Source organism: Aegilops tauschii, chromosome 1, assembly GCF_002575655.3.
Source record: "Aegilops tauschii subsp. strangulata cultivar AL8/78 chromosome 1, Aet v6.0, whole genome shotgun sequence".
Taxonomy (NCBI): Eukaryota; Viridiplantae; Streptophyta; class Magnoliopsida; order Poales; family Poaceae; genus Aegilops; species Aegilops tauschii.
Genome location: NC_053035.3, coordinates 338555881 through 338627969, shown reverse-complemented (window position 1 = coordinate 338627969; position 72089 = coordinate 338555881). Strand labels below are relative to the sequence as shown.

Here is a 72089-nt window from a genome sequence, read left to right as displayed (position 1 = left end):
GAAATCAATCTTACAATAATAATAGGAACACCTCTGATCTTGAGAATAATATTAAAGAATTTATCAAAACACAAAAAGTTTTCAACACTTCCATAGAAGAAAAGTTGAATAAGATTGATGATTTGTCTAGAAGGGTTGATAGAATTGCTCATGATGTGGAAAATCTAAAGATGAAAATTTTTGTGCCTAAAGTAGATGAATCAATTAAAGCTCTTTATGTTTCTGTGGATGAACGTAAGAAAAGAACTGCTATGCTTAGAGCTAAAAGAGAATTTTTAGAGAAAGCTTTTTCTAGTGATTATTCTTGCAAAGATGATGAAGATCTTAAAATGATTGGTGTTTCTTCTATTGATTCCTTGTTTAGTAAAGTTAAGAATGATGAAAAAGGGACTGGAGAAGAGTCAACTTTAGGTAGAAGGCGTCCCAATATTTCGGAGGGTGAAAATCTTGTTGAGAAATTTGATAAAAGTGGGTTTGGAGAGGTCAAAACTTTAGCTAGTGATGTGCCCACTCTTTTGGATTACAAAGACTTTAATTATGATAGTTGCTCCTTGATTGATTGTATTTATTGGAGATCCATGTGATGTAACTCATTTGCGGTGTGTTTGTTGGGATCTGATGAACTTTGAGTTTATGATCAGTCATATCTTTTTATATCCATGAAAGTTATTTGAGTTTCTTTGATCTCTTATATGCATGATCTCTTATAGCCTCGTATTTCTTCTCCGATATTTGGTTTTTTTGGCCAACTTGATCTATTTATCTTGCAATGGGAAGAGGTGCCCGGTAGTGGGTTCGATCTTACGATGCTTGATCCTAGTGATAGAAAGGGAACCGACACGTATGTATCGTTGCTACTGTCGGTGTCAAAACCGGCGGATCTCGGGTAGGGGGTCCCGAACTGTGCGTCTGAGGATCAAAGGTAACAGGAGACAGGGACACGATGTTTACCCAGGTTCAGGCCCTCTTGATGGAGGTAATACCCTACTTCCTACTTGATTATCTTGGATGAATATAGGGTTACAAGAGTTGATCTACCTCGAGATCGTAATGGCTAAACCCTAGATGTCTAGCATGTATGATTATGATTCCTCTCTACGGACTAAACCCTCCGGTTTATATAGACACCGGAGGGACCTAGGGTTATACAGAGTCGGTTTGCAGAGAAAGGAATCTTCATATCTGAACGCCAAGCTTGCCATCCACGCAAAGGAGAGTCCCATCCGGACACGGGAAGAAGTCTTCTGTCTTGTATCTTCATAGGCCATTAGTTCGGCCCACGTCACACAGCTCGGACGCCTGAGGACCCCTTAATCCAGGACTCCCTCAGTAGCCCCTGAACCAGGCTTCAATGACGATGTGTCCGGCGCGCAGATTGTCTTCGGCATTGCAAGGCGGGTTCCTCCTCCGAACACTTCAAAGTAGTCCTCGAACACAGAAAACGTGTCCGGCTCTGCAAAACAGGCACCACACACAGCCGCAAAGAGTATAATATTTCACAAGTCCCATCTACTGACAACTTTTGTAGCGAGACGTTACGTCCCTGCCCGGTCATTATTTCGAACCATTTTTTAGCCTCCCGCTCCACGTCTCAAGATGCGGTTTTCATTGGCATGTCTTGTCGAAGCAGAGATCGTGTCCCCTTATCGCGGGATCCTCATTAATACGGGTATGGGTAATCCAACCGCGCCATCCGCACGAGCCTTGGGGAATAGGCGAGTTTTAAGGCGAGTGGGGAGGCGCTTGATATTCGCTGCCTTTATAAGAGGATAAGGATTCACTCTTTCGCCCATGCCTTCTTCCTTTCTGCTCATCCGTTCTTGAGCTCCAGCGCCCAGGCTTCCATCCTTTCCGCCCCAAAAAGCACTCCGACCATGTCCGGATCTGGAGCGCAGGGTGGATGGCCTCCTCCGTCACGGAGGAGAACATCACGGAGCTCCGGGAAGCAGGGTACTTGGCCTAGGAGATCGCCCACCGGCTTCCGGCCAAGGGGCAAATCGTCCCCACCCCGGAGCCCAACGAGAGGGTGGTATTCATCCCCCACTTCATCCGCGGGTTAGGATTTCCCTTCCACCCCTTCGTCCGCGGACTCATGTTCTACTACGGGCTAGATTTCTATGATCTAGCCCCAAATTCTTTCCTCAACATCTCGGCATTCATTGTCATGTGCGAGGCCTTCCTCCGCATCCGACCCCACTTCGGATTATGGCTAAAGATCTTCAATGTGAAACCAAAAGTGGTGGGTGGTCAACATGCAGAGTGCAGAGGCGCCATGGTGAGCAAACTATCCAACGTCACATGGCCCACTGGCACCTTTGTGGAGACCGTCAAAGGGTGGCAACAGCAGTGGTTCTATGTCACGGAGCCCCGCGACACCACCTGGGCCGCGGCTCCCGAATTCAAGTTCGGGCCCCCAATGCGGCTTACCTCCTGGCTAAAAAAGGGCCTGGACTGGGCGGCGTCGGACGAAATGTCAGCACTGCAAGTGCGCATCAAGAGCATGGTGGACAAGAACATCAAGCTTGTCAATGTGATCCAGGTGATGCTTTTTCGCCGGATCCTTCCTTGCCAAAGCCGTACTTGCCATTTGTGGGAGTTCGATCCAGCCAAGCACCAGACCTTGCGACAATTCTTCGGCTCCACGCATGAAGGTATCTGGAAGGTGCTTTTCAAGGCCAATCAGTCGTGGCCGAAGACGACCGAGGACCGCGGATATAACATGACTCAACCAGCCAGTTCGGTAAGTTTTTCATACTTCAAGGTGTATCTCTACCCGTGCATTCAAGGAAGATGTCTAAGCTTCTCCATTTGTCCTTTCAGGGCTAGATAAAGAAGGCGCAGCGGATTCAGTGTCCGGCTCCGCTGCCCGAAAACCCCGCGATCCCACTTCTGACGAAGATGTTGGTTCCGGCGCCATACCAGGCGCCGGAAAAGAAGGCCAAGAAGAAGGGCCAGGAGGCAAGAAGGGGCCTCCGCCGTAAAGGCACTTCGGACGCAACATCCGAAGACGCCGAAACCCACTCCTCTCCCGCCGAGAACAACGAGGAGGAGGAGGAGGAGGAGGAAAGCAATTCTCCTCCCGAGGGGGGAAGGAAGAAAAGGGCGGCCTCCACGGATCTGGAGGCAGAGGCGGAGGCATCCAAGAAAGGGAGGGTCTCCCTTGCGGGCAATCCCGAATCGGACACCGATAGCAGCTCCGAGTGGCGCCCCAGGGAGAAGCCCCTGGCCGAATCGTAAGTACTCAAAGGCACTTATGCACACATATATGCAGCTCCTTTACTTCGTGGTTTAATAATGTTGAATCACGCGCTGCAGTCCGGCTCACACCCACCTCCAGCGATCCTCATCTTCGGGGAATTCGCTGGATCCAAATGTGATGGACAGCTAGTTGCCTCCTCCGGCCTCCTCCCCCAAGGCTACGGACGACGCCGAGGTGTTGTCCTGAAGGACCCTCCCAAGCCAGGGAGAGGTACATGAGGCCATTGAGGCGGTGCCAGAGGGCGATGCCTCGGCCGCCGGACACATGCGGGAGCAGACCCCCTGGAAACTGGCGATGGGGGCCATACCCAATTCGCCCCCCAGCCGAATATTATTCCGGAGGCCCATATGGCTCCGGAATCAGGTAAGCAGCCTCCTTCAAAAGAAGGAGGTGCACCCATTCCGCCGGTGACCTCTGTCCATCCAGAGGCACCGGATACTCTACTGGAAGCGCTTCAAGGTGCTTCCATTGTAGAAGAACACCGTATCCTTATGGGTACGGTGGTTGAGAGGGTTCAGTCTGCTAAAAGCGGACTGAACGAAGCCTGCACCAGCCTTCTAACAGGCTTTGAGGTATGTGACGTAATTAGGTAAAAATAATGTCTTAGTACAGACAGTAGCCCGTGAGACTCTGTCGAGTTTTCGAAAAGAAAGGCCGGAAAGAGGATGAAATAAATTTCGTAGGAGACTAATCATGTATGTCTATCTTAATAAGCAGGCGTCGATGCTGGCAGCGACCTCCCATTCTGCCGAAGTCTCCAAACTGAAGTAGAGTCTGAAGCAGGCCAATGAGGAGCTCGGCCATGTCAGAAAACAACTAGAGGACAAGCAAGGTATGCGATGGCCTGTTCAGATCTAAAATGATATGAATTGTTTGTGTTGATCATGTTATTATGGTGTTTCATAGGAGCTGCAGCCGAGGTGGAGTCCCTCAAGGACGCGCTGGCCGAGGCCCGGAGAAAGCAGAGAAGGAACAAGCCGCCCGCAAAAAACACGAGTCAAGGGTCAGGGAGGTTCAGCAGGAGCTCAAGGACGCCATAAAGAAGTGCGAGTCCTTGGAGCGCAAGATTGTGGACCAAGAGTCCGAACTTGCTAAGGCCCGCCAAAGCACACAAGAGGCCCGGGTTGAAGCCCAGGGCACCCTCAATCCAGGAGGCCAAGCAGATTGCGGCGGGTAAGGCCTTTATTATGCAGAGCAAATTTGTGAAGGAAAGGTACCTCTTACTGACCCGGATTTGGAGTTCTCCAGGAGCGTTTGCGGATCTGCCTCGCAGTGTTGCTGATGCTACGGAGTTCTTCCGAGGGGAGCTCAACGGAGAAGCTATTCTGGTCACAATACCTTGCACCAGAGCATCCGGTGCCCCTTAGCGATCAGCTGAAACAGCTGACCAAACTGCATAGGGTGGCTGGATTGGCCATGAAGGATTTGATAATCCGTCTATGGCCTGCCGAAGCCGTACCCAGCAGCCACTTCGGGCTCGTGAAGCAGCTGGTCAATGCCTGCCCTCGGCTTGATGCCATAAAGTGGTCGGTCTGCATTGAAGGTGCGCGGATGGCCTTCGCCTGCGTCAAGGTATGATAACCCACAAGTATAGGGGATCGCAACAGTTTTCGAGGGTAGAGTATTCAACCCAAATTTATTGATTTGACACAAGGGGAGCCAAAGAATATTCTCAAGTATTAGCAGTTGAGTTGTCAATTCAACCACACCTGGATAACTTAATATCTGCAGCAAAGTATTTAGTAGCCAAGTAGTATGGAAGTAACGGTAACGGTAGCAAAAGTAATATTTTTGGTGTTTTGTAGTGATTGTAACAGTAGCAACGGGAAAGTAAATAAGCGAAGAACAATATATGAAAAGCTCGTAGGCATTGGATCGGTGATGGAAAATTATGCCGGATGCGGTTCATCATGTAACAATCATAACATAGGGTGACACAGAACTAGCTCCAATTCATCAATGTAATGTAGGCATGTATTCCGGATATAGTCATACGTGCTTATGGAAAAGAACTTGCATGACATCTTTTGTCCTACCCTCCCGTGGCAGCGGGGCCCTAATGGAAACTAAGGGATATTAAGGCCTCCTTTTAATAGAGTACCGGACCAAAGCATTAACACATAGTGAATACATGAACTCCTCAAACTATGGTCATCACCGGGAGTGGTCCCGATTATTGTCACTTAGGGGTTGCCGGATCATAACACATAGTAGGTGACTATAGACTTGCAAGATAGGATCAAGAACTCACATATATTCATGAAAACATAATAGGTTCAGATCTGAAATCATGGCACTCGGGCCCTAGTGACAAGCGTTAAGCATAGCAAACTCATAGCAACATCAATCTCTGAACATAGTGGATACTAGGGATCAAACCCTAACAAAACTAACTCGATTACATGATAGATCTCATCCAACCCATCACCGTCCAGCAAGCCTACGATGGAATTACTCACGCACGGCGGTGAGCATCATGAAATTGGTGATGGAGGATGGTTGATGATGACGACGGCGATGAATCCCCCTCTCCGGAGCCCCGAACGGACTCCAGATCAGCCCTCCCAAGAGGTTTTAGGGCTTGGCGGAGGCTCCGTATCGTAAAACGTGATGAATCCTTCTCCTTGATTTTTTTCTCCCCGAAAGTGAATATATGGAGTTGGAGTTGAGGTCGGTGGAGTGTCAGGGGGCCCACGAGGTAGGGGGCGCGCCCTAGGGGGGCAGGCGCGTCCTCCACCCTCGTGGACAGGGTGTGGGCCCCCTGATGTGGATTTTTCTTCTGGTATTTTTCTTATTTTCCAAATAGATGTTCCGTGGCATTTCAGGTCATTCCGAGAAATTTTGTTTCTGCACATAAATAACACCATGGAAAGTCTGCTGAAAACAGCTTCAGTCCGGGTTAGTTCCATTCAAATCATGCAAGTTAGAGTCCAAAACAAGGGCAAAAGTGTTTGGAAAAGTAGATACGACGGAGACGTATCAACTCCCCCAAGCTTAAACCTTTGCTTGTCCTCAAGCAATTCAGTAGATAAACTGAAAGTGATAAAGAAATTTTTTTACAAACTCTGTTTGCTCTTGTTGTTGTAAATATATAAAGCCAGCATTCAAGTTTTCAGCAAAGATTATGACTAACCATATTTGCAATAACTCTTAGGTCTCATGTTTACTCATATCAATGGCATAATCAACTAGCGAGCAATAATAATAAATCTCGGATGACAACACTTTCTCAAAACAATCATAATATGATATAACTGGATGGTATCTCGCTAGCCCTTTCTGAGACCGCAAAACATAAATCCAGAGCACCTTTAAAGATCAAGGACCGACTAGACATTGTAATTCATGGTAAAAGAGATCCAGTTATACCCAATATAAATTAATAATAATAGATGCAAATGACAGCTGCGCTCTCCAGCTAGTGCTTTTTAATAAGAGGGTGATGACTCAACATAAAAGTAAATAGATAGGCCCTTCGCAGAGGGAAGCAGGGATTTGTAGAGGTGCCAGAGCTCGATTTTGAAATAGAGATAAATAATATTTTGAGCGGCATACTTTCATTGTCAACATAACAACCAAGAGATGGCGATATCTTCCATGCTACACACATTATAGGCGGTTCCCAAACAGAATGGTAAAGTTTATACTCCCCCTCCACCAACAAGCATCAATCCATGGCTTGCTCGAAACAACAAGTGCCTCCAACAAGCAACAGTCCCAGGGGAGTTTTGTTTGCAATTATTTTTATTTAGTTTGCATAAAGCATGGGACTGGGCATCCCGGTGACCAGCCATTTTCTCGTGAGTGAGGAGCGGAGTCCACTCCTCTTGAGAATAACCCGCCTAGCATGGAAGATAAGGGCAGCCCTGGTTGATACGTGAGCTATTCGAGCATACAAAACAGAATGTTTATTTGAAGGTTTAGAGTTTGGCACATACAAATTTACTTGGAACGGCAGGTAGATACTGCATATAGGAAGGTAAAGTGGACTCATATGGAATAACTTTGGGGTTTAAGGGATTGGATGCACAAGCAGTATTCCCGCTTAGTACAAGTGAAGCCTAGCAAAAGACTGGGAAGCGACCAACTAGAGAGCGACAACAGTCATGAACATGCATTAAAATTAATAAACATTGAGTGCAAGCATGAGTAGGATATAATCCACCATGAACATAAATATCGTGAAGGCTATGTTGATTTGTTTCAACTACATGTGTGAACATGTGCCAAGTCGAGCTACTTAAATCATTCAAAGGAGGATACCACCCCACTATACCACATCACAACCATTTTAATAGCATGTTGGCACGCAAGGTAAACCATTATAACTCATAGCTAATCAAGCATGGCACGAGCAACTATGATCTCCAATTGTCATTGCAAACATGTTTATTCATAATAGGCTGAATTAGGAACGATGAACTAATCATATTTACAAAAACAAGAGAGGTCGAGTTCATACCAGCTTCTCTCATCTCAGTCAGTCCATCATATATCGTCATAATTGCCTTTCACTTGCACGACCGAACGATATAAAAATAATAAGAGTGCACATGCATTGGACTAAGCTGGAATCTGCGAGCATTCAATAAACAGGAGAAGACAAGGCAATATGGGCTCTTGGTTAAATCAACAATAATGCATATAAGAGCCACTTCGACAATTTAATCATGGTCTTCTCCTATCGACCCCCAAAGAAAGAAAAGAAATAAAACTATTTACACGGGAAAGCTCCCAACAAGCAAAAGAAGAACGGGAAATCTTTTGGGGTTTTCTTTTTAATTATTACTACTACAGCAAGAAAAGTAAACTAACTAAAAGCTACACTAATTTTTTTGGTTTTTTTTCTTAAGGTTTAACAAACACACAAGAAGAAAGCAAGAAAAAGAAAATAAACTAGCATGGATATTACAGTGAAAGAGTATGAGCACCGACATCTAGCAATGAGTGTGTGTGAACATAAATGTAATGTCGGTGAGAAATACGTACTCCCCCAAGCTTAGGCTTTTGGCCTAAGTTGGTTCATTGCCACGGATGGCCTGGCGGATATCCATAGTTGTAGCCGGGGTCATACTGAGATGAAGAAGACTCTGATTGCCACTAGCTGGCAGTCATCTCCGGATCCCAAAAGTAATCAGACTGTCGTGGAGGCTCAAATTGTGGTTCCAGCTCAGGGGCTGGTGTAGGGTTCCGGTAGGCGTGAACGGCCGCCCACAGAACGAGATACAGACCTGTAGATAAATTAAACAAGGAGGGAGCAGGCAAGGTAATAGTCTCAAGGTGATGTTTATCAAAGAACAATTTGTATTTAAGCTCCCCTTCCCTATTCTTAACAATGAAATCATGCGCTACCATACTCTTATAATCTAAATAAGCATTGGGCAGCAATTTTTCTTCTTTCTCATAGTGCCTAATAGGTATGTTATAATGTGCAGCAAGGCGTGAAGCATAATTACCTCCAAAGATGGGGCCCTTTGTACGGTTCAAACTTAACCGTTTAGCAATAATTCCGCCCATACTAACAGTGTTATCGCGGAATAAACCATGGAACAAGATGATAATATCAGGAACACTAAGGTTTCCACCGTTTCCGCGACCAATTAAGCAACGACTAGCAAATATGGCAAAGTAGCGTAAAACAGGAAAATGTATGCTAGTGATTCTTGCATCGGAAACCTTCCTAGTTTCCCCTACAGTAATAGTGTCAATAAACCCATCCACATCTTTACGATGTGGTTCATCTAAGGTACCCTCGAAGGGTAATTTGCAAACCTTGCAAAATTCATCTAGTGGCATCTTCTTAACAACATCATATAAATGAAACTCTACTGAAGGAGGTGTTTCTTTAGGAAAATAGTAGAAGTTTTGCACAAAAGTATTGGTGAGTAAGAGATACTGATGACGTTGGTCGCGGAGGAAATCGGTGAGGCCAGCATTCTCAGCCAATGAATAGAAATCATCATAAATCCCGGCTTCTCTCAAGAAATCATCGGAAGGCCATTCGCACGGCCGAACCTCTGCGGTGTGAGGCAAATTATATTTGGGCCTCTGTGCTTCTTCATTCTGCTTTTCCTTCGAGCTTCGGCTCGATGAGCCCCTCAAAAATCTCTTCATTATTTTCTGAAAATTTCTAATTTTTTTAGTAACTTCAAACAAAAGTGGACCAAGCTCAATAAAATTGATAGCAACTACTCCTATAAGTGCCTAGAGCCTATATCATGCATTAGAACTACTTGGAACCATATAAATTTGACATGCAAGCTCAAGAACATGGTCACCTAGGCAGCATAAATTTGCAATGAATAAATCACTAGAGCAAAACTAATTGGACCAATGGAGGAGTCACATACCAAGGAACAATCTCCCCAAGTAGTTTTGTGAGAGGTGCTTTGAGCAAGAAGATCGAAAATCATAGCAAAATGAGCTAGAACTCGTGCTTGAGCTGGATGGTGATTTTTTTGGGAGGAAGAAGGAGTGTGTGGGTGCAGGAATTAGTGGAGGGAGCCACCATGGGCCCACGAGGCAGGGGGCGCGCCCTGGGGGGTAGGGCGCGCCCTCCACCCTTGTGGCCAGGTGCTTGCCCCTCCTGCTGTGTTCTCAGTGCCAGATATTCTCCAAAATTCTAGAAAAAATCATATTCCATTTTCAGGGCATTTGGAGAACTTTTATTTTCGGGGTATTTTTATATTGCACGGATAAATCAGAAAACAGACAGAAAAATACTATTTTTACTTTATTTCAACTGAATAACAGAAAGTAGAGAGAGGGTACAGAAGGTTGTGCCTTCTAGTTTCATCCATCTCATGCTCATCAAAAGGAATCCACTAACAAGGTTGATCAAGTCTTGTTAACAAACTCATTCCGAATAACATGGAACCGGAGAAATTTCGAAAAACACTATGTTACCTCAACGGGGATATGCACATCCCCAATAATAAGAATATCATATTTCTTCTTGACAGTAGGAAGAGGAAATTCAAAACCCCCAAAAATAATCGATGGAATTTTTCCAATAGAATTGATACTGTGGACTTGAGGTTGTTTCCTCAGAAAGTGTACCGTATGCTCATTACCATTAACATGAAAAGTGACATTGCCTTTGTTGCAATCAATAACAGCCCCTGCAGTATTCAAAAAAGGTCTTCCAAGAATAATAGACATACTATTGTCCTCGGGAATATCAAGAATAACAAAGTCCGTTAAAATAGTAACGTTTGCAACCACAACAGGCACATCCTCACAAATACCGAAAGGTATAGCAATTGATTTATCAGCCATTTGCAAAGATATTTCAGTAGGTGTCAACTTATTCAAATCAAGTCTACGATATAAGAGAGAGGCATAACACTAACACCGGCTCCAAGATCACATAAAGCAGTTTTAACATAGTTTCTTTTAATGGAGCATGGCATAGTTGGTACTCCTGGATCTCCTAGTTTCTTTGGTATTCCACCCTTAAAAGTATAATTAGCAAGCATGGTGGAAATTTCAGCTTCCGGTATCTTCCTTTTATTAGTAACAATTTCTTTCATATATTTAGCATAAGGATTCATTTTGAGCATATCAGTTAAACGCATACGCAAAAAGATAGGTCTAATCATTTTAGCAAAGCACTCAAAATCCTCATCATCCTTTTTCTTGGATGGTTTGGGAGGAAAAGGCATGGGTTTCTGAACCCAAGGTTCTCTTTCTTTACCATGTTTCCTAGCAACAAAGTCTCTCTTATCATAACGTTGATTCTTTGATTGGGGGTTATCAAGATCAACAGCAGGTTCAATTTCTACATCATTATCATTACTAGGTTGAGCATCATCATGAACATCATCATTAGCATTTTCATTAGGTTCATGTTCATTACCAGATTGTGTTTCAGCATCAAAAATAGATATATCATTTGGATTCTCAGGTGGTTCAGCAATAGGTTCACTAGAAGCATGCAAAGTCCTATCATTTTTCTTTTTCTTCCTTTTAGAAGGACTAGGTGCATCAATATTATTTCTCTGAGAATCTTGCTCAATTCTCTTAGGGTGGCCTTCAGGATACAAAGGTTCCTGAGTCATCTTACCAGTTCTAGTAGCCACTCTAACAGCATAATCATTTTTCTTACTATTCATTTCATTGAGCAAATCATTTTGAGCCTTAAGTACTTGCTCTACTTGAGTGGTAACCATAGAAGCATGTTTACTAATAAGTTTAAGTTCACCTTTAACATTAGCCATATAATCACCCAAGTGTTCAATCATATAAGCATTTTGTTTTAATTGTCTACCAAAATAAGCATTGAAATCTTCTTGCTTAACCATAAAGTTATCAAACTCATCCAAACATTGGCTAGCAATCTTAGTAGGAGGGATTTCAGCTTTATCATATCTATAGAGAGAACTTACCTTTACTACCTGTGTCGGGTTATCAAGACCATGAGTTTCTTCAATAGGTAATGGATTAAGATCATATGTTTCTTCAACAGGCGGTAAATTAAGACCATGTATTTCTTCAATAGGAGGTAAATTCTTAACATCTTCAACTTTAATACCCTTTTCTTTCATAGATTTATTTGCCTCTTGCATATCGTCGCGACTGAGAAATAGAACACCTCTCTTCTTCGGAGTTGGTTTAGGAATAGGCTCAGGAATTGGCTCAGGAAGTGTCCAATTATTTTCATTTGTCAACATATTATTCAATAGAATTCCAGCTTCATCCGGTGTTCTTTCCCTGAAAACAGAACCAGCACAACTATCCAGGTAATCTCTGCAAGCATCGGTTAGTCCATTATAAAAGATATCAAGTATTTCATTTTTCTTAAGAGGATGATCAGGCAAAGCATTAAGTAACTTGAGAAGCCTCCCCCAAGCTTGTGGGAGAATCTCTTCTTCAATTTGCACAAAATTGTATATATCCCTTAAAGCAGCTTGTTTCTTATGAGCAGGGAAATATTTAGCAGAGAAGTAATAAATCATATCCTGGGGACTACGCACACAACCAGGATCAAGAGAATTAAACCATATCTTAGCATCACCCTTTAATGAGAACGGAAATATTTTAAGGATATAGAAGTAGCGAGATCTCTCATCATTAGTGAACAGGGTGGCTATATCATTTAATTTAGTAAGATGTGCCACAACAGTTTCAGATTCATAGCCATGAAAAGGATCAGATTCAACCAAAGTAATTATATCAGGATCAACAGAGAATTCATAATCCTTATCAGTAACACAGATAGGTGAAGTAGCAAAAGCAGGGTCAGGTTTCATTCTAGCATTAAGAGATTGCTGCTTCCATTTAGCTAATAACCTCTTGAGCTCATATCTATCTTTGCAAGCTAAAATAGCTAAAGCAGCTTCTTTTTCAAACACATAACCCTCAGGAATAACAAGCAAGTCTTCATCATCACTTTCATCTATATAATCAGTTTCAAAAGTTTCTTTCTCTCTAGCCCTAGCAAATTGTTCATCAAGAAATTCACTAAGTGGCACAGTAGTATCAAGCATAGAAGTAGTTTCATCACAAGTATCATGCATAGCAGAAGTGGCATCATCAATAACATGCGACATATCAGAACGAATAGCAGAAGCAGGTTTAGGTGTCGCAAGCTTACTCAAAACAGAAGGTGAATCAAGTGCAGAGCTAGATGGCAGTTCCTTACCTCCCCCCGTAGTTGAGGGATAAATTGTTGTCTTAGCGTCTTTCAAGTTCTTCATAGTGACCAGCAGATATAAATCCCAAGTGACTCAAAGAATAGAGCTATGCTCCCTGGCAACGGCGCCAGAAAATAGTCTTGATAACCCACAAGTATAGGGGATCGCAACAGTTTTCGAGGGTAGAGTATTCAACCAAAATTTATTGATTCGACACAAGGGGAGCCAAAGAATATTCTCAAGTATTAGCAGTTGAGTTGTCAATTCAACCACACCTGGATAACTTAATATCTGCAGCAAAGTATTTAGTAGCCAAGTAGTATGGAAGTAACGGTAACGGTAGCAAAAGTAATATTTTTGGTGTTTTGTAGTGATTGTAACAGTAGCAACGGGAAAGTAAATAAGTGAAGAACAATATATGAAAAGCTCGTAGGCATTGGATCGGTGATGGAAAATTATGCCGGATGCGGTTCATCATGTAACAATCATAACATAGGGTGACACAGAAGTAGCTCCAATTCATCAATGTAATGTAGGCATGTATTCCGAATATAGTCATACGTGCTTATGGAAAAGAACTTGCATGACATCTTTTGCCCTACCCTCCCGTGGCAGCGGGGTCCTAATGGAAACTAAGGGATATTAAGGCCTCCTTTTAATAGAGTACCGGACCAAAGCATTAACACATAGTGAATACATGAACTCCTCAAACTATGGTCATCACCGGGAGTGGTCCCGATTATTGTCACTTCGGGGTTGCCGGATCATAACACATAGTAGGTGACTATAGACTTGCAAGATAGGATCAAGAACTCACATATATTCATGAAAACATAATAGGTTCAGATCTGAAATCATGGCACTCGGGCCCTAGTGACAAGCATTAAGCATAGCAAAGTCATAGCAACATCAATCTCAGAACATAGTGGATACTAGGGATCAAACCCTAACAAAACTAACTCAATTACATGATAGATCTCATCCAACCCATCACCGTCCAGCAAGCCTACGATGGAATTACTCACGCACGGCGGTGAGCATCATGAAATTTGTGATGGAGGATGGTTGATGATGACGACGGCGATGAATCCCCCTCTCCGGAGCCCCGAACAGACTCCAGATCAGCCCTCCCGAGAGGTTTTAGGGCTTGGCGGCGGCTCCGTATCGTAAAACGTGATGAATCCTTCTCCTTGATTTTTTCTCCCCGAAAGTGAATATTTGGAGTTGGAGTTGAGGTCGGTGGAGCGTCAGGGGGCCCACGAGGTAGGGGGCGCGCCCTAGGGGGGCAGGCGCGTCCTCCACCCTCGTGTACAGGGTGTGGGCCCCCTGACGTGGATTTTTCTTCCGGTATTTTTCTTATTTTCCAAATAGATGTTCCATGGAGTTTCAGGTCATTCCGAGAACTTTTGTTTCTGCACATAAATAACACCATGGAAAGTCTGCTGAAAACAGCGTCAGTCCGGGTTAGTTCCATTCAAATCATGCAAGTTAGAGTCCAAAACAAGGGCAAAAGTGTTTGGAAAAGTAGATACGACGGAGACGTATCAAGGTACAGTGGGCGAAGATGAACGCCGTCAAGCTTGCGATCGAGGGCCGGCCTGTGGGCAAAGAGCACCGCATGCCCGAGCTGTATTTTGATGATGTCCTGGAAGGATCCCGCATTGTAGAGGGCCAGTGTGCGAAGGACATTATCTTTGAATGAATGTATTCGTGTTATCCGGTCCTGTATTATGGAACAAAGCCTATATGTAATATATTGCTTGTTATTTTTGGAAAATATTTCCTCCTGTGCGGCCGTTTATTAAATCTGAGAGTTGCCCAGTCGTCGGCTTCAGCCCCCACGTAGGTAGTACGGGGGTGTTCGGGTTGGAACCTAAACACACTTGACCCAAGTGTTTGGTCCTTGAAGGAGGTGTTTAGTGCAGCGAACCAGGCAATCGAACTATGTAGCTTTATCACCCTCACTTAGCCATAGGATTTGACAATAGGAGTGTAGGCGCAACCCCTAGTTAGTATTTGTTTATCCGGACTAGGGCGTTGTAGACACCTGATCGGGTGGAGGCCGATCCGTCACATAATGCGGAAGAAATCGCAAGAGATTTATGTTTAGCCACCGAATTTTTGACCAGCTCGCGCTGTATCATGACAGTCAGTTTTCGGCTTTCTCTACTGAGGTATTTATCCGGATAAACTAGAAACACAATCGCAGTAGTTCTCCCTTTACTACCCTAGCCGATAAGACGGAATGTAAGGTAGCAAGCATAGGAGCCAGGCAACCCAACTATTGACCAAAGACATGATTCAGAGCCGATGCATATAATGCTATATTCGGGGCGCCGAGTTATACTTGTAAAAAGTGTTCGGACTTGTTGCGAACGTATGGAGTGCAATAGAGCCCCTGGCGAGTTAAGTCGTACCAAAGTGTATGGGTGCAATCGATAGAAATAGTGAAATATAATGAAGGAGTAAGCCAGTACCACATATGTTGGGCCGCAAACTGTTTCCATTATAATCTGATTGATACGTCAAAGCGTATTTGTACAAATAATGCGATAAGCAACAGGGCTATTTAACATGCTGGGACCAAGGGGAAGCTGCGCGCGGGTCCTGAAAACAGGAAAAGTGATCGTCAAGAAGATCATCCAGATATTCTGCCACGCGTCTATGCTGCTTGCCTCCTTGGTATGTTTCATCCTTCGAAAGGATCGACGATCATGCCGTCGTGAGGGGCCTGTGAAAAAGAAACCTGAAAAGGATAGAGAGAAAAGGGAAAGTATGAGTGCCCAGATAAGATTGAGCCGTGTTGTGGACCATGATCGAGTTATGCCTCCATCTTTGCCCATGCTATTTTTAGTGCGTAGTTATGTACACGCGGTACGTATGCCGCAATTCGGTGGGGACTGAGAAGGAGGCCGAATTGCTAGTTGAACTCCTAACGAGTTGGACTGTCGTGTTGTGGAGTAGTCTGGACTCATTTAATACTGTCTGGGGGCTTGGCCGCGGTGTGCTCCTCGGTATGAAGGGAGCGTTCCATGTTTTCGTTGACTGTTATGACACCGCGTGGTCCGAGCATCTTAAGTTTGAGATAGGCATAGTGTGGCACCGCATTGAAGCGAGCAAATGCGGTTCGTCCGAGCAGTGGTGATAGCCACTGCGGAAGGGGACGATGTCGAAGATCAATTCTTCGCTTCGGAATTTGTCCGGCGACCCGAAGACAACTTCCAATGTGATTGAGCCCGTGCAACGGGCCTCTACACCTGGTATTACTCCTTTGAAGGTAGTTTTTGTGGGCTTGATCCTTGATGGATCGATGCCCATCTTGCGGACTGTGTCCTGATAGAGCAGGTTAAGGCTGCTACCACTGTCCATGAGGACTCGCGTGAGGTGAAATCCATCAATGATTGGGTTGAGGACCAGTGCGGCTGAGCCGCCGTGACGAATACTGGTCGGATGGTCCCTGCGATCGAAAGTGATCGGGCAGGATGACCATGGATTGAATTTTGGGGCGACTGGCTCGATCGCATAGATGTTCCTGAGCGCACGTTTGCGCTCCCTCTTGGGGATATGAGTAACGTATATCATGTTCACCGTTTTGACTTGGGGAGGAAATTTCTTCTGTCCCCCTGTGTTCGGTGGACGGGGCTCCTCGTCGTCGTCCTCACTTGGCGACCCCTTCTCCTTATTCTCGGTATTTAACTTACCGGCTTGTTTAAAGACCCAACATCTTCTGTTGGTATGATTGGCGGGTTTATCGGGGGTGTCGTGGATCTGACATGGTCGATCGAGGATTCGGTCCAAGCTGGATGAGCCCGGATTGCTTCTTTTAAATGGCTTCTTCCGTTGTTCGGACTTGGAGCCACTGAATCCGGCGTTGGCCGTCGTGTCATCGGTATTGTCGACGTTGTTCCGACGCTTGTGCCTATTGTGTCGGGGCTTGCCGTTGTTATTTCTGGCTTCAGAAGTGCCAGGTTCGCTTGCATTGTTGCTGCTATGGGCTAGCCAACTATCTTCGCCCGCGCAAAAGCGGGTCATAAGTGCCGTGAGGGCTGCCATGGACTTCGGCTTTTCCTGGCCAAGGTGCTGGGCGAGCCATTCGGCGCGAATGCTATACTTAAAGGCCGCTAGGGCTTCGGCATCCGGACAGTCGACGATCTGGTTCTTTTTAATTAGGAACCTGGTCTAGAATTTCATGGCCGACTCACCGGGCTGTTGAACGATGTGACTTAAGTCATCGGCATCCGGAGGTCGGACGTATGTACCCTGGAAGTTGTCGCTGTAGGCGTCTTCCAAGTCCTCCTAGCTGTGAATGGAGTTTTCTGGCCGGTTGTTTAACTAGTGCCGAGTTGGTCCCTTGAGCTTTAGCGGGAGGTATTTGATGGCATGAAGATCATCACCGCGGGCCATATGAATATGGAGGAGGAAGTCCTCAAACCATACTGCGGGATCTGTTGTTCCATCATATGATTCTATATTCACGGGTTTAAACCCTTCTGGGAATTCATGTTCCATTACTTCGTTAGTGAAGCAGAGGGGGTGTGCGGCGCCTCTATATCAGGCCAAGTCGCGATGCAGTTCGGATGGAGTCCGTCTACGGTTTTTGGCCCGGGCATGGTGATGCTTGTCGCGCTCGGCTAGATAGCCGTCCTCGCGCGTCGGGGCACGCCCCCGCGATCCGTAGATCGATCTGGTCTGACCTGCTCGATTCTCCAAGTCCTGTCATAGGTCGTACGTATATCCCCGAGCTGTTGTGTCTCTGCTTTTACGGCGAGGTAGTATGGGCTGGTTTTGGCTTGATTTGCCGTTTTGTCACGGCCACGTGGTGGCCGGTCGGCCGCGTTACGTGCTGATGGTATGGGCTCCAGTGCCTCGTCGTTGAATTGAGGTAGCAGTTTACACTTCGGGTAACTCTTGGTTGGGCGCCTGAGGCTGTATTCCTCGGTTGCTAGGACATTAGTCCACCTGTCGTTGAGCAGATCTTGGTCAGCTTGAAGCTGCTGCTGCTTCTTTTTCAGGCTCTTTGCAGTGGCTATTAGCCGGCGCTTAAAGCGCTCCTGTTCAAGAGGTTCCTCAGGCACGATAAAGTCTTCGTCTCCGAGGCTCACCTCATCCTCGGAGAGTGGAAGATAATTACTATCCTCCGAGTCTTCGTTTACAGTCTGTTCAACAGGGCCAATCTACCCGTCTTCCCGATCTTCCTATTTGGAGGTTGGCTCGACGGGGCCTTCTTGGTCTTCGGCGTCGTCCGGAGTATTGTTGTCTCCGGTGCCGGTATTACTGTCTTTTCCACGGCATGATTTGGAGCGGCGCCGCTGACGTCGGCGCTTTGGTTGTGTCTCAGGAGGTGTATCCTCAACTGGATTTTTCTCGTTATCGCCGTTACCCTCTTTGGGTGTATCCACCATGTACACGTCATACGAAGAGGTGGCCGTCCAGCGTCCGGTAAACAGCGGGTTTTTGGCCTGCTCTTCTCCGGCATCATCGTCCATACCGTCGATGTCTTCGGAGCCATAATTGAGCATGTCAGTTAAGTCCTCGATAGTGGCTATGAAGTGGGTTGTGGGTGGGACATAAAATTCCCCGCTCTCAGCCCATAGTCCGGGTTGGGCGTAGTTCGGACGTTGCCCCTCTGTAATGACGAGGGATTGCATTAAGTCCAGAGCCTCGCTTAAAGGCGAGGTTTGGGCAGGGAGAAAAGAGTCCATGGAGTACGGCGGGAAGAAAACTCCTTGGCCGAGATCACACGATGCTGACTCCGAGGGTTCGGAGCCAGTGTTCGGAGAAGAGTACGGATTCATGATGATTGCCGGTGGTGCTGCTTCCTCCGGCTCTCCTGTACCAGGCTCGATAGCCACAGAGAGTCCGGCGGGCTCGGGAATCCCGTCTTCGGACCTGGTGATGCGCTCCGAATCTAAGGCCAGAGCGGAGGTTGGGGTCGCGAACCCTGATCAAGTCTCCTCGGATATCAGCGACATAATCCAGATTTCCAAAACTAATCTGGTAACCTGGGGCGTAGCTGTCGATCTGCTCAAGATGACCAAGCGAGTTGGCCTGCAGTGCAAAGCCGCCGAACACAAAGATCTGGCCGGGGAGAAAGACCTCCCTCAGGGCAGCATTTTTGTAGATGACTGATGCAGCCATCGAACCTTCTGGCGATGACACAGCGGAACTCTCAATGAAAGCACCAATGTTGGTGTCAAAACCGGCGGATCTCGAGTAGGGGGTCCCGAACTGTGCGTCTGAGGATCGAAGGTAATAGGAGACAGGGACACGATGTTTACCCAGGTTCAGGCCCTCTTGATGGAGGTAATACCCTACTTCCTGCTTGATTATCTTGGATGAATATAGGGTTACAAGAGTTGATCTACCTCGAGATCATAATGGCTAACCCCTAGATGTCTAGCCTGTATGATTATGATTCCTCTCTATGGACTAAACCCTCCAGTTTATATAGACACCGGAGGGACCTAGGGTTATATAGAGTGGGTTTGCAGAGAAAGGAATCTTCACATCCAAATGCCAAGCTTGCCATCCACGCAAAGGAGAGTCCCATCCGGACACAAGAAGAAGTCTTCTGTCTTGTATCTTCATTGCCCATTAGTCCAGCCCACGTCACATAGCTTGGACGCCTGAGGACCCCTTAATCCAGGACTCCCTCAGCTACTAAGGATAAAAAGACGAGATCTATATCTAACGCAATAGATAAACGGATCTTGTCTACATAATTTCATCATTCTTATTGCATTACTCCATTTTTCCATGAACTTAATACACTAGATGCATGCTGGATAGCGGTCGATGTGTGGAGTAATAGTAGTAGATGCAGGCAGGAGTTGGTGTACTAATCTTGGAGGTGATGCCTATGTAATGATCATTGCCTGGATATTGTCATAATTATTTGAGGTTATATCAATTGCCCAACAGTAATTTGTTTACCCACTGTTTGCCATTTTTCTCGAGAGAAGCCACTAGTGAAACCTACGGCCCCGGGGTCTTCTTCCTCATATATTTGCTTGCGATCTACTTTTCTTTTGCATTTTTATTCAGATCTATTAAACCAAAAATACAAAAATACTTTACTGCATTTTATTTATTTGCGATCTATTATTTCAATCTATACAAATTTACCTCACGTCCTTTGCCTATCTTGAGGCGCCGTTACCCGAAAGGTATTGACAACCCCTTTAACACGTCGGGTTGCGAGGTGTTGTAATTTGGGTGCAGGTGCTGTTTACGTTGTGTTGCTTGGTTCTCCTACTGGTTCGATAACCTTGGTTTCTTCACTGAGGGAAATACCTACCATCGCTATGCTGCATCATCCCTTCCTCTTTGGGGAAATACCGACGTAGTCCTAGCAGACAGGAGCTTTTCTGGCGCTATAGTGAGAGAGCCATCACGGGTAACAAGTAAATAAAGTAAGTAAGGTGCAGCAAGGTGTCCCAATCCTTTTTGTAGCAAAGGACAAGCCTGGACAAACTCTTATATAGAGCAAAGCGCTCCCGAGGACACATGGGAATTGTCGTCAAGTTAGTTTTCATCATGTTCATATGATTCGCGTTTGTTACATTGATAATTTGATATGTGGGTGGACCAGTGCTTGGGTGCTGCCCTTCCTTGGACAAGCCTCCTACTTATGATTAACCCCTCTCACAAGAATCCGCAACTACGAAAGAAGAATTAAGGTAAACCTAACCATAGCATGAAACATATGGATCCAAATCAGCCCCTTATGAAGCAACACATAAACTAGGGTTTAAGCTTCTGCCACTCTAGCAACCCATCATCTATTTATTACTTTCCAATGCCTTCCCCTAGGCTCAAATAATGGTGAAGTGTCATGTAGTCGACGTTCACATAACACCACTAGAGGAGAGACAACATACATCTCATCAAAATATCGAACGAATACCAAATTCACATGATTACTTATAACAAGACTTCTCCCATGTCCTCAGGAACAAACGTAACTACTCACAAAACATATTTATGATCAAGATCAAAGGAGTATTAATTATCATCAAGGATATGAAAATATAATCTTCCACTGGATAAACCAACTAGCATCAACTACAAGGAGTAATCAACACTACTAGCAACCCACAGGTATCAATCTGAGGTTTTGGGACCAAGATCGAATACAAGAGATGAACTAGGGCTTGAGAGGAGATGGTGCTAGTGAAGATGTTGATGGAGATTAACCCCCTCTCGATGAGAGGATCAATGGTGATGATGATGGTGATGATTTCCCCCTCCCGGAGGGATGTTTCCCCAGCAGAACAGCTCCGCCGGAGCCCTAGATTGGTTCTGCCCAGGTTCCGCCTCGAGACGGTGGCGCTTCATCCCGAAAGCTTCCTTCTGATTTTTTCCAGGTCAAAACACATCATATAGCAGAAGATGGGCACCGAAGGCTTACCAGGGGGCCCACAAGGTCGGGGGCGCGCCCTCCACCCTTGTGGCTGGCTGGTGGCCCCCCTCTGGTACTTTCTTTGCCCAATATTTTTTTTATATTCCAAAAACATGCTCCATGAAGTTTCGGGACTTTTGGAGTTGTGCAGAATAGGTCTCTAATATTTGCTCCTTTTCCAGTCCAGAATTCCAGCTGCCGGCATTCTCCCTCTGCATGTAAACCATATAAAATAAGAGAGAATAGGCATAAGTATTGTGATATAATGGGTAATAACAGCCCATAATGCAATAAATATCAATATAAAAGCATGATGCAAAATGGACATATCAGTAGGAGAGTTCTATCTTCCACGCCGGCTTGTAAATCCGAGGACTTAACTTGGACCCGAGATCCTTTTTTTGTTCCACCATTAGCTTCTGCATCCATGTGTTAATCTGAGCAGTGATATACTTCGGATAATGTGGTTTCATCGAATCCGAAGACTCCTAATTTGAGGACTCCAGGCCCGAAGCTTCTTTACGCCGAGGTCGGTTCCTCATAAGCAAAGTTTTACTACCCGAGAATACTCGATGACCCTTGGCAGTCTTCTGATCCCACGCTGATACGTCTCCAACGTATCTATAATTTATGAAGTATTCATGCCAATATATTATCATTCTTGGATGTTTTACAATCATTTTATAGCAACTTTATATCATTTTTTGGGACTAACCTACTGACCCAGTGCCCAGTGCTAGTTGTTTTTTTCTTGTTTTTTACATCGCAGGAAATCAATATCAAACGGAGTCCAAATACCGCTAAACTTCTTGTGGATTTTTTATGGACCGGAAGACTCCCGATGGGCAGAGCAGCACCTGGGGGGTGTCCCGAGGGGGGCACAACCCACCAGGGTGCACCTGGGGGCCCAGGCACGACCAGGTGGCTTGTGCCCACCTCGGTGGCCTCCCGCACCCCCTCTTTGCCCTATAAAATCCCAAATATTCCAAAAACCCTCGGGGTTGACCCTAGATCAGAAGTTCCGCCGCTGCAAGGCTCTGTAGCCATGAGAAACCAATCTAGACCCCGTTCCAACACTCCGCCGGAGGGGGATATCATCACCGATGGTCATCTTCATCATCCCGGCGGCCACCACGATGAGGAGGGAGTAGTCCACCCTCGGGGTTGAGGGTTTGTACCAGTAGCTATGTGTTTAATCTCTCTCTCTCTCTCTCTCTCTCTCTCTCGTGTTCTTGAGATGTCACGCTCTTGATGTATCGCGGGCTTTGTTAATATAGTCGGATCATATGGTGTTTTCCCTTCTCTATCTTGTGATGAATTGAGTTTTCCCTTTGAGATTTCATTTTATTGGATTGAATACTTTTATGGATTTGAGATCACTTGATATATGTCTTGCATATGAATAGTCGTGGTGACAATGGGGTATCATATTGATTCACTTGATATGTGTTTTGGCATTCAACTCACGGATTCGCGGTGACATTGGGGTAATCTATGCATAGGGGTTGATGCACGTTCTCGTCTTTTGTTTCTCCGGTAGAAATCTTGGGGTACTCTTTGAGGTTCTTTGTCTTGGGTTGAGTATTATGAATCTGAAATTATTTGGTGTTATTTTAGTATGAACTCTTGGATAGATCGATCGGAAAGAATAGCTTTGAGGTGGTTTCGTACCCTACGAATAATTTCTTCTTATGGTCTCCGCTAGATAGGAACTTTGGAGTGATTCTTCATCGCACTTTGGGGGGTGGTTATATGATCCAATTATATTAGCATTGTTGAGAGATTGCACTGGCGAAAGTATGGACCCTGGGCCTCATTTTCAAGCATTGCAATACCATTTTTGTGCCCATTTACTATTTGCTACCTTGCTGTTTTTATTTATTTAGATTATAAAAATATATTTCTATCATCAATATTACACTTATATCACCATCTCTTCGCCGAACTAGTGCACCTATACAATTTGCCATTGTATTGGGTGTGTTGGGGACACAAGAGATTCCTTGTATTTGGTTGCAGGGTTGTTTGAGAGAGACCATCTTCATCCTACGCCTCCCACAGAATGATAAACCTTAGGTCATCCACTTGAGGGAAAATTGCTACTGTCCTACAAAACTCTACGCTTGTAGGCCCAACACGTGTCTACAAAAATAAAGTTGCATAGTAGACATCACACGCCTCGATATACTCGCCAAAAAGGAGTTGCAGTGGGCTTGGAGATCCGTTTTTAGCGGTGTCTTTAACTTTCTTTCCTTGATTCGTGTTCCCAAAAAAGGCATGATGCCTGGGAAACATGCAGATTAATTGTCGGGGACTAAAGCGTCCCATCACAACCCGTCCTATCACGGTGAATATAATCCCAAGGGGGAGGTAATTTTGCCTTCACCACGACTGCTTGTTCCTTATGCCAATGCAACTCTCCCTCCCATCTTTGCTTCTAGAGCTCCAACAATGGCGCACGCTCCTGGATCGTGAAAGCGCCCAAATGGTCCCCTTGAGGGAGATTGGAGAAGTTGCTCAGTTACCCAAGGAACTCCGAATTGACCTGCAACACAAGGGTATCTGCCTGATTTAGATTTCACACCGGTCCGCCTTGGGCTGGTGGCTATTGATAAAGGTGTTCTTAACAATAAGTATCCTACACCCATGGGCCCCAGTGAGTCTGTTTTATACGTTTTCTTCTCTGAGGACTAGGTTTTCCCATACATCCTTTTCTTAGGGGCCTTCTAGAGTTCTGCGGGATCCAACTCCATCACCTCATGCCCAGTGCTATCCTCCACATATTGGGCTTTGTCACTCTTTGCGAGGAATTCCATGGCTACGAAGCCCACTTTGGGTTGTGGCAGAAGTATTTTTGTTTAATTCCTTGCTCCCAGGATGGCACAATATTCAAAGTTGGCGATGACGAAGTATGGAGGATTGCTGGTACGGATTACCTTCCTGGCACTCCTAAATAGAGCGCCGAAACATGGTCGACCGAGTGGTTTTATCTTGCTAACGTACCGCTTGAGGATCTTGTCCGACAAGGGCTTCTCCCCTTTTCCCACGCTTCGTCGAGGAACCGATACATCTGGGGGCTGAAGAGTCCATCCGAGGAGGATGACACCAAGGTGGTTGTGTTGGGAGCCTCCAATTAGGTTGTGGAGAGAGCCCCAACATTGTTTGTAAAGGTCTGGTCGTTGTCTTCGAGGACATCGCTAGTGGAATCACGACATCTTGCATTGTGCGAGGGCGTGAGGAGAATACGGTGGTCCTAGTGACTTCTTAGAGAATATTGTGCCTCCACGCCACTCCAACAGAGACGTACTCCCCCAAAGGAGGGAACTTCGGTGGCACATCCTCGTCTCCATCAATTGCACTTCCGGTTACATATATCTTACTGATGTGTCTTGAAGCTACGTCGGTATTTCCCCAAAGAGGAAGGGATGATGCAGCACAGCGGCGGTAGGTATTTCCCTTAGTTATGAGACCAAGGTTATCGAACCAGTAGGAGAATCAAGCAACACAACGTAAACAACACCTGCACACAAATAACAACTACTCGCAACCCGACGTGTAAAAGGGATTGTCAATCCCTTTCGGGTAGCGGCGCCTCAAGATAGGCAAACGGACGTGAATAAAATTGTAGTAGATTGATAGATCGAACGCCAAATAAAATAAATAAGAATAAAACGCAGCAAGGTATTTTTGGTTTAATAGATCTGAAAATAAAAGGCAAATAAAATAGATCGCATAGGAAAATAATATGAGAAAGAGACCCGGGGGCCGTAGGTTTCACTAGTGGCTTCTCTTGAGAAAAATAGCAAAAGGTGGGTGAACAAATTACTGTTGGGCAATTGATAGAACTTCAAATAATCATGACGATATCCAGGCGATGATCATTACATAGCTAGGCATCACGTCCAAGATTAGTAGACCGACTCCTGCCTGCATCTACTACTATTACTCCACACATCGACCTCTATCCAGCATGCATCTAGTGTATTAAGTTCATGGAGAAATGGAGTAATGCAATAAGAACGATGACATGACGTAGACAAGATCTATCTATGTAGAGATAGACCCCATCGTTTTATCCTTAGTAGCAACGATACATCCGTGTCGATTCCCCTTCTGTCACTGGGATTAAGCATCATAAGATCGAACCCACTACAAAGCACCTCTCCCATTGCAAGATAAATAGATCAAGTTGGCCAAACAAAACTCAAATATCGGAGAATAAATACGAGGCTATAAGCAATCATGCATAAAAGAGATCAAAGAAACTCAAATAACTTTCATGGATATAAAAAGATAGATCTGATCATAAACTCAAAGTTCATCCAATCCCAACAAACACACCGCAAAAAGAGTTACATCATATGGATCTCCAAGAGACCATTGTATTGAGAATTCAGCGAGAGAGAGGAAGCCATCTAGCTACTAACTACGGACCCGAAGGTCTACAAAGAACTACTCACACATCATCGGATAGGCACCAATGGAGGTGATGAACCCCTTCGTGATGGTGTCAAGATTGGATCTGGTGGTTTTGGACTCTGCGGCGGCTGGAATTGATTTTCGTCGACTCCCCTAGGCTTTCTGGAATATTGGGGTATTTATAGAGCAAAGAGGTTGTCCGGGGGACACCCGAGGTGGGCACGCCTGGGCCTCCTGGCGCGCCCTGGTGGGTTGTGCTCCCCTCGGAGCACCCCCCAGGCGCTGCCTTGGCCCATTGGGTGTCTTCTGGTCCATAAAAAATCTCCGTGAAGTTTCGTTGCATTGGACTCCGTTTAGTATTGATTTCCTGCGATGTAAAAAACATGCAGAAAACAACAACTGACACTTGGCACTATGTCAATAGGTTAGTACCAAAAAATGATATAAAATGGCTATAAAATGATTATAAAACATCCAAGATTGACAATATAACAACATGGAACAATCAAAAATTATAGATACGTTGGAGACGTATCACTTACCTTTACTATGTGCAAGCTTATATTGTGTTTCTACCTTGTGCTTGCTTTTGTTGTTCCTGTTGTTGTTGTGCTTGTCATATAGATTGTCCACCTAGTTGCATATCTAGACAAACTATTTCTTGTTAAACCTTAATTTGTTAAAAGAAGTTAAAAATTATTCGTCGCCTATTCATCCCGTCCCTCTAGTCGACAATATCAATCCTTTCACCAGTGTTTATAGAGACGAGCATGGGCAATGCAGATGCAAATATCCATCAAACAACCCACCTAAATTTTTGGTTATATTAGTTGCTTTTCTTCTTGGTCTATTCAAATAGTTCACTTAACTTCCCTTTTAAGTTTCCTATAGTTCGCTTAACTTGTAGGTTTGAGTTGGTTCTGGTGCCAATTGGCGTAATGGGTCATCTATTTATATTGTTGAGGGTGCATTCGAACACCCAATTGGGATACATTATAGGTGCTTTTTTATCTTTGTAACAAAAATGTTGCATGCCATCACATGCTAATGAATTTGTTGATCTGGTTACGTAATCTTCTTAGCAAGGTTTAGAGATGTTTCTATTCTTTCCGTCACTCCGTCACACATTGGTTTTTTTTTGAATAACTTTCATGCTATCATGTTACAGAAAAATTACATTGGTTATGAAACTTACGACATGTTATGTGTTGCGAACTATGTTCATTGCCATGCAAAAATTAAATACTCTAATGTTACTTTTAAGCTTTTACAATTAAGTACTTGTGTATATTGGTATCTTCAAATAGTTCAACTGACTTCCATTTTAAGTTTGATATAGTTTGCTCAAATTGCAGGTTGGAATTGATCTTTGCACCAATTGGCGCAACTACTATGAACATCAGCCGAACATTGCTAAGAGACAACCAACCCTAAAATATTTTTCAAATAGTTTCATTAATTTTTAGTCATTATGGGTGATGTGGATATAAACATCCATCAGGCAATTCAACTAATTTTTTGTTGTATTAGTTGCTTCCCTTCTTAGTTTCATTTTAAGTTTCATATAGTTTGCTTAACTTGCAGGTTGAAGTTGGTCCCTGCGCCAATTTGGCGCAACAGATTATCTAGTGAGATTATAAGCTGTAAGACGTTTGAAAAACTCTGGAGTGATAGCATTGAATTATATCTAGTCAAATAAGAATCAACAAATCCCTTTACTAAAGGGCTATCATGTGTTGTGATAGAAAATGCATCGAGGGATATGGGTATAAGACCCACATGAGTTACCATGGTGATAACCCAACCTATATGATGGGAGACCTCGTGAAGTAGGACCTGGGAAAACAAGCTAGTGGTTAACTAAGGAGAGTAACTTTACTAACCCACTCGATTGGAGATGCAATACTCTCGAAAATTGTATGGTAGGTTGACTTTTGTCTTAATGTGTTCCAAAGCTTGTATAAGCAAGATGCTACCCTATAGAGCGATCTTTGGAGGAACACACTTATATGAGCCCAACTGTTGGTCACGGTCTATGAGATTGGGGTCATCACTAGCAAGTTCTTGAATAAGCCATGAGTGTGACTAATACGTTCCATCTGAGGGGTCAGCCTTCGGCAGCCTAGTACTGGTAAGATGTTTGATGAAACTTCTTTACGCCAAAATGACAATTCAAGGCAGAGCCCATTGTTCAGTTGTGAAGGAGTGTAGCTACTTGCTCTATGTGGATGTTCAACTATAGCTAGTCTTCACTGAATATATTGGTATATCAATAAAGTATTTGAAACAAAGGACAACACAATGGTCCCACGAGATATGGTGGAGGATTATTAAAATATAGAGTGGGCCTTGGGCCCATCTAAAAATTTCTGATAATCTCTAAGGGCCCATGTGGGTTATATGACTAGGTGGTGGGAAGTTTAGTACCACTCTGGATTTGGAGGAAGAGTTGGACCTCTCTTTTAAGAGTTTCTCTTCCACATGCTATTAGAGCTTGAGAAGAGAAGTGGTTCCCGCGCGCTCCTCCTCACCACCAGCCTCGCCACTCCTCCCGTGCATGCATCGTGTTTTGTTAATGAGCCGAGCCGAGTTCTGACCTATGTCACTCGTGCACTAGTGCTTAATTTTTGTCGGACGGGAACGAAAAGTCTTTAACAGATGAGCCACAATCTAAGACGTCAGGTCGTGGGATGTTGCCGACTCAGACATGGGTCCAGGCCCACGCCTCTCCACCCGGCCGCGCCTATATATTGGAGGTATCGGCTAACCCTAGCCGTCACAAAGAATAGATCACGTCTGGTTTGCCTCCGCGTGCATTGCCCATCATTGTTCCACTCCATGCTACTGCCGCCGGTGATCCCACCCCATCCACCACGTGCACGGTTGTGCGCGAGATCAGGCCTCCGAACCCCCGTCCCCTGAGATCATGTATAGGAGAGGGGCGATTAGATTTTTGGGGAGTGTCCCCTATGCGACTGCTCGCCGCCGTTCATCTACATCGACTACTTCGTCTACGTCCGCGTCACCTTCATCATCACCATGTTGACCGATGTCGAGAAACTCACTGCCGAGAAGGCCGTTGTTGACAAGAAGGCTTCATCCTGGCCGACTGGAGGGTATACCTTGTCTAACCCTATTTTGTTCATTATTGTTTTTGCCTCGCTTGCTGTTTGCATGGATAGATATGCTATTTGCGTATTCAAGTCTGCATAGGTAGAAATCGATACGAGATTAATACTATCAACGCCATGTTTATAATTTATTTCTGGATTAAATTAATCAAAAAATTGCTAATATACTCAACATAAGGGTTCTGACTGTAGATGCTCTTAGCGTAAACTTTGTTTTTTAGATGAGCTTTACTTTGGGTTTGACAAGAGAAACACTGAAGCACTTCCATTTTTTTGGGCTACGAAACTGCATCGGTGTTATCGTCAAATAAGGCGGAACGTGTTGCGCGTAAGTTAGGCTAAACATGTCATCATTAGTCAAGGATGAAGGAAAGATTATCCTGTAAGAACCACTATATGAATGCCAAATGTGTTCGGTATGTATACAGAATTACGCGTGCAAAAGCTGGTTCAAAAGTACTTCCTCCGTTTTTTATATAAGGTGTATTTATTTTTTCAAAAGTGCATATTTGATCATTTTTTCAGAAAAACATATCAGTGTACACATATACTAAATTTATATCACTTGGTCCATAAGGAAAAGTAGTTTCATACTTCATCTGTTAGGTATTGCAGGTATTGATATTTTATTCTATAATCTTAATCAAACATTCAAATGGTTAGTTGGCATAAAATCAATACACTTTATATTCTCGAACATGTAGGTTAAAATTGTGATTCAACATGTCACGTGACCTAAATACCTTCTCTGTTCTGAATTATTTGTCGTGAAAATGGATGTATCTAGACTTACTTTTAGTCTAGCTACATACATTTCTGTCCTTTTTACGACAAGTAATTCGAGACGGACAAACTATTTGGTTCAAAGAAAAATATACTCATTAGTGCTTTTGCTTGCACGGGAAATCAGTTGGGTATGATCAATCTGACGATCCATTTACACTTTATTAAGGAGCCTGGAGATTTTTAATTCTTTGAGGGGTAGGACTGTTTGCTTATCATGGCGTAAAAGAATTCAGTTGTGGGTGTATGCAACATCACTGCCTACTCGATGAGCTGGGCAACCAAATCTCCGGTTGACAATCGATGGATGCGACCATTGAGTATGCTACTCCAATTTGCTTAAGACATTTGGAGGTATAGTTGGATAGCCGTATCGTCCAACTGTATGACGGCCATGAGCCCGTGAGCATGAGTGTAATATTATAATTCCAGCTCAGCTTTATTCGTCTTCCACCATCACGTGGTGACGAATGTCCTGAGTTGTCAGCTGGGTAGTTCGGTTCGGTACTAAATTAGTAAACCAAATTTCATATTCTTGTCATCCTCTTCATCAAGTGTGGATAAACTAAAAAAAATTTCATCTTCTTAATCATGTGGTTTGGTTCTTCGGTTGATTTGTAAGGCACATTTTAATTTGATCCACCATTCTTTGGAGGTAGGTAGAATTGTTTGACATAACGGATATTACAAAATCGGATTTTATTTGTTTCAATTTACAGTTAGCCCATCTTGCCATTATCGCTTTGTGTCGCGCCACACTTTGGAATTTACAATATGGTCCCTCCGATGATTATAGTGATGAACCATATCCAGAATATGAACCATAAAAGAAACACCTGCTAAACTGATCATAGGAATACCAGCTACAATACCTATCCGCCAAAGAGGAATTCTTCCGGTAGCATCGGCCATTACCCCTACTATTTTTTCCACATTTTATCAATTGATCATGCTAGAGACAAAAGCAGTAATGGATAATTATAAGGTTGGTATCCTTCCGAATGGGATAAGTGAATTTGGCCACCATTAGTGGATAAAATGATTTCTTTCATTTCACAATCCAAATAATTCTGTTATGAGCCAATACATAAAGATTTAATTTTAATTCCGTGATTTGTTAAGTCAAATTAGAAAGGCAGGTGAAAGATACCATAACAATGTGTATTTGACTATCTGTTTTCTCTATTATTCCATCCAAACAAGTCTTGATGGTAGTTCGAGCGTGGATTATTTTTTTCTAATAGTCAGTAAGAAATAAGTGTCTTTTTATACTTTAGAAAGTTACCTTTAGAATTTAGTACATCCAAAACTTAGAATGTATACTAAACAAATTTATTTTTTAATAAAGGATGAAACAATTTTTTCTGAAATAAATACAAAATGTTTTTTCTAGTGAAATAAAATACAACTTTTTGAGAGAAAATATAAAATTTCTTTTTTTGAGAATTAAACACAAAATAAAAATTGACAAGAAAATACAAAATAATTTTTTTTAACATCAGTAGAGACACAAAGCGCTCATATACACGCGCATACACTCTCCCCTATGAACGCACACATGCACACCCTACCCCTATGAGCACCTCCGAAAGACTGAGCCGGCATATCATCTTGAAATTTACGAAGCCACCGTAGGCACCTCGTCGTCGACGGGAACGTCTCCTACCACTGAATGCGCATCGCCGGAAATCCTGAAATAAATGCGAGCACCAGAATTTAAACCCTGATGAGCTGGGTATACCACGGTCCCTCTAACCATGCAACCACAGGTTGCTTTGCAAATACAAAATAAATATGTGCCACAACAGAGCCTTGGGCCTGAAGAAGACTGGTGGGCCGTTCTGGAGGGTGTTCGTTCTCACGTGGTGGTGTTACTGGCCCGCCCGGGTGCCACGAGGTTTCCATTGGAAACAAGAAAAGGGTCATTTGGGCATGGAAGATGTATAAAAGAAAATTAGAGACACAACCGTTTATATATATGTGCATACACTCATCCATATGAACGCATACACGCACACCCCTGTCCCATGAGCACCTCGAAAAGAGTGAGCCGATATATTATCTTAAGATTTTACGAAGTCACCGTAGGTGCCTCGTAGTCGACGAAAATGTCTCCTCGCACTTAATGTGAATTGCCAGAAATCCTGAAATAAATCCAAAATAAATGCGGACTTGAACCCTGATGGGCTGAGGATACCACTGTGCACCTAACCATCCAACCACAGGTTGGTTCGCGGCACCTACACTGTCACTAACTAGTACTGATGTTCTTCTTATAAAAAAGACTAGTACTACTGTTATTACTGTTCTGGTTTTACAACCACAGTAATCAGATACCACATGATGTATATGATAAGCAACCTTAAAACAAACAAACAAAATTCACAGTCCTCAGCTAAAAGAAAACAACCACACATGACATCTCTTCCACTTAAAGAAAATAGCGCTACCTTTCCGCTCTTTACTTTGTCCGACCTCTTTAAGGGCATGGACTATGGAGGCATCATGTTGTGTTGCCTCATACCATCCACGTAGATGAAGCAACTAGTGAGATTTGCACGTACCAAGATAGACAATATTTTACTGTATCGTCACCTCTCTCCTTTTAGCATTTTTTTACTCACCCATGGCCGGTCCCCACTCCCCTCTTCATGTTTTTTCATCATCTTCCACCGGTTCACTCTTCCTTGTGGCTCTCTCTCTTCTCTTTTCCCGTTTCTTCATCTTTTTGTTGGGGAAGAGGCCGGTTCCTCTGTAGGAGGGGAGTTCCCTCCAAAAGCAGCTAGTTAACCTCATTTGGACCACTTTTGCCAGATGTGGCAATTGGGGCAGCTGTCCAGCATGGAGCATTGGTCATGCCCTACATACGCCCTCTCTTTGCTATTTTGATCCTGCTAGAGTTACGTACGATTGTTGCATAACCTATGTAAACTTCCTTTCTCTCTAACTAAACACCTCCCCCCCCCGCCCCCTAAATCTCAGGGTGGGCCCAGCCCCCCATTAATGTCCAATTAAAGACATCCAAATCATCCCATACATAAGGTACATAAAAACATCTTCGTAGATGTAGCATTGCTCATTTTGACCCCCCCCCCCCCCCCCTCACATTTTATACTTTTCACCGATTTCCCGAAAAGGGACTTGACTCGCCCACATCTTATTGCCTCTACTAAATTGCATTTTATTACGTAAGCCAATAAGCACTGATTTAATCGGTAGATAAAGTCTATTTTTGATATATTATAAAATATCTGCAACACACGTGCAATTGCCTTGTTATATGTAAAGAATACGCTTAACGTTGTATCGTGTAAATCGAACTAATCGAAAAAAATTCAAGTGCCTCCTTCCCTAAGAAAAAGCCTAGGGTTCCTCTACCTCCCGTCGGGACCGCCGTCGGTCCGCCTCGTCTCCGGTGGCCTTAGGGCCATGACGACGCAATGCATCCCGACCCTTGCCGGTGAGAGGGCGCTGTTTTTTGTTGTTCCTTCGAGTTTTGTTAGGGTTTGTATCCTGCTCAGGAAGACAAGACGACGACGGCTCCCTGAATATGGAACAAGGTTCTCCCCGCCTAGCCCCCATCCCGGTGGTGTGTCTAGCATCGTCAGTGGGCGTGTAGAGTTGTATCTCGGTGGATCTGTCCTTGGTAGATTTGCTTGGATCTGGTCGTAGTTCATCTATGTTGGTGTGTTTTTAGCTTGGATCCTTTCAATCTACGCTACTCTTCACCGGCGACACTTGTTGTTCTGCTGCGCTGGTCCTATAAGGCCTTAGCACGACGACTTCCCGACTGTCTACTATAACAGGTTCTGTCCGGCTCCGGGAGGGAGGGGCGATGGCGGCGGCGCGCCTTCGGCTCTTCAGTGCTTGTAGTCGTTGCTAGGTGGTCTACGGATCTGAATGTATTTTTTATTATTTCTGGTGTTCGTTGTACTGTCATGATTGAAGATGAATAGAATGAAAGTTTCTCCAAAAAAATGTTGTATCGTGTAAGCAACGTGGCAGTAGCAACCACAATTCCCGGCAGGTGTCACATTGGCGCGTTGCAGTGTCCCATCCTGGCCATCAAGCGGGACATGAGTTGCGGGCTCAGCCCACGAGCACCGCGGCTCCCAACACCCGAGTCGCTACCCAGGGAACAAGACACCCCAAAGGTCCTCCATGGCTGTGGGCGATGAACCGACCGACAATCTCCGAGCGCCGACAGAGCCGCCAGCGATCGAAGAGACCAAATTGATTGGGGAGTAATCAGATCGGAAGAGAGGTGGGGCGGGAGCGGACTACGTCGACGCCCGTCACCCCTCCCGGCGACGGGTGGCCCGACCGTATCAGCGTCACCCATCTCTCTCTCCACCTCTTTGAACAACACCTCTAACGCCCAACCGGGCTCCCTGCCTGAATTTGCACCTGGCACGAACCGGCCACCCGCTCCATAGCGCGAGAAGTCGGACCGGCCACCACCTGCAACCATGAGAGAGAGCCAGGAGCATCCACAAGGGCCGCACGCAGACGAGCCGACGCCGGAGAAACCCAGCATGGGAATTGAGCCATATAAACGGCCAAAACTGCATCGGTGTAAACGTCAAATAAGGCTGAAACTCCATCGATACAAACGTCAAATGAGGGCGAACCTGTTAGACTTAAAGTTAGGCTAAACATTTTTTTTGCGGAAACACTTGTATTACTCAAATAACAATGTCTTTACAATCATCAAGGGCTATACCCAAGACCTCCTCTGGTCCAGACCCCCCAGCCAGGTCATAGTTCGCCCCTCAACTCGAGCAAACCTAGCCAAACTATCACTAGCTTTATTCTGGACTCTCACAATATGAGTAATACAAGTTTGTCTAAGACGCAACAGTAGTCTTATTTCATTCACCAGAGCAGCATAGATTGAACGATCAACTTCATCAGAGGATACCATAGACACTGCCAAGCTAGAATCCGATTCGATAGCAATGGGCAGATCGGATCGTTGTATGGCCAGCGATAAACCTTCCATGATTGCACCAAGTTCCGCTTCAATCACATCTCTGCAAGAGTATAGCGATCTACATGCCGAGAAAATGATCCCTCCACTAGAGTTTCGAAGAATCATACCAGTGCCCGCATGATCACAATCAACGAAGGAGCCGTCTGTGTTTAATTTTACCCAGCCCTCGGCGGGAGGCCGCCACTTGCACATGGGATCAGCACCCTGAATATTGACTGCTACTCTAGTCTGATCAAAAGTCAGGTATCCCTTTCCTTTAGTCAGGTCCATTCCATTGTTCATTTTGATCCCCATTAATTCATCCAGGTATCTTCTCAGAAAATTCACGGATACATCCATATCCGGCGCCGGTTTATGATGTACAGCTTCATTTCGCACGTACCAGCTTCTCCAGAAAATGAGCAGCACCTTACACAGATCGAGCTCACCTAGGGAATCCAACGCATGAAGAAGCCACTCTCTCCCATTGGACACAAATGATTCGATCTCCAGCAACTTCCAGACCTTCGCCATCTCCTTGTACAGGTCCCGCCCCCTTTGACATCTCAGAAAAGGATGGAAGTTATCCTCAACCTCCGTACCGCAGACCGGACAGCCGCTAACAAGCTCAAGCCCTCTTTTATTCTTGTTCTTCCAAGTGGGAAGAGCGTCCGTCGCCAATCGCCAAGCAAAGTTACGGATCGTTGGAGGGACTGCACTGTTCCAAATTAGTTTCCAACAACTCCTTCCTCCTGATGCTGAGGTACTAGACGAGGTTGTATCTGCTCCGTACACTTCCTGAAACGCAAATTGATATGCCGATTTTACAGAGAAAACTCCATGTCTCCCAGGGGGCCATGCAATCACATCCTCATCCAACCTTGGTGAAGCTCGAATCTTCAAAATCTCAATCACATCAACCGGCAAAAAATACTGTTGCAGCATCTCCACTTTCCAGGACCCATTTGCATTAAGCAAATCTGACACGAAGCGGACTCGACATCTGCCTTGCAGCGAAACCGGCTTGAAGGAGAACGACCTCGGGATCCAGTTGTCCCTCCACACTCTGATGTTTCTACCGTTTCCCACCCTCCAAATCAACCCTCGCTTCAACAGATCAAGGCCATGACTAATGGCTTGCCACGACGACGATGCGTTTCCTGTGAAGACCGTATCCTCTAGCTTGCCATATGGGTAGTACTTTGCCTTAAGAACCTGGGCACATAGACTATCTGGATTGGACAGAAGTCGCCAAGCCTGCCGAGCTAGCAATGCTTGGTTAAATAGCGGGAAATCTCGAAAGCCCACGCCGCCCCTGTCTTTTGGCTGAAGAAGATAGTCCCACCTTTTCCAATGCACCTTCCGCTTCCCCTCTGCTGATCCCCAATAAAAATTCCGCACCATTCTTGTCAGGTCATCACACACCGAAAACGGGAGTTTGAATACACCCATAATATACGTTGGCAAAGTTTGGGCCACCGATTTAATCAACACCTCCCTTCCTGGCTGAGCCAGCAGGCCATCACCCCATTGCACCAGGCGTTTAGTGAGGCTGGTTTGCAGGCTTTGAAATTTACCTTTGGACATGCGGCCATCCGGGGTCGGGAGGCCAAGATACCTTGCATCGAACGCCGCACTAGTGACCTGCAGTACATTTCGAACCTGATCTTGGCTTGTGGCTGGACAAGCATTACCAAAAAATATTGAGCACTTATCATAGTTTAACTTTTGCCCAGTAGCCGCACCATACTCCTGAAGCGCTGCCCTCACACATTCTGCTTGGTTCATCGAGGCCTCAAAAAACAGCAACGTATCATCAGCGAACAAAAGGTGGGATATGCCCGGAGCTCTTCTACAAACTTTCACCGGTGTGATCTCTTCCCTAGTCACCTTGTTTTTCAAAATAGTTGAAAGTCCATCCGCCACAAACAGAAATAAAAATGGTGAAAGTGGGTCGCCTTGCCGAAGGCCGCACGACGGTGCAAATGAATCCAAGAGGGTTCCATTAAACTTGACTGAATACCTCACCGATGTGACACACGTCATTACCCAATCAATCCATCGATGAGAGAAACCCAACTTTTGCATCATCTGCCTCAAGTAGACCCAATCCACTCGATCATATGCTTTTGACAAATCATGTTTATAAGCACAGAAGCTTTTTGTGGGATCCTTTTATTGTTTGATATAGTGAATACACTCAAAGGCTATCAAGGCATTATCTGTAATCATCCTTCCTGGAATGAAAGCACTCTGCTTCGGAGAGATGAGGTCATCCAATAAAGGCCTCAACCGGTTAACCAAACACTTAGAGATAACCTTGTAAATAACATTACATAAACTGATGGGCCTGTAATCAGACACCTTCGAAGGATTAGCAATTTTAGGGATAAGAACAATAGAAGTTGAATTTACCCCTTCTGGCATAATGCCTGTCTGAAAAAAATCCTTAACCGAAGCTATAACATCATCCTTGAGTGTACTCCAATTTCTCTGGAAAAAACGAGCCGGGAAACCATCCGGTCCCGGGGCCTTCAGAGGGCCAATTTGAAACCGAGCATCTGAAATCTCCTTATCAGAGAAAGGGGCGACCAACCTGGCATTATCTTCCTTAGTCACTTTTGCATCCACATGGTCCAGAATTGGCGATGGGTTTATGGTTGGATCCGCCTTGAAGATATTTTGGAAGTACTCATTTGCCATCTCCCCCATCACCACATTATCTGTATGCACCACCCCAATACTGTCAGTAAGCTCACGAATTTTATTCTTTCTCGCTCTCCACACTGCCTTGCTTTGGAAATATTTGGTATTTCTATCACCTTCTTTCAACCAAGTTATTCTTGACCGTTGTAGCCATAACATTTCCTCCTGGTATAAGAGTTCATTCATCTTGTCTGTTACTATCCTGATTTCCGCTCTGTCAGCGTTCATGTGCATCAATTCTTCTAATTGAGTCCGAGACTTCGCCAACTCTCTCCTAATATTTCTAATTTTTTTACTCCAAACCCCCAACAAGCTCATGGTCTTGGATAGAGCATCACGCAGCTGCGCCAAATTCTGGACGCCGCCTACAGCCTCCCATGCTTCCCTTATTATGTCCGGCAACATAGGATCCCGTTCTAAAAAAAGCTCGTACCTCCTGCTGCTCTTCCCTGTCGGACCCAAATTAGCTGATCCCTTCACCAGAATGGCTATATGATCCGACAAGGAGAAGGAATGTGAAGAACCGACGATTACACAAACAAATTCCTCCATGCGTTGGATGCCACCGCTCTATCCAGCCTGACTTTGACATTACTTGCACCGCTACGTTTATTGTCATATGTGAATGGAACTCCAATAAAGCCTAGATCAGCCAATTCACAGACCTCCAACACGTCCGTGAAGGCCACCATTTCTGCTTCGTTTCTCGGCGTAGCAGACATGTTCTCGAAGTTCCACATAGCCTCGTTAAAGTCACCGACAACTAACCATGGCAGATCACTAACACTCTTCAAATGCTGTAGTGCCGCCAACATTGCCGGTCTATTCTCCACTCTGGGTTCTCCATACACGCAAGTTACTCTCCATTGCTCAGCATCCGGTTGAACTCGCACCAGGGCATCAATGTATCTTTCCTTCTTATCCAAAATCTGGACGTCATAAGATTCATGCCAATATAGAGCCAGACCTCCACTCATACCATTACTATCCACGCCGCAAAAACCCTTCAACCCCAACCTTCCTCGGATTCTTTTCAACTTGTCTGCCTTCTGCCTCGTCTCACACAAAAACACCAAAGTGGGGGAATGCGACTGACAGAGAGTCGCTAGCTCACGAACTGCCCGGGTATTCCCCCCTCCCCGGCAGTTCCAACTTAGGATATTCATTGGGCTCGGCGGTCCTCCGGGTCGGAGGCCGCCTCATTTGTCATTTGATCATCAACATCTTCCTCCCCAGCTCCTTGCTTCCTTCTCTTGACGAAAGGGTGTTTCCCCGGAGTGCTCTTTGAAGGATCTAAGTTCAATGGCTCCAACATTTCTCCTCCACTCTCAATCATAAGGACTGTGTTATTGACTTTCCCGACCAGATTTGGCACCGGTTGGCCCCTTACCGTGATGGTGCCATCTTCTCTAACTAACCTCTTACGAACATCCCTGCCATCCTCCCCCAACACCAATTGATTCCCGAGCGAGATATCCATGTCAGCTTTTCCAGTATTTTCCTCTTCGGCCATACGCCCGCCCACAACATCTTCTCCTCCACCCACCACTCCTACTCCTCTACCACTGTCCCCCCTACCTCCATCACCACTTCTACCCCCTCTGGAAGGTCCATTAAAAGATCCACTCCCTCTCCCTACGCCTGTTCTTCCACCTCCGCCTCCCCTTCCACCTCTAGATCCCCCTCCTGTCGGTTCATTTACCCAATGTAGCCAAACACCCCACTCACAGGAGGCCAAGTCATGAGTACCATCCCCGCACTCCTCAATCACATGGCCCATACAGCCGCAGTAAAAGCAGAAGTCCGGCAATTTTTCATAGCTGACCGGGTACTTCTTCCTCTCTTTGAGCGTGATTGGGACGAACCTAACCAGCGGCTGATTGACATTAACAAACACTCTAACTCGTAGATGACTCGAAGGGTTTATCCTCCCTTCATTAACAATAACCGTGAACGGTGGGTTGCCTACTTTCTTCGCCACCTTCTCTGCTAGCTCCTTCTTCCTCGTTAAACCATCCGGCAGCCCTTTTACTCTCGCCCATAAGGGGTACATGTCTAGGGCATATTCATCCACATTTGTAAATCCATCATACTCCACCAAGATGACCGGATCTCTTCTGAATTGCCACGGTCCCCCATCCATCACACGCTTCTAGTCACCCAGACAATGAAACTGAGCCAAAAAAGGTTTGGCCCCTTTATGTTGAAAGTTACGCCTTGTGCACAAGCCCAGGCGTTCCTCATAGAATTCAGGAGAGCCGCATGACTAAAGGGCCTCATGGTATGAACCCTAAACAGCGCCAGCCACCGAACCTCCCTGATTAGATCCTCAACCTCACCTGATAAATCCAGATCTTCTTCCTCTTCTCCATGCAAATTCATACCATCGAAAGCATCTTCTAGGGTTGGCCCCGACCCGCGGTGGATCCAGTCCTCCCCATCATCACCGTCCAGATCGTCTTCCGGCAGGCACTCCGGCGTAGCCGCCGAAGATTCAACCCCAAGGTTGCCGCCTGGCCGCTCCCCGATCCATCTACTTCCTTCCTCCCTTCTCTCGCCTGCATCCTCTTTTCCACTTCCTTCGACCCCCCCCCCCCTCCCTCATGGCCTTCGCGATCCGCCATGCAAACGCGTGTCAACGTGGCGCGGACGTTTGTTGGTCTGCCCGCGATCGAGTTCCGGTCAGAGCGACGTAGAAACGAGGTGGACTCCGGCGGCGCCGTCGGAGGATGGGTAGACCCTAGGAAACCCTAGGGGAGATAAGATTTATACACCTTGGGGTATCCCTAAAGTTGGGGTAAACATGCCATCATTAGTCCAGGATGAAGGAATGATTATCGTGTAAGAACCACTCCGAGTGCTATACGTGTTCTGCACGTATGCGGAATTATGCGGAGTAACATACAAGTTAAGATTGTGATTAACTTGTCACATGTCCTAAATATTTTGGTTCAAAGAAAATATACTCAATACTATCAGTTCGGTATGATCAATCTGAGGACTCATTTACAGTTTATAAAGAAGCCCGGAGTTTTTTATTCTTCGAGGGGTAGGACTGTTTGCTTATCATGGCGTACAAAAATTGAATTATAGGCGTATGCACCATCACTGCCTACTCGACGAGCTGAGCAACCAAATTTTCGGTTGACAATCGATGGATGCGATCATTGCGTATGCTACTCAAATTGGCTTAAGATATGTAGAGAGATATAATTGGATAACCGCATCGCCCAACTGTATGACGGCCGTGAGCATGACTGCATGAGCATGTGATAGGATCATATTTCCAGCTCAGCTTCATTCGTCTTCCACCATCACGTGGTGACGAATGTCGAGAGTTGTCAGCTGGGTACTTTGGTCAGCACTACATTACTGAACTAATTTTTTTTCTTTCATCTTCTTAATAATGTGGTTTGGCGCTTCGGTTGATTTGTAAGGCACAAATTCATTTGATCCATCATTCTTTGGATGTAGGTAGAATAGTTTGAGATATCGGATACAATAAAACCGGTTTTTATTTGTGTGAACTTATAGTTAACCCAGTTTGGCATTATCGCTTTGTGTCGTGTTGCACCGTGGGATTTCAAATATGGTCCCTCCAATTACTATAGTGATGAACCCTATCTAGAATATGAACCATAAAAGAAAACACCTACTAAAACGATCATAGGAATACCAGCTATAGTACCTACCAGCAGTGGCGGTGCCAGGACGATAAATCTGTGGGGTCAAAGAGATGATTATCACATACTCCGTATTTTACATGGTTTTTGAATATTTTTTAATATGAATGCATACATGTATATGAAGGATTAGCAAAAACCCCACAGCTATAACATGGATACGCCACTGCCTACCAGCCAAGGAGAAATTCTTCCAGTAGTATCGGCCATTTTCCCTTTTTTCCCGAATGAGATAAGTAAATTTGGCCACTATTAGTTGATAAAATGATTTCTTTCATTTTACAATCCCAAATGATTCTCTTATGAGTCAATACATAAAGATTTTATTTTATTTTTTCCTGTAAAAAACATTTAATTCTATCTCTGCGATTTGTTAAGTCAAATCAGAATAGCTAGGTGAAAGATACCATAACAATGTGTATCAGACTCTATGTTTACCCTAGTTTTTCCAGCCAAACAAGTCTTTCTAGTTAAGGATCTACTCCCTCTGTCCCATAATGTAAGACGTTTTTTGACTCTAGTATAGTGTCAAAAAACATCTTACATTATGCGACGGAGGGAGTACATTTCTAGACATTGTCGTAGTTCAACCGTGAATTTTTTTTGTTTCGTTAGTAAGAAGAAATAAGCGTCTTATGAAACTTTTAGGAAGTTACCTATTAGTACATCCAAAACTTAAAATTATACTAATAAATTTAATTTTGAATAAAGGATGAAACGATTTTTTGAGAGAAAACACATTTTATTTTAGAATTAAACACAAAATAAATATGTGCGACAACAGAGCTTTGGGCCTGAAGAAGACTAGTGGGCCTTGTTTTGGAGCGGGGTCATTCTCGTGCGGGTGTTACCAGGCGCCTACACCATCACTGAGTACTACTCCCTCCGTCCCATAATATAAGAGCGCTCTTATATTATGGGACGGAAGGAGTACTACTTTTCTTACTGTTTTGGTTTTGTTCAGTTAATGGAAAACAACGACACTCATTATCTCTTTTCTACTTGAAGAAAGATAGCGTTCCCTTTTCACTCATTGCTTTGGTCCGACCTCCCCCCGCTATTTTGATTAACCCCTATCTCATCTTTATTTTTTCATCTATTTTCACGAAAGGGACTTGACCAAATCTCATTTTATTACATAAGCCAATAAGCAATGATTTAATCGGTTCCCTAAAAAACAATGATTTAATCAGTAGATAAAGCCTATTTTTATCTGTTATAGCATAATATTTATGCCCAGAAGTATACGCTTAAAGCTGTATTCTGTAAGCAACGTGGAAGTAGCAACCACAATTCCCGGCGGGTGACACATCGGCGCGCTGCCGTGTCCCATCCCGGCCATCAAGCGGCACACGCTAGCCAGCTACGCAGGAACAGCAGCATCATGGGAATTAGGAAGAGGATTACGGCGGACCTGCCGTGCCGCCTCAAGCCCTCATCTCAACTCAACTCACGTCGAGATCGCGCCCCATAACGAGCCGCGCGGGGAAAAGGACGCGACCAGTCGACCACCGCCTGTCGACGAACGAATCCCCACCCCCCGACCTTGCCTCCCGCCGCGCCACGCACCAGCTGACACGGCACCCGCACAGCACGCGCCGCTGCCATGACAGCCCCGGGGCGGTCTCCAGGACCATCGAGGCGCGGGCGCAATGATTGCCCGCCCGAGCCCGTCGCCGTCGCCGTCGACCGCCCTCCGGGCCGGGAGGCTGGGCCGCATGTGCGTGCGTGCGTGCGCGGTCTGATCGATCGATCGGCGAACGGTAGCCATCGATCGGGTGGCGTCCTCGTCCACCGGCCGGGAAAGCGCGCGCGCATCTGATCGGGGACGGACGCTGACCGGCGTTTAAGCTCGGGACCCTCCGCCTGTCAAGTGTCAAACCAAACGGTGCCCGTATGGATTTAGGGGGTAATCATGGGGCTGAAAGGAGACCTGCAACAGTCGCGCGAATTGCCTAACTGGTGTGGTGGCTGCCTAACGGGGAAAAGGCGTGGCTGATGGGTGGTCTCTCCTCTGTGAGAGCAACGCGTCCTTGGTTTCAGTCGGCTTGATTGATGCCTAATCTCACCAATCTGACCACCTCCTTGAAGGCTCGGTAAGTGTTTCCTCGGGATAAGACTAACTTGGCAGCAGCAATGGCCCGTGCCCTGGGATCGACACAGACACACACTCGATGGAGCATCGAGGAGATCATAGCTCCCTCACGGGGTGTAAGTAACATAGGTACGTAACTTTGGAAGAGTGCGCAGGGTCTTCTCGATAGGTAGTTGGGGCTGGTGGTGTTTTGCTAGCCATACGTGAGGAGTGCAGAGCTCCTCTCTCGTTGGTGAATTTGGTCGTGCGACCGGGTGGATATGGTTATGGACATTCTTTTTGAACTGTGGTTGTGGACATTGGTGGGGGCTGATGTGTCTGGCCGTGATATCTTCGGAAAAAATCCGGAAAAAAAAACGGGTGTAGAAACTTTCGTAGTTTTTTCTTCAATGAATGGAGGCTTAAATGAGAATTTTGGTGATTATTCCGATTAAGTTTTAATTAAGGTGTAGTCGAACTTTAGTTTTCAGTTGAATTTGGTACCACTCTTTCTATTAAGGCGCATCTTTGAGTCTTTAGGGTACTTCAAAGAAGATTATTCGTTTATCATAAATTTATATGGCTTTCTATATTTTATTGAAAAATGAAAAGGAGAAGCATTTTTTCTATTTTCTGTCCCTTTAGAGTTTCTTTTTATTTCGTTGGTCCAAGACATGTTAAACATGCTTTGTTCTCTACTACACTCCTTTGAAGTCTGATCTAGGCCGAGCCCTGCTCCTACGGCCTATTTATTTCAAGGTTGTCCCTTCATTGCCTTTCTTTCCACCATCAGGAACACGGGAGCTATTCTCAGGATGGTAGCTCCCCTCGTCCGCAACACCACCACGTCCATGCAAATGGGCTGGACGAATAACGTTCGTTCGGTCGCTATGGCTCCTTCGGTCATGGTAGGTTCTGCTTTTCTTCAAGTTCTTTTTCCGTTTCATTTCATTTTGTTTTTTGGTTTTCTTTGTTTCTTCCCGTTTCTCTTCGGTTTTTCTGTTTTCTTTGCTTTTTTCATCGGATTTATACGTTTCTTTCACAGTTTTCAATAGTTCTTCTTTCTTTTTTCTATTTTCTTTGATTCCTTTGTTTCTCTTCTCGGTTTTCATTAGTTTTTTATTTTTTCTTTGTTATTTATTTATTTATTTATTTATAGGTTTCCTTTGTTTTTCTTTCTCTGTTTCATTTTTTCTGTTTTTGTTTCTTATTTTATTTTCATTGGGTTATTTTGTTTCCCTTGCTTTCTTTGTCGGTTTTCAGCGGTTAATTTCTTGTTCAAAACATGTCTACTCTTTTCTGTACACAACGTACATTTCAGTGTACATAAGAAACATTTTTGTTGATAGACTTTGAAAAAAATTTAGTGTACATCATATACATTTATTCTTAAATACATGTTTCGACTATATGCTCCACATTTTTTAAAATAGACTGTGAACCTTTATTTAATGGCAACCATTTTCTTTCACATGCAATGAACATCTTTCGTCTACATTACAGGGATTTTTTATACGCGTTATAACATTTTTTAAATATGTTATTAACATTTGTTTTTCAAATTTATGGTTTTGTTGTCTACTTTTTATATAAATTGTACATTTTCGAATACATAAGAACACTTTTTTACATGTGTTCAACATTTTCTAAATACATGATTAACATTTGGATATATTTACATTTTATGCCTATTTTTCAAACATACTATGCATTTTTTTACACACTGAAATATTTTTTTATACATGGTTAATATTTTTTAAATACATGATTAACATTTTTTCAAATACATGTTTTTGATGTATGTTTTTCATACAATATTAATGTGCATTTTTTGTATACATAAGAAACATTTTTATATATACATGTAGTATTTTTTAAATACAAAATAACATTTTCTGAATACACGTTTTTCTGCAAAAAAAATAAATACAGGTTGTAATTCTACCTTTTTTATATATGTTGTACATTTCTACTATACATTAGGAAAATAATATATGTATATTTTGAATATTTGGCAATATAAACAAAAGTAAAAGAAGAAAGCAACAAACGAAAAACAAAATGTGACAAAAAAATAGTGAAAAAAAGAGCGCTTTGAGGCCTAAGGCCTCCCACGCGCGGGTCCGGTCAGTCTGGCGCTCGCTTGAGGCGAGGCAGACATTTGTTTCGCTTATAGCGAGACATAGGCAAACGCCATCGCACATGTGCGGCCGGCCTACGGCAATCCCTATTTGGCGCTTTAGGCGCCCGTTAAAAGCCATTTTGCTAGCGAGTGCTCTAAGCACACACCCTCCTCCCGCGCTTGGGCCGGGTCATCTGATTTTCACTTTTTCTATTAAAACTGAAAAAAGGGTGGGATGTCAAGGATTCGAACCTGAGACAACGCAGCAACCACTCGCAGAAGAAGCCGCATGGGACAATTTACTTTGTTTCCGCCTTTTATTCTCTCTACAGATCGCGATGCCCACAGTTTTTTATTTTTATTTTCTTTTTTCTTATCATTTCTCTGTTTCTCTTCTATTTTCTTTTGGGAATGCCCGAACTTTTGTCCATTTTCGTAATTTGTTTTCAAGAATCAATGGACTCTTTTTTAAAATTTGTGAACTTTTTTCAGAATGGATGACCCTTTTTCAATTTTGATGAACCCTTTTCAAATTAAAGAAAATTAATTCAAAGTCGAAGAATGTTTTTTCAAATTCTATGAACTTTTTTCAAATTTGATGAACTTTTTAGAAGAAATCTATGAAATTTTATTCAAATCAATGAACTTTTTCACAAAATTCGATGAACTTTTTCACATTCGTGTATTTTTTTAATAAAATAGGTGAATTTTCGTCAAATCCGTTCATTTTTTCTCAAAACCAGGTGAACTAATTTTTAGTTCGAGATTTTTTAATTCAAAATTGATGAACTTTTTTCGTAAGCCGGTGAACTATTTTAAAATTATTGATTTTTTTAATTCAAAACCTACGAAGGTTTTTAAAATCAATTAGCCTTTTGGAACTATTTTTTTAAACTGATGAACTTTTTACAGCTTTTTCCTTTATCAAATTCGTGAACATTTTCTAATTGACGAATTTTTTCCATTATCGTGATTTGTTTTCGATTGGTATGAACGTTTCTAATTTTTTTTAAATTCATTGTTTTTGTGAATTCTTTTGCATATTTTTGTTTTATTTATTCAATTCAAAATGTTTTATCTCTTAAACAATGCTTCTAAATCTTGGACCATTTTCACCATTGGCTTCCTTGCATCAAGATCTTCGAAATGAGATCCCATGTTGATAGGTTTTGACGAACATTTTTTTCATGAAGAAAAACCGCAGGAAAAAAACTGGCTGAAAAAACCGACTGGGAGCACCTTTTTTCCCTTTCAGAAGCCGTTTCCGAGAGGCACGATTGAAAGAAAATCCATGCATCTCGCGCAAGCAAAAATGTGCCTTTCACGGAAAAAGTTGAAAACACGTTATTTTCCGGTTTCGAGACTCACAGCCGTGGCTCTCGCGCTAGATAAACGATGTCTCTCGCGTCAGCAAAACCATGCCTCTCACGAAAGCAAAAAGAAGAAGAAGAGAAAACGCGTTTTTTTCCGTTTTTGAGAGGCACGGCTGTGCCTCTCGCGGAAGCAAAACCGTGCTTCTCGCGGAAAAAGAAAAAGAAAACGCATTTTTTCATTTCCAAGAGGCACGGCCGTGCCTCTCGCGAAAGAAGAAAAATAAAAGAAAACATGTTTTTCACGCAATTGTTTTCCGAATAGCTAAGAAAGACCGGTGAAAAACCAAAAAGTTGAAAAAACCTGGAAAAACCCATCCAAAATGCAGAAAAAGGCATGCGGAATAATAATAATAATAATAATAATAATAATAATAATTCAGAGGGAGCACTTAGAGCGCGACACGTGGCGGCGGCTGAGAGTGCGCCAAGTGGCGCGCTCTCAGACCACCCCATATGATCATTGGGGAGGCTCCCGAAGGAACGCTCCTCAACTAGTTGCTCTCCCACATCGCTTGTATTAATCTTATATTTTTTCATCGCGTTTGATTTTTCAGCAGATTGCTGGCCGGCCCGCTACGCGGCGCCTGCAAGCGCCAGCAGCGTTAACTGGCGCTTAAAGCGCTGAGTAGGAGCACCGCCGGCCTACAGCCCAACGCTCACACTACTCCAACTTGGGCCTACAAGTATCAGGAGCCGGTGTTGGGGCGGCCCAGAAAGGACGTGGATCGTCGACCTGATTTCACACTGTTTTCGTTTTTTTATTGTTTTTCTATTTCCTTTTACAGTTTGCTTTAAATGAATATATTTAACAACATAAATTGTCTTTAAAAATTAGAAAAAGTGATAGCGAAGTAGAAAAAAACTATCGCGGCAAGAAAAAATTTGATATCTTTAAAAAAATGTTCGTGAGAATGAGAAAATGTTTTTGCAATTCAAAATCATTTATATCAAGTTCTGAAAAAAATACAATATGAAAAATTGTTTTGTGTACTATAGAAAATGTTTTGTACCATTATAATGTTTGTATAGATAATGTCAGAAAACGTTCGCATAGTTAAAAACAATAATATTAGCATTAAAAATGTTTCAAAATGTGTTTCAATTTTTTTTGTTCGTGTATTCAAAGAAGTGTTCAAAACATGTATTAAAAGAAAATTGTACATTGTGTATTTTAAACATGTTCAACGTGTATTAAAAAAGTTTTATGTGTACACTAAACACTGTATATTATTTACTAAAAAAAGTAGCTCTGTGTTAAGAAAAGGAAACCATTGAAGATCAATAAAGAAAACAAAATAGAAGCAAAGTACAAAAGTAAGACAAGAAAAAAAACATATGAAAATATGAAAAAGCAAACAAAATAGGTGAAAAAACAAAGAAAACAGAGTTAAAATGAAGAAAAGTGTAATACCAAAGATAACCAGTGAAGAAGTAAAAAAACAAAGGAAAAACAAAACAAAATAAAAAAAGAATAAAACAAAAAGATGAAAACCCGAGCCAAATAGTGAAAAGCAGGGTTGGATCTTCTGGAGCCTATACGTCAAAGAGCTACTACAACATTATGCATTCTCACCTGCCCACTATTGAGCCTTGCAAATGGTTATGGAGCAGTAGGTGCACCCTGAAAATCAAGGTTTTTGCTTGGTTGCTTTTCTTTGACAGAGTAAACACCAAAGATCTGCTTGTAAGAAGGCATTGGCGTACTATTGAGGAGGATAGTCTTTGTGTTCTATGCCACCAACACACATATGAGGATAGAATGCATTTGTTCTTTTCTTGTAACTACAGCGCCAGAATTTGGAACTATCTTCAGATTGACTGGACTGGTGGCTCCAATATTCATCAGTGCATCACTTTGGCCACGAAGAGATTTGCTAGAAGCTTCTTTTTTGAGGTGGTCTTCACAGCTGCTTGGAACATATGGATTCTTAGGAATGGCAGGACCTTCAGAGGGGAAAGAGCTACTTTTAGTGTTTGGCGTGGTAAATTTGTACATGATCTAACCCTGCTGGAAAATCGAGGATGTCGCCTAAAGGGGGGGGGGGGTGAATAGGCGCTTTAAAAAAAATTACGGTTTAGGCTTGAACAAATGCGGAATAAACCTAGCGGTTAATTTGTTAAGCACAAAACCTACAACAACTAGGCTCACCTATGTGCACCAACAACTTACGCTAAGCAAGATAAACTACTAGGTGATAGCAAGATATATGACAAGAAACAATATGGCTATCACAAAGTAAAGTGCATACGTAAAGGGCTCGGGTAAGAGAAAACCGAGGCACGTGGAGACGACGATGTATCCCGAAGTTCACACCCTTGCGGATGCTAATCTCCGTTTGGAGCGGTGTGGAGGCACAATGCTCCCCAAGAAGCCACTAGGGCCACCGTAATCTCTTCACGCCCTCGCACAATGCAAGATGTCGTGGTTCCACTAAGGGACCCTTGAGGGCGGTCACCGAACCCGTACAAATGGCAACCCTTGGGGGCGGTCACCGAACCCGTACACTTTGGCAACCCTTGGGGGCGGTCACCGGTACCCGTCAAATTGCTTGGGGCGATCTCCACAACCTAATTGGAGACCCCGACGCTTGCGCGGAGCTTTACACCATAATGATTGAGCTTCGAACACCACCAACCGTCTAGGGCGCCCAAGCACCCAAGAGGAACAAGCTCAAGGGCACCAAGCACTCAAGAGGAACAAGCTCAAGGGCACCAAGCACCCAAGAGTAATAAGCTTCTCAACTTGTAACTTCCACATACCACCATGGAGAACTCAAACCGATGCGCCAAATGCAATGGCAAGGGCACACGGAGTGCCCAAGTCCCTCACTCTCAAATCCCACCAAAGCAACGAAAGCTATGGAGGAAAATGAGAGGAAGAACAAGAAGGAGAACACCAAGAACTCTAAGATCTAGATCCAAGGGTTTCCCCTCACATAGAGGAGAAAGTGATTGGTGAAAATGTGGATCTAGATCTCCTCTCTCTTTTCCCTCAAGAACTAGCAAGAATCCATGGAGGGATTGAGAGTTAGCAAGCTCGAAGAAGGTCAACAATGGGGAAAGAACACGAGCTCAAAGGATAAGGTTCATTGGGGAAGAAGACCCCTTTTATAGGTGGGGAAAATCCAACCGTTATGCTCACAGCCCGCACAGAGCGGTACTACCCCTCGTCCTCACGGTACTACCGCTAGGGGTAGCGGTACTACCTCAAAGGGTAGCGGTACTACTGCCTGCGAGCGGTACTAAAAAAATACATCCGTGCCTACCACCGCTGGACTTGTGACGAGTTTTTGGTCCGGAGCGGAAGTAGCCACGGAAGTAGCCGCGGTAGTACCGCTCCCAAGAGCAGTAGTAAAAAATTACATCCCCTCCAAGTGGTAGTACCGCTCCCACGAGCGGTAGTACCGCTGCAGCTTTTATAAGGACACCAAAACTGACACAACTTTTGCAAACGGACTCCGAATTCAACGAAACCAAGTTTGTTGGAAAGCTAGCGACAAGGGCTAACACAATCTTGATAGAAATACCAGTAAGAAGCAAATTATAAAAGGACTATAAGAAAATGGTGAGAACCCTTCCTCGAATAACACCGGTAAAACCTCCAACACTGAAAACGCAATAGAAGAAGCATGTGAACTCCGTTTTCGATGAACTCGAGCTTGTCAAGAAGATGACCATAAGCTCCAAATCTCACTAGGAGAAAACCAAACAAGAACCAAGAAAGATGATGCAACCATGAAATGGTTTGAGCTCTCTACGAACGACACGATCAAGCTACTCACTTAAGAGCACCCCTTGATAGTACGACAAACGATCCTATAACCCGGTCTCCAAACTACCACCATGAGACCAGTAAAATAGAGAACGTATCAAGGCCAAACCTTTGCCTTGCACAAAGTCCACTTGAGCTAGATGTAGACGATCTTGACTTCCTCAAGTAGGACCACCTTTCTTGATTGCGTTAGCTCAGTGAAGACTAGTAGATTGCTCCCCCATACTCCATTATGGGTGAGCCACTTTTCGGGACATCTTCACAAGTCCATTGTCACCGCAATGGACGGCAATCTTCAAGCACTTGATCTCTTCGTGATGCATCACTTGAACGTGCACACCGCAACCTAACCCCACAAAGAACTCTCATGAAGACTATGGGTTAGTACACAAAGCGTAATGGACAATGCTTACCATACCATGGGATCACTTGATCCCTCTCGGTACATCTTCTACGCTTTGTGATTTGATCAACTTGATTCACTCTTGACTTAGTCTTGATCAACCTTGAACCTTTCCAACTCTCTTCATTTGGATGATGCCTTGAAGGTAAGCATGAATGATCATACAATCTTCTTTTTCAAGACATGCTTGCAATAAGCTCAACTCTCACATGACCAATCTTTGGATAATTCCTTAATAGCACCTTGGTCAACACATAAACTCCTTGAAACCAACACATGGACTTCAAGAAGTGCCTATGGACAAATCCTTCTAATATAACTCAATGCAACCATTAGTCCATAGAGATTGTCATCAATTACCAAAACCACACATGGGGGCACCGCATGTCCTTTCAATCTCCCCCATTTTGGTAAATGATGACAATCACTGTCAAGAGAGTTTATACAAGGAATTATGCATCATCATGCAATGCAACAACCAATAATGCATGCGAATGAGATGCAAATGCTAAGGAAACAGAAACCAAAGCTTCTCCACAAAACTCTCTGAAACTTCTCCCCATTGGCATCGATTGCCAAAATGGGAGAAAAGCTTAGAAGGCCAATATAAATTGTGGTCCTCCATAAATCGTGTATTTCTCAACAAGAGAGTGGAATGCAATACACATATCCAAAGGTAAATACTTGGAGGAACACAAACTATATTGAGGCACACAGATCGCTAAAGAAGGTATGCCAGAAAGACATAACAAAGAGAGACACTAGCAATCAAGCAATCAAAAGATACCAATTGAAGCAAGCAATCAAAGGATATCAATTGAACCAACTAGACCAAAGATCCTACGAGCCACATGGATAAAGGATATTATGATATGAGCGAAGGAGTGTTCTAAAGAAACTAGAGAAGCTCCCCATGATTTGTGCACACATAAGAATTTTTGTATTTGAATACAAAGTGTACAAAATAGGATCATAGCTCCCCCAAAATCAATAGAAACTTACAACAAGTGCAAGTGAGCATATAGGAAACAAAGCCTGGCACTTGCAACAAAAAATGGTTGAGCAATCAAGTAAAAGAGGCAACTAAGAATAGGCTCAACCAAAATGATGTGTGTGAGTCATGGCAAAGCACTTGAGAAGACTAAAATAAGGATGAGCTTTAAGCATCAACATAGTCTTGGATAAATGAGTACACGGTGCATGACATGTCCTCCCCACACACACCTAACTAGCAAATGGGTTCACAAGCTCACTAAAATGATAACAACAAAGCTTGCGACAACCCATGGTAAAGATAGAAGATGAAGGCCTCATCAAGACGAGGGATACCAATTAAGATGGCAAAAGCCTCGTAAAGATAAGCATGAGGAAAATAATCTTCACCACACAAGAGTGCATCAAGATGCAACGAGATATGACCCGCACTCATGGCACACACTTTCACGGAGCCACCAAAGAAATAACATAAGAAAGACAAGGTGGACGTGAAAGAAAGGATATTATCTAGATATGCAACTTCTCTCAAGTGTATAAGATTCTAGGTATACGAAATCATGATGATATATATCTACAAAGAAGGATGTATCCCTGAAATAGTTACAACACGAAGGAACAAGATATCCAAAAGGAAGTCATACATATACCAATAAGATATTTGCTTGGAAGCATAGCACATGGCTAGATATGGTCTTATTGTATATAAATGAATTCCTACCACACAACCATCAAAGACATCACAACTAGCAACATGAGATTATTGTTGAGATGCTTTGAGAAAGGAAACAAGTATCACAAGATGGAATGAATAGCATGCCAAGATGCAACCTACACAAGGTTGAATGCAAGAAACTAATGCATGAAAAGATACTTGTTACCGAGATATCATTGGAAGGATGTAGAAGAAACCAATTGAAGGTAGTAGATAGTAGTTCGTTGAGCATCCTAGCTTGACTCAAATAAGCTCATGGTGACACCACCTTCCTTGTGAGTGAGCCGAGCACCCAATGTATCTCCAATTGTTCCTAGAACAACAACACAAACAAAATGGTACCCAACCTCAGTGGGACTAAAGAGTTAGAGAACCAACAATACATAGGACAAACTCCACATAAATATGTGCATATAGATATGAAAATGAATTTCATGCGCATCTCATCCAATTTGAGACTTGGTGGAGTTTCCCCTATATATTGGGTCAAAGAAAGAGAGCATGCCAAAGAGACTACATGAAGTTAATATGCATGCTCAATACTTTCAAGAACCGATACCAATTGACAAAGAAATACCAAGTGAAGAAAAGATACCAAATGAATAAATCAACACTTGGAGGATATCAATAACAGATACATCGAGGAATGAGATATCCATTGATACAGACTAAATAAAAGATATCAAACTCCCAAAAGAGAGGATGGTTCCAAACAAACCAAGCTCTCTACAAAGTTCCATGATGGCACAAAGTACCAAAAATAAAACGGCTTGCCTTCCACTAACACACACTTGATAAGGATCACAAGATGAGTGTTTTATAGAAAATAGGACAGCTCCCCCAAGCATTGTGCATTATAGAGAATTTGCATTTGAATACAAAAGGCACAAGATGTGATCACCACTTTCACTATATCTATACAAACACTAGACAAGCTCAAGGAAATCCCAAGATCCACAAGTGGTATGGAATACAATGGGAGTTGACACAATCCTAGGCAAGAGATAAGGCAAATAAAAGCAAAGGCCAATGTAAAGATGATCAATAATTTCTACCACACATAAGTGAGTACCAATTGTCAAAAGACAAGAAGTATTTGGAAATAATTCCCGTTGGTAGATAGCAAGGATATCAAACATCATATTCACACCACACACAAGCAAATTGCAACTTGTAGAGCTAACATGCCACATAGGAACAAGATAATTTACAATATCAATTCTTGGTGACAATATCTCAAATGTACACATTTTCTAGGCTTGTAATATGCACATGGCATATTACTCCCCCATAATGTGGTACCAATAAAAACTTAACAAGAGGCAATAAGAGGATCCAACAAGAGATGATTAATGGACTATTTAGAATTTGAATTTCTCACGAGTAGACATACCACATAGCGACTAGATAATCTTGTAATATCAATACTAGATGGTATTCCTCATGTACACACATTTATAGGATTGTGAGGTGTACAAAGCACATCACTCCCCCATAATGGGGTATTCCATTAATCTCTCACAAGAGCCAACTAAGATACAAACAAGATGCATAAAGGCTCAACGTACGACACACATGATGTGCAAACCAACACACACATACTTGATTACTCAAGATAAGCAATTGGAGGCACAACATATACAAACACATGCAAGGAACAAAACCAAAACAAGCAAAGGGGCAAGTAACTTTCAATGTAAACAATTTAAGTACAAGTTACCGGAAGGAGGCACATCGGATATAGTATAGAAATCACTTTGAGTACCAACAACTTTGGCAAACACATTGCCAACCTTATCCTTCCCAAGAGAATAGATATCATCAATAATAATTGGGTTGGATAAGTTACCACTAGTGCATGAAGAAGCGAGGTGACCTTTCTCACGACATAGGTAGCAACGTCTACTCTTCACTTTCTTCTCACTTGATTTCTCAACTTGAGAAGCATTAGCTTGAGTTTTCTTGGGAAGAGACCTTTGTTCAACTTGAGGTTGAGTATGAGAGTGAACTTGTGGCCGCTTCCCTTGTTGCTTGTCACTAATGGGCTTCTTCTTCAATGGGCAAGATCTAACATGATGCCCTTCTACTTTGCACTTGAAGCAAACAATCTTGGCCGAATTCTTGACTTGTTCTTGGCCTTCTTTTTGTTCATCTTGGACTTCTTCTTATTATTGGAGTTGAATCCAAGTCCACCTTTGTCATTGGGGGATTTTTGCACACTCAAGATATTGTTGACTGTGGATTTCCCTTCATGACTCTTTTCCAAGTCTTTCTTCAAAGAAGTGACTTGGGCCTTGAGCTCTTTGATTTCCTCTACATGGTTAGTCTCAACACAAGCACTAGAGGAAGTATAAGCTTCATCATTAGAGCAACAAGGCAAGGAAAGCAATTCATCACAAGATGTACCAACATTGTGAGTAGATGAATTACAAGGACTAGCACATGGCAATATAGTATTTCGACTAGAAGTGGTGCTAGTATCCACATGAGGCTCATGATACGTCTCCAACGTATCTATAATTATTGATTGTTCCATGCTATTATATTATCTATTTTGGATGTTTATGGGCTTTATTAAACACTTTTATATTATTTTTGGGACTAACCTATTGACCCAGAGCCCAGTGCCAGTTCCTGTTTTTTCCCTTGTTTCCGTGTTTCGAAGAAAAGGAATATCAAACGGAGTCGAAACGGAATGAAACCTTCTGGAGAAGTTATTTTTGGAAAGAAAGCAACCCGGGAGACTTGGAGTGCACGTCAGGAAAGCAACGAGGAAGGCACGAGGCAGGGGGCGCGCCCTCCACCCTCGTGGCTCCCCTGACGTATTTCTTCCTCCTATATATACCAATATACCCTAAAACCATCGGGGAGCAGAATAGATCAGGAGTTCCGCCGCCGCAAGCCTCTGTAGCCACCAAAAACCAATCGGGATCCTGTTCCGGCACCCTGCCGGAGGGGGGAACCCTCACCGGTGGCCATCTTCATCATCCCGGCGCTCTCCATGACGAGGAGGGAGTAGTTCACCCTCGGGGCTGAGGGTATGTACCAGTAGCTATGTGTTTGATCTCTCTCTCTCTCATGTTCTTGATTTGGCACGATCTTGATGTATCGCGAGCTTTTCTATTATAGTTGGATCTTATGTTGCTTCTCCCCCTCTACTCTCTTGTAATGGATTGAGTTTTCCCTTTGAAGTAATCTTATCGGATTGAGTCTTTAATGATTTGAGAACACTTGATGTATGTCTTGCCGTGCGTATCTGTGGTGACAATGGGATATCACGTGATTCACTTGATGTATGTTTTGGTGATCAACTTGCGGGTTCCGCCCATGAACCTATGCATAGGGGTTGGCACACGTTTTCATCTTGACTCTCCGGTAGAAACTTTGGGGCACTCTTTGAGGTTCTATGTGTTGGTTGAATAGATGAATCTGAGATTTTGTGATGTATATCGTATAATCATACCCACAGATACTTGAGGTGACATTGGAGTATCTAGGTGACATTAGGGTTTTGGTTGATGTGTGTCTTAAGGTGTTATTTTACTACGAACTCTAGGGCTGTTTGTGACACTTATAGGAATAGCCCAATGGATTGATCGGAAAGAATAACTTTGAGCTGGTTTCGTACCCTACCATAATCTCTTCATTTGTTCTCCGCTTTTAGTGACTTTGGAGTGACTCTTTGTTGCATGTTGAGGGATATTTATATGATCCAGTTATGTTATTATTGTTGAGAGAACTTGCACTAGTGAAAGTATGAACCCTAGGCCTTGTTTCCTAGCATTGCAATACCGTTTACGCTCACTTTTATCATTAGTTACCTTGCTGTTTTTATATTTTCAGATTACAAAAACCTATATATACCATCCATATTGCACTTGTATCACCATCTCTTCACCGAACTAGTGCACCTATACAATTTACCATTGTATTGGGTGTGTTGGGGACACAAGAGACTCTTTGTTATTTGGTTGCAGGGTTGTTTGAGAGAGACCATCTTCATCCTACGCCTCCCACGGACTGATAAACCTTAGGTCATCTACTTGAGGGAAATTTGCTACTGTCCTACAAACCTCTGCACTTGGAGGCCCAACAACGTCTACAAGAAGAAGGTTGTGTAGTAGACATCAAGCTCTTTTCTGGCGCCGTTGCCGGGGAGGTGAGTGCTTGAAGGTATATCTTTAGATCTTGGAATCGAATCTTTTAGTTTCTTGTTTTATCACTAGTTTAGTTTATAAAAGAAAATTACAAAAAAATGGAATTGAGTTTGCCTCATACGCTTCATCTTTTTAATATCTTTCGTGAGAATGATGGAAAGGAAAATTGTGCTCAAGTACTAGAAGAAGAATTACATAGAATGCTTGGCATAAAATATGTGAATGATGAGCATGATTGCAATGTTGTTAGTATGAATTCTTTGAATACCCGTGATGCTAATAATATGCAAAGCCACAAGCTTGGGGAAGCTATGTTTGATGAAGATGATATTTTTTGTCCCCCAAGCTTTGATGAGCAAATTTATTATGATGAAAGCATGCCTCCTATCTATGATGATTATTGTGATGACACGTATGCTATAAAGAATAATGATAACCATGAAACTTGTCATCTTGATCTTAATTTTCAATCACACGATAGTTATTTTGTTGAATTTGCTCCCACTACTATTGATGAGAATAAATTTGCTTACGTGGAGAGTAGGAAATTTTTTATGCTTGTAGATCATGAAAAGAATGTTTTAGGTGCTGGTTATATTGTTGAATTCATTCATGATGCTACTGAAAATTATTATGAGGGAGGAACATATGCTTGTAGGAATTGCAATAATATCAAGTTTCCTCTCTATGTGCTTAAAGTTTTGAAGTTATGCTTGTTTTACCTTCCTATGCAAGTTGATTCTTGTTCCCATAAGTTGTTTGCTCACAAAATCCCTATGCATAGGAAGTGGGTTAGACTTAAATGTGCTATTCATATTCTTATTAATGCTCTCTTTATGTTTCAATTCTTATCTTTTATGTGAGCATAATTTAAATCATCATGCCTAGCTAGGGGCGTTAACGATAGCGCTTGTTGGGAGGCAACCCAATTTTATTTTAGTTTCTTGCTTTTTGGTTCTGTTTAGAAATAAATAATCCATCTAGCTTCTGGTTAGATGTGTTTTTATGTTTTAATTAGTGTTTGTGCCAAGTAGAACCTTTGGGAAGACTTGGGTGAAGTCTTTATGATCATGCTGTAAAAAACAGAAACTTTAGCGCTCACGAGATTAGCTTCAACTTTTTACTGGAAAGTGCTATTTAGTTGATTATTTTTGCAGATGATTACTAGACAAATTTCTCAGGTCCACCAATTTATTTTAGAATTTTTGGAGTTCCATAAGTTTGCGTTAGTTACATATTACTACAGACTGTTCTGTTTTTGACAGATTCTGTTTTTCGTGTGTTGTTTGCTTATTTTAATGAATCTATGGCTAGTAAAATAGTTTATAAACCATAGAGAAGTTGGAATACAGTAGGTTTAACACCAATATAAATAAAGAATGAGTTCATTACAATACCTTGAAGTGGTGTTTTGTTTTCTTCCGCTAACGGAGCTCACAAGTTTTCTGTTGAGTTTTGTGTTGTGAAGTTTTCAAGTTTTGGGTAAAGATTCGATGGACTATGGAATAAGGAGTGGCAAGAGCCTAAGCTTGGGGATGCCCAAGGCACCCCAAGGTAATATTCAAGGATAACCAAGCGTCTAAGCTTGGGGATGCCCCGGATGGCATCCCCTCTTTCGTCTTCGTTCATCGGTAACTTTACTTGGAGCTATATTTTTATTCACCACATGATATGTGTTTTGCTTGGAGCGTCATTTTATTTTATTTAGCTTTGCTTGCTGTTTGAATAAAATACCAATATCTGAAATTATTAAATGGGAGAGTCTTCACATAGTTGCATAATTATTCGACTACTCATTGATCTTCACTTATATCTTTCGGAGTAGTTTGTTTTTGCTCTAGTACCTCACTTATATCTTTTAGAGCACGGTGGTGGTTTTGTTTTATAGAAACTATTATTCTCTCATGCTTCACTTAGATTATTTTGAGAGTCTTAAACAGCATGGTAATTTTCTTAATCCTAATATGCTAGGTATTCAAGACTAGTAAAAACTTTCTTATGAGTGTGTTGAATACTAAGAGAAGTTTGATGCTTGATGAATGTTTTGAGATATGGAGGTAGTGATATTAAAGTTGTGCTAGTTGAGTAGTTTTGAATTTGAGAAATACTTGTGTTGAAGTTTGCAAGTCCCGTAGCATGCACGTATGGTAAACGTTATGTAACAAATTTGAAACATGAGGTGTTCCTTGATTGTCTTCCTTATGAGTGGCGGTCGGGGACGAGCGATGGTCTTTTCCTACCAATCTATCCCCCTAGGAGCATGCACGTAGTGCTTGGTTTTTTATGACTTGTAGATTTTTGCAATAAGTATGTGAGTTCTTTATGACTAATGATGAGTCCATGGATTATACGCACTCTCACCCTTTCATCATTGCTAGCCTCTTCGGTACCGTGCATTGCCCTTTCTCACCTTGAGAGTTGGTGCAAACTTCGCCGGTGCATCCAAACCCCGTGATATGATACGCTCTTTCACACATAAACCTCCTTATATATTCCTCAAAACAGCCACCATACCTACCTATTATGGCATTTCCATAGCCATTCCGAGATATATTGCCATGCAACTTTCCACCGTTCCGTTTATCATGACACGTTCATCATTGTCATATTGCTTTGCATGATCATGTAGTTGACATAGTATTTGTGGCAAAGCCGCCGTTCATAATTCTTTCATACATGTCACTCTTGGTTCATTGCATATCCCGGTACACCGCCGGAGGCATTCATATAGAGTCATACCTTGTTCTAGTATCGAGTTGTAATCATTGAGTTGTAAATAAATAGAAGTGTGATGATCATCATTTAATAGAGCATTGTCCCAAAAAAGAAGAAGAGAAAGGCCAAATAAAAAAAAGGCCCAAAAAAGGAGAAATAAAAAGGGACAATGCTACTATCCTTTTACCACACTTGTGCTTCAAAGTAGCACCATAATCTTCATGATAGAGAGTCTCTCGTTTTGTCACTTTCATATACTAGTGGAAAATTTTCATTATAGAACTTGGCTTGTATATTCCAACAATGGGCCTCCTCAAGTGCCCTAGGTCTTCGTGAGCAAGCAAGTTGGATGCACACCCACTTAGTTTCTATTGTTGAGCTTTCATATATTTATAGCTCTAGTGCATCCGTTGCATGGCAATCCCTACTCCTTGCATTAACATCAATCGATGGGCATCTCCATAGCTCATTGATTAGCCGCTTTGATGTGAGACTTTCTCCTTTTTTGTCTTCTCCACATAACCCCCATCATTATATTCTATTCCACCCATAGTGCTATATCCATGGCTCACGCTCATGTATTGCGTGAAGGTTGAAAAAGTTTGAGATTACTAAAGTATGAAACAATTTCTTGGCTTGTCATCAGGGTTGTGCATGATGAGAGTATTCTTGTGTGACGAAAATGGAGCATGACTAAACTATATGATTTTGTAGGGATGAACTTTCTTTGGCCATGCTATTTTGAGAGGACATAATTGCTTAGTTAGTATGCTTGAAGTATTATTACTTTTATGTCAATATGAACTTTTATCTTGAATCTTTCGGATCTGAATATTCATACCACAATTAAGAAGAATTACATTGAGATTATGCCTAGTAGCATTCCACATCAAAAATTCTGTTTTATCATTTACCTACTCGAGGACGATCAGGAATTAAGCTTGGGGATGCTGATACGTCTCCAACGTATCTATAATTTTTGATTGTTCCATGCTATTATATTATCTGTTTTGGATGTTTATGGGCTTTATTAAACACTTTTATATTATTTTTGGGACTAACCTATTGACCCAGAGCCCAGTGTCAGTTCCTGTTTTTTTCCCTTGTTTCAGTGTTTCGAAGAAAAGGAATATCAAACGGAGTCGAAACGGAATGAAACCTTCTGGAGAAGTTATTTTTGGAAAGAAAGCAACCCGGGAGACTTGGAGTGCACGTCAGGAAAGCGACAAGGAAGGCACGAGGTAGGGGGGCGCGCCCACCCCCCTGGGCGCGCCCTCCACCCTCGTGGGCCCCTCGTGGCTCCCCTGACGTATTTCTTCCTCCTATATATACCAATATACCCTAAAACCATCGGGGAATAGAATAGATCGGGAGTTCCATCGCCGCAAGCCTCTGTAGCCACCAAAAACCAATCGGGACCCTATTCCGGCACCCTGCCGGAGGGGGGAACCCTCACCGGTGGCCATCTTCATCATCCCGGCGCTCTCCATGACGAGGAGGGAGTAGTTCACCCTCGGGGCTGAGGGTATGTACCAGTAGCTATGTGTTTGATCTCTCTCTCTCTCTCTCTCTCTCTCTCTCGTGTTCTTGATTTGGCACGATCTTGATGTATCACGAGCTTTGCTGTTATAGTTGGATCTTATGTTGCTTCTCCCCCTCTACTCTCTTGTAATGGATTGAGTTTTCCCTTTGAAGTAATCTTATCGGATTGAGTCTTTAATGATTTGAGAACACTTGATGTATGTCTTGCCGTGCGTATCTGTGGTGACAATGGGATATCATGTGATTCACTTGATGTATGTTTTGGTGATCAACTTGCGGGTTCCGCCTATGAACCTATGCATAGGGGTTGGCACACTTTTTCGTCTTGACTCTCCGGTAGAAACTTTGGGGCACTCTTTGAGGTTCTATGTGTTGGTTGAATAGATGAATCTGAGATTTTGTGATGCATATCGTATAATCATACCCACGGATACTTGAGGTGACATTGGAGTATCTAGGTGACATTAGGGTTTTGGTTGATGTGTGTCGTAAGGTGTTATTTTACTACGAACTCTAGGGCTGTTTGTGACACTTATAGGAATAGCCCAATGGATTGATCGGAAAGAATAACTTTGAGGTGGTTTCGTACCCTACCATAATCTCTTCGTTTGTTCTCCGCTATTAGTGACTTTGGAGTGACTCTTTGTTGCATGTTGAGGGATATTTATATGATCCAATTATGTTATTATTGTTGAGAGAACTTGCACTAGTGAAAGTATGAACCCTAGGCCTTGTTTCCTAGCATTGCAATACCGTTTACGCTCACTTTTATCATTAGTTACCTTGCTGTTTTTATATTTTCAGATTACAAAAACCTATATCTACCATCCATATTGCACTTGTATCACCATCTCTTCACCGAACTAGTGCACCTATACAATTTACCATTGTATTAGGTGTGTTGGGGACACAAGAGACTCTTTGTTATTTGGTTGCAGGGTTGCTTGGGAGAGACCATCTTCATCCTACGCCTCCCACGGATTGATAAACCTTAGGTCATCCACTTGAGGGAAATTTGCTACTGTCCTACAAACCTCTGCACTTGGAGGCCCAACAACGTCTACAAGAAGAAGGTTGTGTAGTAGACAGCAGCTCACTAGATGTTACCTTTGCAATCATGGCCTCATGAGCTATCTTTAGCACATTATGGGATACTAGAAGATCATCATGAGAGCTTGAGAGCTTTTCATGACTTTCTTCCAATTTTCCATAATTGCTAGATAGCACCTCAAGTTGAGCCCGTAGCTCAACAATCTCCTTCAAAATGGATGCTTCACAAGTAATAGAGTTAGTAGCACAAGCATCATCATTTACAACAATAGGAGAGGACAACTTGGAAACCTCTTTTAAATAAGAAGCTTCAAGTTGAGCATGAGACTCGGTGAGTTTGTTGAGCTCACCCTTAATGACCCTTGAGCCATTTTTGAGGTGCTCAAAATCCTCAAGGAGTCTAGCATGAGCAACTTCAAGCTTAGCATTTTTAGTTTTAAAAACATTGGCCACCTCAAGAGCTCTATCATGAGATTCCTTCACTCTAGATAATTCTAGAGCAAAAGTCTCCTCAAGAGATTCCTTGGTGGTTTGTTCAAGTTCAAGAGCTTGAGAGAGGTCCGCGATCTCATTAGCGTAATCACGCTCATGACCTTCCATTTTATCAATGGTGACCTCATGCTCCTCGAGATGAGATTCCAACTCCTCAATGTATTTCTTGCCCTCAATGGCAATAGACATGATTTCCATGAAGTTGGAACGAGCAATTTTATTCTTATGAAGAGCTTTAAATATCATTTCTCCCTTAATTTTTAAGGAAGCAACATTATCATTCTCTTCATCATTATCCTCATCATCATTAGCATTAACATCATCATCAAGAGACATATTGGGGTTCAAAGTAGGAGATACCTTTGAAGCCTTAGCCATAAGGCAAAAATCAATAGATGATGATGTAGGATCCCTTGAAGCAATGTTCAAGACCACATCTTGTTCCATGGAGTGTTGGGTTTCCTCTACATTGTTAGCACAACAACTCGAGGAGATACATGCATTTTTATCATGGCAACAAGATATAGAAATCATATCATCATGAGATTTAGTCTAGCAATTTCTAAATGATATGCACGGACTATCAACACAAGCATGAGAAACATGTAAGGTGCACGAAGTGTTAAAGTCCAAAGATGGAGCATTGCAACAAGATAGTGATGAAGAGTCATCAACGATAAGCACACTATCATCATTGCAATGACCAACACTACTCACCATAACATTACCTTGTGGCAATCCACATGTAGGTGAAGTAGAAGAAGTTGAGAAGGCAACACGGCCGGAGGTGGAGGGAGAACAATCATCCCCACAAATCTTGGACACAACATATTTATCTTGAAGCTTTGTCCACAACTCATGAGCATCCCGGAACGGCATGAGTTGAAATATAACTACATTGCTCAAAGCATTGAAAAGCACATTAGAAGCTTGAGCATTGAGATAAGAGTTTTTCTCATCCTATAAAGATAATCTTTGGGGATCCTTTGGAGGAGAAAAACCCATATCTACAATTCCTTCTAAATTTGGGTCCATGACCCTAAAGAGATTAAGCATGCGAATTACCCAAATATCAAAATTTGTGCCATCGAAACTAAGAGTGTCAGAGAATCCTAATCCCCTAGTCGATATCTTTACTCTCTAGGCGGTTAAGCCTAACAAAGAGAGACGACGCTCTGATACCAATTGAAAGATCGAGGATGTCGCCTAGAGGGGGGTGAATAGGCGCTTTAAAAAATTATGGTTTAGGCTTGAACAAATGCGGAATAAACCTAGCGGTTAATATGTCAAGCACAAAACCTACAACAACTAGGCTCACCAATGTGCACCAACAACTTACGCTAAGCAAGATAAACTACTAGGTGATAGCAAGATATATGACAAGAAACAATATGGCTATCACAAAGTAAAGTACATAAGTAAAGGGCTCGGGTAAGCGAAAACCGAGGCACGCGAAGACGACGATGTATCCCGAAGTTCACACCCTTGCGGATGCTAATCTCCGTTTGGAGCGGTGTGGAGGCATAATGCTCCCCAAGAAGCCACTAGGGCCACCGTAATCTCCTCACGCCCTCACACAATGCAAGATGCCGTGATTCCACTAAGGGACCCTTGAGGGCGGTCACCGAACCCGTACAAATGGCAACCCTTGGAGCGGTCACCGAACTCGTACACTTTGGCAACCCTTGGGGGCGGTCACCGGTACCCGTCAAATTGCTCGGGGCGATCTCCACAACCTAATTGGAGACCCCGACACTTGCCCGGAGCTTTACACCACAATGATTGAGCTCCGAACACCACCAACCGTCTAGGGCGCCCAAGCACCCAAGAGGAACAAGCTCAAGGGCACCAAGCACCCAAGAGGAACAAGCTCAAGGGCACCAAGAACCCAAGAATAATAAGCTTCTCAACTTGTAACTTCCACGTACCACCGTGGAGAACTCAAACTGATGCACCAAATGCAATGGCAAGGGCACATGGAGTGCCCAAGTCCCTCACTCTCAAATCCCACCAAAGCAACGAAAGCTATGGAGGAAAATGAGAGGAAGAACAAGAAGGAGAACACCAAGAACTCTAAGATCTAGATCCAAGGGGTTCCCCTCACATAGAGGAGAAAGTGATTGGTGAAAATGTGGATCTAGATCTCCTCTCTCTTTTCCCTCAAGAACTAGCAAGAATCCATGGAGGGATTGAGAGTTAGCAAGCTCGAAGAAGGTCAACAATGGGGAAAGAACACGAGCTCAAAGGATAAGGTTCATTGGGGAAGAAGACCCCCTTTTATAGGTGGGGAAAATCCAACCGTTATGCTCACAGCCCGCACAGAGCGGTACTACCCCTCGTCCTCACGGTACTACCACTAGGGGTAGCGGTACTACCTCAAAGGGTAGCGGTACTACTGCCTGCGAGCGGTACTAAAAAAATACATCCGTGCCTACCATCGCTGGACTTGTGACGAGTTTTTGGTCCGGAACGGAAGTAGCCACGAAAGTAGCCGCGGTAGTACCGCTCCCAAGAGCGGTAGTAAAAAATTACATCCCCTCCAAGCGGTAGTACCGCTCCCACGAGCGGTAGTACCGCTGCAGCTTTTATAAGGACAACAAAACTGACACAACTTTTGCAAACGGACTCCGAATTCAACGAAACCAAGTTTGTTGGAAAGCTAGCGACAAGGGCTAACACAATCTTGATAGCAATACCAGTAAGAAGCAAATTATAAAAGGCCCATAAGAAAATGGTGAGAACCCTTCCTCGAATAACACCGGTAAAACCTCCAACACCGAAAACGCAATAGAAGAAGCATGTGAACTCCGTTTTCGATGAACTCGAGCTTGTCAAGAAGATGACCATAAGCTCCAAATCTCACTAGGAGAAAACCAAACAAGAACCAAGAAAGATGATGCAACCATGAAATGGTTTGAGCTCTCTACGAACGACACGATCAAGCTACTCACTTAAGAGCCCCCCTTGATAGTACGGCAAACGATCCTATAACCCGGTCTCCAAACTACCACCATGACACCAGTAAAATAGAGAACGTATCAAGGCCAAACCTTTGCCTTGCACAAAGTCCACTTGAGCTAGATGTAGACGATCTTGACTTCCTCAAGTAGGATCACCTTTCTTGATTGCGTTGGCTCAGTGAAGACTAGTAGATTGCTCCCCCATACTCCATTATGGGTGAGCCACTTTTCGGCACATCTTCACAAGTCCATTGTCACCACAATGGACGACAATCTTCAAGCACTTGATCTCTTCGTGATGCATCACTTGAACGTGGACACCACAACCTAACCCCACAAAGAACTCTCATGAAGACTATGGGTTAGTACACAAAGCGTAATGGACAATGCTTACCATACCATGGGATCACTTGATCCCTCTCGGTACATCTTCTACGCTTTGTGATTTGATCAACTTGATTCACTCTTGACTTAGTCTTGATCAACCTTGAACCTTTCCAACTCTCTTCATTTGGATGATGCCTTGAAGGTAAGCATGAATGATCATACAATCTTCTTTTTCAAGACATGCTTGCAATAAGCTCAACTCTCACATGACCAATCTTTGGATAATTCCTTAATAGCACCTTGGTCAACACATAAACTCCTTGAAACCAACACATGGACTTCAAGGAGTGCCTATGGACAAATCCTTCTAATATAACTCAATGCAACCATTAGTTCATAGAGAAATGTCATCAATTACCAAAACCACACATGGGGGCATCACATGTTCTTTCACCTGCTTTCTCATAGGGGCAAGGCTCATATTAGACCTCACCTTTTAAAATGGTTGGAGGAGCTTCATTGAGTTTTGTAATAGATAGGTAGGTTTAGGTGAGTTTAGATTTTTTAACTTTTCTCCTTTCTTTAGCCTTAGATTGTACAGTTAACCTGTATTGGACTCTCTTTGCTTTTAATAAAAGACTGTGGGGCTGTGCCCTGCAATAGTTAGTCAAAAAAATAAACCCACAAAGAAAACCCCAGCACAAAACAGTGATAAACCGGACATAAAAAGAAAGGCATCGAAAAATGCACGTACCACCACAGTAGTGGGCCGGTGCAGTCGCGCCGCACCTGAGGCGGTGTGAGCATAGCATTTTTTCTATTTTCTTTCCTTTTAGAGTTTCTTTTTATTTCGTTGGTCCAAGACATTTTAAACATGTTTTGTTCTCTACTACACTCCTTTGAAGTCTAATCTAGGCCGTACCCTACTTCTATGGCCTATTTATTTCAAGGTTGTTCCTTCATTGCCTTTATTTCCATCATCACGAACGCGGGAGCTATTCTCACGATGGTAGCTCCCCTCGCCCGCAGCACCCCACACCGACCATGAAAATGCGCTGGCCGAATAATGCCTGATTGGTCGCTGTGGCTCGTTCGGTCATGGTAGGTTCTACTTTTCTTAAATTCTTTTTCTGTTTCATTTTTTCATTTTTTTGTTTCTTCCTGTTTTTCTTCGGTTTTGATGTTTTCTTTGCTTTTTCATCAATTTTCTACGTTTCTTTCTCGGTTTTCAATAGGTTTTTTATCTCTTTTTTTAACAATTTTCTTTGTTTTTTTGTTTCTTTTCTCGGATTTCACAACTTTTTATTTTGATTTTTTTTAGATTTCCTTTGTTTTTCTTTCTCGGTTTTCACAATTTTCACTGTTTTCATTGTTTTTTTGTTTTTTTTTTCTATTTTCATTGGGTTCTTTAGTTTCCCTTGCATTCTTTGTCGGTTTTCAGCGGTTAATTTCTTGTTCAAAACATGTCTACTCTTTTCTGTACACAATGTACATTTTAGTGTACATATGAAACATTTTTGTTGATACACTTTGAACATTTTTTAAATACATGGTACATTTATTCTTAAATACATGTTTTGAATACACGCTCAAGTTTTCTTTAAATACATTGTGAACCTTTATTTAATGGCAACAATTTTCTTTCACATGCAATGTACATCTTTCATATACATTACAGACATTTTTATACGTGTTATAATATTTTTGTAAATATGTTAATTATAATTTTTTTGTCCAAATATATGGTTTTGATGTTTACTTTTTATATAAACTTTACATTTCCGAATACATAAGGAACACTTTTTGTATGTGTTTAACATTTTCTAAATACATGATTAACATTTTAATATATTGAAGTTTTATGCCTATTTTTTAAACATACTATAGATTATTTGTGCACATTGAAATATTTTTTATACATGTTTAATATTTTTCAAAAACATGATTAGCATTTTTTTAAAAAAATTGATGAATGTTTTTATACAATATTAGTATACATTTTTATATACTCATGTAGCATTTTTATATACTTAATAAAAAATAACAAATTTTAAATACACTTTTTTGCGAAAGATTTTTTAAATACAAGTTGTAATTCTACCTTTTCTATATATGTTATATATTTCTACTATACATTAGGGACAATTGTTTTATATGTATATTTTGAACATTTTGTAATATAAACAAAAGTAAAAGAAGAAAGCTACAAGCGAGAAACAAAAATTGACAAAAGGCAGTGAAAAACAGAGCGCTTTGAGGCCTAAGGCTTCCCGTGCGCGGGTCTGGCCAGACTGGCGCTCGCTTGAGGCGTGGCGGTCATCTGTCTCGCTTATAGCAAGACATAGGCACGCGACATTACACATGGGCAATCCCTGTATGGCGCGCTTGAGCCGGGCCATCTTTTTTAAAATCTTTTTTTGTTAAAACGGGAAAAAGGGTACATTGTCACGGATTCGGGGCAGTTTGGTTGGTGTCCATGACACGATAGGCCTAGCATGGACTATTCCTGGAGTGTGCCTGGTACTTGTTTGGTGGATGTCATGTGAGATAAAATGTTTGCCTGGCCTAGCCATACTAGCAACGGTGATTAGCCTAGTTCAATTGAAAAAAGGGATATGTTTAGTCCAGGCAGCATGATTAGCCTGACCTAGGCTTTCAATTCATTGCGCCTCGGTGCAGCCTGGCCGTAATCAGGAGCCCCCTCCCCCTGCCCGTGGGACCCCTCTGTAAGTGACTCCCGCCCGGGCCCAGCTCAGTAAGTGGAAACGTATTTTCAAAAATACATTTTCAACTCTGGAAAGCGTATTCTGTTTCTGCTTCTGCTCAAAATATGTTTTCCCTCTACAGAAACGTATTCTTGGAAAAGGCGTTTTCTGTTTTCAGTAGCTAGGGACTTGTTTGTGGAGGAATATTTATAGATTGGTCCCTGATCTTCCAACTCTCGTATCTCAGCGACCGTAACTCCGTTTGAGGTGAATCCAACGCCTACTTCTTCTCGTTGAGCTATATCTATTGGTATCATTTTCACTAGGTGGTCCCACTATGAAAATGACCTTTATACCCTTGCCCTTATCTAGCCCCCTCCGAGAGAGAAGCATCCGGCGAATCGTCCCGTGACTTCACCACACTTCTTCCTGAAGTATTCTTCAACCCCAGGCAAGCCACGACAGCCACTTGCATGATGGATTTGCAGTAGCCATGGTTTTTACTTAAATGTTTGCTCATTTACCTCTGATGTTGCTGTTTCGGTTATGATTGTGGATCCCTGCTTATCATCTTGTTATGCTATGCCGCACTCTGTTAGTCGTATAATTCCTTGCTAGTAGTATTGTTCTCATACTTCATGTTGGTATTCATGTCATGCTCGTGATAGTGATGTCATCTGATGCATGATTAGCGTCAGTTATGAAAAGTATCTGTGATATGCATGATCATCGCTATGCCATGTTCATCTGCATCTAGTAGTCTAAGTGTTGCATTATTGTTGATGCTAATGATTCATATGGTTATGTTGCTCATCCAGGCTTATATTAATATTATGCTCATGCGCATTATTATTTCATCATGTTATTATGACTCAGCATCTTTTGCATTCAAGTTTAACCGGACATTAATTAAACTTGAACACCTGTTGGCTGAGTCATAGTGCCATCGAATCGAGCTGACTAGTGCAGCCACACTTGCCTTTATGGGAGGGTCCTAACTGGGTCTATTGTCATGCCTCTCGCCGGTGCCTCCAACTAGGAAAGGTTATACGCGTGCGCTACCCTGATCAGGCAGGCTGGTATAAGCCTTGTGAGCCCGAGTTTGGTTATGTGCACATGTCCCCGTTTGGACTGTTTTGTTTTGCCACGACGGTGGCCGTTGGGTGTCACGAGGTGACGTCGAGGCCACCCATGACTTAGCCCAAAGGGGAGTTGGTCGGAGTGGCCGAGAGAGTGTCATGGCAGTAGATCGGTTTTATCGGAACACCGTTGGTCCACCCGAATGGGAGCACGAGGCCTTGGGTTCCGTAGTGTGGGTACAATGTGCTAACCTCTGCAGAGTGTTTAATCTATCGATAGCCGTGCCCGCGGATAAGGGCCCAGTTCATAGTAGGTCACACTATGGGTCAACAGTAATAATAACCTGACTAATAACAACCCCTGTTCGATGACGGAAAGAAGTGGTTGATCCTCATGTGATCGTGAGAGGATCACAGTGGTATCAATGATACCGAAGATGGTTGAGATTTATGGTGTTATGCCAGAATCAAGGGTAAAGATCAAGATCCTTGTGGTCATGTAATGATTACTACGGTATTGTTAATACCAAGCTTGATTTGATCCTAAGGTGATCGTGTGATGACCATGATGGTAAGTGATACATGTGGTGGTTACGAGGTAACCCCGAACAGAGTAAGTTGGTGCATGATATTGTTAACATGTTGCATGCTAGTATCATCATTTGTTCATGCCATGCTCATATGATATTGTTCTAGTGCTATTTTGTTCACCCTGCCCATGCCATGTGTTCTGATGGTATCATGTTCAACATTGCTAATTAACCTGTAAATGCCATGCTATTGTCTGTCTTGATTGCTTTGGTTGTTGTGAGCTTGCAAGTACATTCAATGTACTAGCCTGGCGTGTCATGCCAGACTGTAGGTCATGCCCTATCTCCTTGCTTGTTTGCCGAGGATCTTGAGTTTGCGAGCTAGGATAAACATTCCAGCCAGAGTCCCTGCGGAGTGGAGTCCATCGTCGTTGTTGTTGTTCCGCTGCTAGTAGTTATTCCGCTGCTTCGAGTTGTTCTACTGCTTGCATAGAGCAACCTTGCCAGGCGTAGTGTCGTCGTGCCGATGTAATTCCCTTGTACCCATATCGATTGTAATAAAGAGCTGATTTGTTCTATGCCAAGCAGTGCCATATTCCAAAGACTTACCTCGATCTTTGGGCTGGAATATGGGGTGTTCTGGTCTCTCTAAGCCGGGGTGCCATAGTCCAGTTTGTTGGGGTGACCGATTTGCATAGAATGTAGAACAACACTTTGTTCCCATATGCCAAATTTGTTGGATGAGCTTCGGTACAGGCATCTCCAACAATCTCTAGGTCCATCAGTAGATGAATTTGAGCGTCAAAAACATCCCAGCAATGCAGTATGTGTTCTCGAGTCTCATCACACTCAAGCGAGGAAGATTCATCAAAGCTAAGAACTGACCAGTAGAACACATGACGTTATCTTCTTTGGTCATCCATTCGAGAACCCAAGTACTAATGTCAATAATGTCTCCTAAGATATACAAAGTGGCATAAAATTGAAGAATAACCTCTCGATTCCAACCATGATTGAAGCATGGGAATCCCTTCAGAAAAGCTTGCTCAATTTGCTCAATGGCTCGATGGAAGGAGGAAAAACTTTCGAGTTCAGCGAAGTCTAGCACCTTGTGCTTTAATATGTGATTCTTGTAGAACATAATGTGTTCATAGTAGACTGCATGTTCCTCAGTCCAGAACCTTGGCGACAAAGATGTTCACTCCCCTTCATATGGACTGGTGCCAAAGAAAGCAAGCTTACAATGATGAAGATGTTCGTTGAATGCTGGACCATTCAGGCCATCTTCGACCAGAAATAGGGGAAATGTTTCCAAAGGGTTTCTCGGAGATTCTTCTTCGGTCATATGCTGGGTCCGAATATCATCAGGTGTAGGCACACCTTCTTTAATGGGTTTAAGAGGATCATGAGACATCCTTGACTTCCCTTGGACTGATGGCTTCAAAGAAGTTGAAGTACCATCATTTTTACTCGCTCGAACTCCTTTCGCGGATGTCTGTTTCTCTTGCACTAGAGCCTTTTCTTTTTCTTTCATCTCCTCTGATGGAGGCACAATGATCTCTTGCTCGAAGCTTGAGTGATAATTGGTGGTGCAACAACTACTTGAGCCATCAACTCATCATGTTTCTTTTCTTCTTCTTCTGTAGCGACCAGACCTCAAACAGTCCAGTCTCTGTGCATCAGTGTCATCCATGGATCAGTAATGCTGACACGCACAGTACTTGAAGGATTTATAACAGAGTAGCAATCACACACTTATTACATTGAATGTCTCAAAAGAGAACTTATTACAATAAATATGGCTTAAGGCCATCTAATTACGATAACAGCGGAAGGCTTGGAAGATAAAGTGAGTCCATCAACTCCAACGGCATCACTGAGTATAAGACCACGACCTAAGGCTCCTTACTCGTCGTCTGAAAAGTCTGCAACATGATACATTGCAGCTCGAAAACGGGTCAGCACATGGAATATGTTGGCAAAGTAACACATAGAGAGTAATGAACAGAATAATGCTATCACTACATGCATATTTGGCTGGTGGAAAGCTCTATGGTTATAGTTTTGCGAAAAGCCAATTTTTCCCTACTG

General features: G+C 43.1%; 1 protein-coding gene across 1 annotated transcript; it reads right to left on the bottom strand.

Moving 5' to 3' along the window:
- Positions 1-33658: 33658 nt before the first annotated feature.
- On the bottom strand, positions 33659-38121 carry LOC141031452 (uncharacterized). The gene is made up of 4 exons (XM_073506211.1): positions 37902-38121; positions 36799-37323; positions 34729-36279; positions 33659-34089 (listed from the first exon to the last, which is right to left on the bottom strand). Exons 1-4 carry the CDS (start codon positions 38119-38121, stop codon positions 33659-33661), a joined length of 2727 nt encoding a protein of 908 aa, XP_073362312.1.
- Between the last annotated feature and the right edge of the window lie 33968 nt (positions 38122-72089).

Coding starts and splice junctions, on each gene's coding strand:
- LOC141031452 (XM_073506211.1), bottom strand. CDS start 38,121: ATGTTGGCGGCACTACAGCATTTGAAGAGTGTTAGTGATCTGCCATGG. Junction 37,324..37,901: donor CAATAAACGTAGCGGTGCAA/GTAATGTCAAAG, acceptor TGGTGCATACAG/ATAATGTGGTGATGGGGGAG. Junction 36,280..36,798: donor TGCCTTGATAGCCTTTGAGT/GTATTCACTATA, acceptor ATGCTTGTCCAG/CCACAAGCCAAGATCAGGTT.